Genomic DNA, 72,089 nt, shown 5'->3' with positions numbered 1-72,089 from the left:
GGTCATATCTGAGTTCTAAGGAGAGGCAGACTTTCAAAGACTCCAGTTCAATGCCAGGGAGCTATTGTTTAAGAAATAATTTTGGCAAATTAAAAATTGACTCAATAACTAATCTCCTTCAGGATAATTGGCGATGCCTAGTTCTCTAATTTAAAATTCTGTTTTTTAGATCCATTCCAAAGTCATCTTATTAGTCTTGCTTTTTAGAAGAAATATATGAAATAATGATTTATTTATTTATTGGAGACAGGGTTTTCCTGTATAGCCCCGGCTGTCCTGGAACTCCCTCTGCAGACCAGGCTGACCTCAAATTCAGAGACTGACCTGCCTCTGCCTCCCAAGTGCTAGAATTCACCATCTGGCAAAATTTAATTATTTTTAAAGGCTTATTATTTTTATATTATGTGTGCAAATGTTTTGCCTACATATATATGTAAAAGCATTGCATGGTGACCCGATCGATGCATGTGGAGGCCAGAAAAGGGTGCTGGGTCCTCTGGAATTGGAGTTACAGACAATTGTAAGCTGCCTTGTGAGTGCTGGGAACCAAACCTTGATCCTCTGCATGAGTAGCAAGGTCTCTTACCACTGAGCCATCTCTCCAGCCCATAAATTTAGTTAACTCTCAACCACTATAATAACCCATCCATGTGGGAGAAGGACAGTCATATTTGTCCACCATCTGTGTTCTACATCAAGATCATTCTGCACTTGCTGATGTTCAGGGTGTCCTCAAGGGGGTCTCACTTCAGGGCAGCAACTTTAGGCTTCTGCTCACTGGTCTATTTCTGGAGACTGAAGCAATGCCAGGCACTTAGAAGGCATCCAGTATTTTCTGAGTGAATAGACCTAGGGAAATACAGCCTCAAAACCTCCCATGTCTTAGCCAAAGAGAGATAAGGCTGAGAATCCAGCGAACAGCGCTGTTTTTGCTGAGCAGAAAAATGTAATCTTGTATCTAGGGTCTCTGGCACTGTACACGGGACCTCTGGGTTTCCCAGTCAAGCTAACAACATAGTGCCTTTTTTCTAAAGCATCACTATGCACAGATACTGAAATAAGCGCCAGTGATCACTACAGAAATAAGGGAAGCCTTATGAGAATTAGCGCTGTCCTAAGAGGAGCACTCAGTTAAGACTTAGAACAAAGTTAAGGTCATTCCCACACCCAGCTCGCTCAGTCATGTTCCCTATCGCAACCTGTGGTTCTTCAGAACATGAGCTCTCTCTTCTAAGAATCTCTGCTCAGTGAACCCAGACTAAGCTCATATCATGAGTTTCCTCAACAGTGAGCTGGCAGGTTGAGCTTATCTCTTACAGATGCCTCCAAGGCAGTGCAAAGATTAGCACAGCATCCCCTTCTAGCCAAGGTAATGTTATGCCTACCACTGGAGGCACAACTTACTTGCTGGGTTATCTTTCCAGAATTTCCTAGATACAAGCTGAGTTCCTTTGACCTCACAAAAAAAACTAAATACACATGCAAGGAGTTTCTGGAACTCCAAGGAAACAAGCTAGCTTTTATGAAAAGCAGGTCACAAAGCACTTTTATTCGTTTTCCATGGAAATGAAATTATTTTTTGAAATTATTCCCCCAAACCTCACTTTGGCATCTACATATAAGATGGAGCCTAGTGAACCACACCCAATGTTAGTGTCACTGAGCACTCTCCCACAGCAGCAGTCCTGACCAGACCTGTGTAACAAACAGTGTGACTGCAGGAGACACTGTGCATTCCCAGGCTGGATGATGGGAAGCTTTGCAGCCCCGCTCCTTTGTCTCTTAAAACACTAGTTTGTGAATTCTCATTCATTCATATTCTTTCATGTTCTCACCACCACCACCCCACCCTCCCCCACATGCACTACACGACAAGAATCCCAAACCACATCAGAGGCTGTGTCTAGGTATTCAGGCACTCCAGTTGATCACAGACCCAGCTCACCTCTCAGCCAACAACCGAGAACCCTCAGCTCTGTGAAGGAGCCAGCATGAATATCCAACCCAGAAGCATGATCAAATGATAACAGTCCCAGCCATCATCCGACTGAAAACACATGGGAGACCCTGTTGTGGAGCATTGTCCTCCAGGGATGCCGTGACTGTTGCCCTCTTGACCTCCCAGACACTTCGATAATATGCACTAGACCTACACAAGATTAGACCCACTAATGCTCCATCATGCAAGGTGGGTATAGACATGAGTATTTAGAAGGCAACTTGGCAACATGTCCATCTAGCCTAACAATCTGACCAGATTTATGGGACCCAATGCGAGTTCCCACCTAGGAAGCCTCAAATCCAATGAAAGGTTTCAACCGCGTGTGAAATAATAAAATTGGGGTTTTATATTGTAAGGTTAGTTGAAATACCCACGGCAATGTGTCTATGGCTCTTGTGATCATGTTTTAAAATATTTTCCCATATTGTTTTAAAATAAACTTTCTTATAAATCACAGCAAATTTTTGTGTGTACATGTTTAATGTGTGGGTATAAGTGTGTGCATATACAAGCACATGTGGATGTACATGTGTGTTGATGTTGAGTATCTTCCTCGATTGCTTTCCATATTATTTGGGAATAGGGGTGTATGTATGTAACCTGTGTAATGTATGCATGCATGTGTGTTCACACATGTGCACATGTATGTACAGAAATCAGAGATCAGCAGGGTATCCCACTCAATCACTCTATGCCTTATTCTCCTGAGACAGGCTCTCACTGGACCTGGAGTGAGGCTGGCAGCCAGAAAGCCACGGTGTCTCTACCCTCCACTGCTCTGGGATACATGCTCTGCATACATGCAGCCATACCCAGCCTTTCACACAGACGTTAAGGATTTGAACTCAGGTCCCATGCTTGTATAGCAAACACTCTTACCCTCTGACATCTTCGTAGCCTCCATTTTATTTTTTGAGACAATCTCTCACTGAACCTGGAGCTCATCAGTTCCACTGGACCAGCTGGCCAGCAAGCCACAGGGATCCTCCTTAGTGCTGGGGTTACTGGCGTGTACCTCCACACTTGGCTTTTTATGTGGGTGTTGGGACTCATCTCAGATTCTCCTGCTTCTATGGCAAACACTTTACTGAGTCAACCACAGAAACATTTTGACAGTTATAATTCTGAATCAAAACTATGCCTCTCAAGTTGCCTCTCAGTCAAAGAAAATCACAGACATCCTAGGTCAGGTCGTTTATTTATGACTGGTAACTATAGCAAGCAAAAGACATTCTCTCCCACCCACAGCTCTAATCCTCAATGGACGCCTTTTTGCTTCCTCTTTGGATGTCAGATGCCGGTTATCCAGCCCAGTGGTGCCCCTACTGAGGCCAAAAAGAAAAGACCCAACCATACATTCATGGAAACCCATAGAACACGTACATAACAAGTCTTGGGTTGCAGAAAAATTTGCTGACCTCATTGTTCTGCAGTTTTCTTTGCACATCTTGGCTCCTTCAGGAGTCATTGACGTCCCCTCTTGACTTTTTCTCCCCATATCATAGGCTTAAGTCACAAGCTTGGAGAAAAGTCTAGAACATTAAGTGCATATTATATTCCAGCCACCACTCTGAGGGCATTACACACATTATCCCATTACATTTACAGCAACTTTGTGATGCAGGTGTTCATTATCCCTCTTTTACAGTGGAAATAGCCATAGCTCCAAATGCTGACATGCAAATGTAGGTTTCTTAAGGACCCACAGATGTTAAGACCGTATTAGAACCTATGTACACCTCTCAGGCAGCATACACGGAGCAATTGAGTATCTGAGTTTACACACACAGAGAATGATGTCAGAGCTGCTGAAACAGTGGGGGAAAGCCATAGATGAGCCAATAGTATAATATGCCCTAGGAAGTCATGCTAAAGGAAGGATATACATACATCTGAGGTTTGGGGATTGCACAATGTTAATGTCTTCCAACTGCTTTTTCAAGTGGTAGTCATTCGCTTAACTCTATTATCTGACTGGCCCTAATGGCTTCTGTGTATGATGACATTCTCTGCTGTCATTCATGTGAATGCTGAAACTAGCCATTCAAGGAAATGTGGGCAAAGGTCTAGATGGAGTGATCAAGACTGAGGTGATACACATAAAGAGCAATGGGTTCCCAGAGTGAGTATAGAGGTACACATATGTACAGACCTTTCTGTATGTGTTGGTGAGGATATTGGGTGGGGTGAAGACTACTTCTCCTCTAGGAACTATGTCTAAGCAGCCTTAATTCTTCTGCAAAATGTTTTCCCCATAACTACTCGTCTCTGCCTTCTCTTGTGGGTTTGGCATTCTGGGAAAATTCAAGTGTAGAGGAGATTTCATGGTGATATGTTCTGGGGTGCAGCAGAGCCTTGTTCTTTCTCTTATTCTTGTCTCTGCATACTTTCTACATCTAGTGTTCATACGAAATATGTCCATATATGATTAATGGTTCTTCTTTGGAAATGCAAATATATGGCTGTCCACATCTTGGTTTCTTCCCCTCACAAGTAACATGGCCTTGTCAATACATATACACAGACAGACAGACAGACAGACACACACACACACACTGCTGATTAGTTGAAATGAGGAAATTTAACAGATAATCACACATGGCAGTTTGAATGTAATTGCCCCATAAGCTCATAGAAAGTGGCACTATTAGGAGGTGTGGCTTTGTTAGAGGAAGTGTGTCACTGTGGAGGAGGACTTTGAGGTCTCATATATGCTCAAGCCACACCCAGTGACTCAGACCACTTCCTGTTTCCTGCTGGTCAAGATGTAAGAACTCCCAGCTCCTTCTCCGGCACCATGTCTGCCTGCACGCCACCATGCTTCCCCACCATGACAATAATGGACTGAACGTCTGAACTGTAAGTGAGCCACTCCAATTCAACGTTTTCCTTTATGAGTTGCATGGTCATGGTGTCTCTTCACAGCAGTAGAAACGCTAACTAAGACATCAGGTTACCCTGGAGACGGCCCTGCTGATGAAATCACTGAGAGAAGGTACTCAGAACCACTTGGCAGTGAAGGGTATTGCCTCTGGAGCCAGACCAAGTGTGTCCATCTCCTCCCTCCACTGCTGCAAGCTGCTAGTCCTTGAGCAAATCACAACTTCTTTCAGCCCTGGTGTCCTCAGCTCAAACTGGGATTGCTAATAGTTCTTCCCCGAGGTTTTGTGAACACAAAATGAGATCATGGGTTCAAAGTATGTATCCAATGCCTGGTGTGCAGCAAGACCTTGGTAAACATTAGCTGGTTTTATTTATTCTGGAGTTCACATGGTTTAAAATATCCATTATTTATTGAATATAAATTCCAAACACAGTTTGAGACTAAGCACTTTAAAAACATGAAAAATATTCCTGAATGTCCCATTTAACAGGTGGGAAATCTGAGGCACATAGGGGTTAGATTGGGTCCCTAAGGTCCCCAAGCTAATAAGGCTTGATACTTGTTACTGTCTTGACACAATGTGATACAAACTTTGAGCTCCCAGCCACGTTCTCAAAAAGTTTTCATCCCAAACCCAGAATTAGACCTGTGTATTAAATATCTGCTGACCCTTTCCACAGGTCTTTTGGGACCCCAGTCCTTCTTGATCCCAAAACCTTTAGAATGGCCTATCAGAACACCAAAGGACACAATGTGACAGGATATGGCATATGACTCAACACATGGAAAGGATGTTGTCTCCTGCATAAGCTTTCACCCACGGGCCCACATTAATGTGAGGGCACATCTATGTTCTTGGGGTGTTTATGCCCTGGCATCTGTGCGGTAGAATACCATCTAGGTCTGAGCACCATTGAATCTTTCCAAATGTCCTATTTCATCATGCTTGATATTGACCACAGTGGGTGCATTTATACCACAAAAGTTGGTAAGTGCCAAAAATCCAGCTCAGCTCACAGTCCTGCTGGTGTTCTGGACTTAAGAACTGTATGGTAGGGCAGGCAGCAGGACCCAGTAGGGAGAGGCACTTGCGACCAAACCTGATGACTTCAGTTTGATCCCTGGAACCCACATGGTAGAAAAAGAGAACCAACTCCTACAAGTTGCCTCTGGCATGATGGTACCTGTGAGAAACACACACACACACACACACACACACACACACACACACACACACTAAAGCATTTTTAAAGAAAAAGAACATGATGGCAATTGTGTAGATTATAACATAAGACTGTGGCACCTCCAAAGCTGCTCTCTGGGACCAACACAGAGACAGACAGTTTTCTTCTCATCCAACAGAAAGTTACTCATCTCATTGACGATTGGTTTTTTTTCCCAACTATTGCTCGACTTCCATCTTAATTGTTCACAAAGGTATCAATCAACATTCATGTCAAAACTATATTTGTAATCCCACGGCAACTCTCGTGAGCCGAGATACAAGAAACACACAAATCAGTAAGTGCATTGTTTTAGAACTAATTGCCAATTTGAAAATTATGATTGAAAGTTTCATCATTCTTTTTGAAGGACAAACAAGGTTTTATAGAAAAATATAATGCAACAGCTTCCCACAGCAGAGAGAGGCACAAATAGATTGCCTATCATTTTGTTATATTGTGAATTGCATGCTATACATTCTTTATAAAAAAAAAATTTATGTGGCAATAAAACTAAGACGGCACATATCCCCAGACACCTTTCAGAAGTCTCTCCATCTGGTTCAAGATTTCCAGGACCTGCCACAGTCACCAGGCTTTTGGGCTAAGTGAGGTCACAGTGGGCCGGGGAGGTGCCTGGAAGCTTCGAGCCAGAGGAAAGGAAGGCTGGTGTTTACAATGAGGGCTGGCTCCAGAACAGCTTTTGTCTCTTCAGGCCTTTATTTATTTTCAGATCAGCCTAAAGCCTTTGACCCCAGTTTGAAGTTAAAGGACAGGAAGAGAGGTCTTTTTCTTTTTTTAAGTTTGTATTAAAATTTTTTTCAGACGCTATATTTTGATCATGTTCTTGCCCCTCCCCCAACTCCTCCAAGATACCCTCACCTCCCTACCCACCCAACTTCGTGTTCTTTCCATATATATATACTGATTTTTCTTTCTTTTTTTTTTAATGAAAGGTCTTTTTCTTTCATGGGAACTGGCCACATCATTGCTGGAGAATTCAGGATGCTGTGAAGACCTAGCCCAGGACATCCCAGAACCCTGGATGGTTCTGTTGAAACTGGAAAGAAAATGATTCACACACATGCTTTTTTCTCCTGGAAGTTGTACATCCTTCCAGTCTACAGGATACCTGCAGTCACACAAGTGCCTCTCGGTTTAAGGTCATGCTGCCATCCTATAAGGGACATATTTATTTACTTCATTATTTTAACCACATGTAAAGAAAACATGTGGTATATAATTCATTCATTCATTGTTTTATGTAATAAGTAAACACTGAACCTCACCTCCCAAGGGTCAGCCCGTGTCCTAGCACTATGGGTATCATGGTGACATGGACTGACAATCTCTGTCCGACATCATGGGACACAACCAAACAGAAAATATGAGTGAATATTTTCACGTGCAGTTAGATAAAAACTCTATCAATATCTTCTCTGCACACTACAAGTTGATTGAATCCATTGCCTTTTTGACTCAAAAATGCTATTATGAAATGATTGTTAATGCAATGGTAATACACTACACACTTTAAAAACATATTAACACATTTGGTTTTCACAACAATCTTATCAATTCTGTTAACACTCCCACTTACCAATGATAACCTTCATAGCTGATAAGCAATGGAGTTGCTCAGTGACACCACCATTCATTCACTAGACAGGGTGTTCGGATGAGTAAGACCTTCTAAGCTTGTGTTCCATGCAATTAAATGAAAGTCTAGCCTACAACATGGGCCAGGCTTTAGTTAGTGTTCTCCCTCTATCATTTTTCTACCTATGGGACTTTGGACAAGAGCTTGTCTCTTGTTTCACATCTCTGACCTTGTTTCTTTATATGTACCAGATGGCCAAACAACTGTGCTCTGTAATTAATTCCTGGGAAGATGTTAAAAGGAGTCAGTGTCACAGTAAGTCCAACAGTTAGTACAGTGTGCAGGACATACAGGTTCAGACCTGAGTTATCCTGGTGATAATGAGGAAGAAGTTCATCAGAGGCTCTTGGCCTGCCCAGGAGCCAGCAGACTCTAGGAGGTCAGCATCTATCATTATCTTGCTCACTATAGTATGAGCCTAACACACAGGATATGTTGAATATTTGTTTGTTAGTTACTGGTTGTTTGGTTGGCTGACTGGCTGGATAGTTAGCTGGTTGACTAGCTGGTTAGTTGGTTAGTTGGCTGGCTGGTTGGTTGTTTGGTTGGTTGGCTGGCTGGTTGATTGGTTGACTCACTGACTAGCTAGTTGGTTTGTGGACTGGCTGACTGGCTGGCTTGTTGCCTGGCTGGTTGATTAGTTGGTTGGTTGGCTGGCTGGCTGGCTGACTTGCTAAACAGCCTGAATATGGTCAACTAGAATCATGTTTTATTCTAGGACCTCCTAAAAAAATTTGTTCCCTCTAGTTGTGTTCTTGGTTCATCAAATTTCTGACCCACCAGAATCAATGAGTTGCTTTCTGCCCAATGGTGCAAGCTGCTGAAATGGTGTGATCTGTTTTCTATATGTGGCAATATCCATCAAACTGTCTCTCCCAGAGATGTGTCACCTGTCCAACGCATACAAGCATGAAACAGCTTAGATCTGTGATTCTTAGTTTCTATGATTCCAGCATCAGAAAGACATGAGCTCAAATCCCACCTCAACTACTATGGACTTAGAAGAGCCAATTCCATTTTCTAAGTCTCAGTGGAACTAAAAACAATAGTATCTTCATCAAAATGTGAGATTCTAGGAGGGAATCCTAACAAGGGTTCTGTATGACACATATCATTCACTCAATGTCAACTGTCATTGTACACATATTTTAGTCTCAAAATGCTGCCCATCAAAAGACATACAAGGACAAAAACCAGCTCCTCCTCACAAAAGCCCTTGTGACCGACCAAATGACAGTACCTGTCAGGCTAAATGTTAATCTAGTTAGCACACTATGTATTTTTATTTGTGTGTGTGTGTGTGTGTGTGTGTGTGTGTGTAAGAGAGAGAGGGGGAGAGAGAGAGAGAGAGGGAGAGAGAGAGACAGACAGACAGAGAGACAGATAGACAGAGAGGCAGGCAGACAGAGAGACAGAGAGATAGATAGACAGACAGAGAGGCAGGCAGACAGACAGAGAGAGACAGAGACAGAGAGACAGAGAGAGACAGACAGAGAGACAGAGAGAGACAGAGACATACAGAGAGACAAAGAGAAACAGGGAGAGAGGAACAGAGAGAGAGAGACAGGGGTGGGGGAGAAGTGCTTTAGGATGCCCTTGGAGATCAGACTATGGTTGTCATTTCCCCTGGAGCTGGAGTTATAGGTGGTTGTGAGCTGTTGAATGTGTGTGCTGGAAACTGAGCTTAGATCCTTTGCAAGAGCAACAAGAGCCCTTAACCATGGATCCCTCTATCCACACCCATACTGTATGTTTTTTAACTAGAATAAAATGTTTCTTTAAAATGAGTAAATCAGAGTGTATTCAGTGTGAGAAATAAGTGGTGTTTGTCAAATATGTATAAGTGTGGTTATGCATACATATACTGGAATACCAAAAATATGAACCGTAGTAAAATACAGACATCAATAGATAAATTTTTGAAACAGCTGTTCTAGTCTGATTCAGAGCTTCTAAATACGCGATATAGACACTGCACATGAAGAGTTGGAAAAGACACTGCCGCCCCCTCCTGGACATCTTGATTTCCACACAGAACTGCCAGCACCTGTTGTCTGTGGAAGCGCTTTGGAAGGGGATCTACGTTGGTGCTCTGGCCTTGAGTCAGAGGCAACCTTAGGGCCAAGATGTACAGTTCCCACCTTTAAAACCACTTTGAAATCACAGTGCCCTCCTCTGGCACCTTCAGTCAGCCTGAGAAACCAAACGGAGTGGCTGCATGCATTACAGAGTCTCAGCCGCCAGTGTCATGCTTGGCCCTGTCTCTGGCGATCTCAGTTAGACAGGATCTCTATCCAAAATCCCCACCACCCTCTGCCTCACGCACCAATGCCAAGTTCTCAGAGCCAGGATGCCCAGCAGCCTCCTTCTGCTCACCCACTGAGTTCTAAAGATTGATGAGGTGCAAATGATGATAACTCACAAGTCAAACTGTCGTGGTACAAGTCCAGAATCAAAGACTCCCCCTAATGTGCCTGTACTTTGGGGATAGGAAAGAACCAGATATACCAGGAACCTGTATAACTCTGCTTTACTGTGACTGTCCCTAGAATTGAGGGCTCGTACTAAGTTCCCCACACATGGTGTTGTACCCCAGACTCCAGGCAGAAGATGAACTGTGTTGGGAGGCACAACCCAACTTACTCTGGTCCTTCTGTGAAGCTGTCTTCAATCTCAAGTGTCCACACATGAAGGACCAGTGTCCCCAGCCACAGCTGGAGGGTCACTGCACTTTTTTTAACAGCAAAATTTATACTAGAACAAAAGAGATGCATAGCACACCTGCAAAGCAGCTGATAAAGCCCAGACAGAGAAAGAGTTCGAAGCTCAGCTGTAAAATAAATGAACTGACGGGTGGAGTCAATAGATCCCCTTTAAAAAGAGTCACATTTGTTTGTGTTCTAGATGGGGTTTCTTTGTTCCCTGGGTAATGGGTTGTCCCTAAAGATAGATTTGCTTCAACCATTTCCTTGTCTATGAAATGAAGAAGGCAAACAGATCTTTATCAGCTCATCTGAAGGTTACCTCTGAGCCAGGTACTACATGTACTGGGTACTTTTACATGCGCTGTCTAACACAGTTTGATGGCGCTTGGCTTAGAAACGTTGTTTGCTGAAGGTCACACAGCCTGGAAGAAGCAGACTGGGATGGGGGCAGTAATACCACTCTAAACCCCACCTCTCCTCCGCCCCTTGCTTCCCTGTAAACCATTCTCACGCTGCTTCCAAATCTGCTTTCCGAAGCACAGAACCTCCATGTCACTCTCAACGACCTCTACCCCTTCCACAGCTTGCTCTTATCGTCAGGGTGAAGCCTGTCCCCACACCCCCTGGGGGGACTTCTTTTGTCCTTCCTCCCTACTTCCCAGACTCTGCTCCAGCCTCCTAATCGATTCCCACTTGGGAGCTTCTCATGGCATGCATCCAGTCTGTCAATACCAACCTGCAGGCTTGCCCACAGCCAAAATTCAGTAGCTCTCTCCATGCAGAACACAGACATTACTTCCTTCCAGGAAGCCCTTCCTGATGTCCCTTGCTCCTGTCCCAGATAAAGTCCCTGTCCTGAGGACTCACTGTTTCCTGGAATTAGACTCCTCTAACGATGCTGAAGATCCTGACTCTCTTCCACAGTGCATCACGCGCCCCTTTCCTCTCTCACCCAGCCTGGTCCCTGCTTCCCTGCCCTGAGGAGCATGTGCTTGGATAGCACTGACTCTATGCATGAAGAGGGGAGTCCTTTTTGCTGCTTTTTTAAAATTCTCAGACAGTTTAAAAAGAACCTGACTGATGCTAGACTGTCTTCTATGCCTTCTCGTTTGTTATTTTCTCTGTCTTTTGAGCAATGAAAGATTGAGTTTAGGCAAGGAACTTTTGGTAAGCAACTGGACTGAGTTTGAGTTCAGTGCAATATTTTTTCTCATTTTATTTATTATTTATGGAATTCTGTTGAAAAGCAATACAATTCTCTCTCTCTCTCTCTCTCTCTCTCTCTGTGTGTGTGTGTGTGTGTGTGTGTGTGTGTGTGTGTGTGTGTGTACAACATTTGCTCTTTATATGAGCAAAGGAAATGAAGGGGAGGAAAGAAGAGCCAACTAAAGCCCCCAAACTAAGTAGGTATAAAATAGTTTGACAAATGGCTCTTCCAATGTTGCCCAGGGTGAGAAACACAGGCTTAAGCCTCTGTGCAGACACAGTTATGTACTGTGAAGGGGGATCAGAATGGCAGAAATCCCTATCGTTCCCCACCTAAGTCCTTACATCAGAAACCTCGGAGCACTGTCTCGTGTGTGCCCCTACCTGTGTGGCCGAGAGAAGAACTACTTTCTGCTTCTCAGTTTATTCATCCGTAGAAAGAAGAATAAAATCAGGGGACACAAAGATCTGATTTCTTCCCACAGATGACATCTCCAAACCTGCTCACGCAGGACAATGACAGTAGCCCGTGGGAAAGGAGCTGTCAGGGGGACTGATCTCAGAGGTCAGAGGTCAGAGGTCAGAGCTAGAGTCTCCCTGCAATTAACATCAAGTCGAGGTTTCTCATTCTCCCATGATCTGTTCTATTTTTCTCCATTCACCCTTGCATATTTCCTCCCCAAATAAACTTCTGACTAATGAATTGCATTATATTCACTTAGCACAAGTACCTATACATAATACATATATATATATATGTATATATATGCATATACAGATATCTGTATTGAGAAGTCAGCATGATGCCTTACCTGTACACGTGCCTGTGTGCTCATGTACAAATGCATATCTGTATACATACATAGAACATGCACACTTGAATCAACTGAGAAATATCTGATGGGACAGAAAACCTCATGTGGAGAATAAGATGTGGCTTCTGAGGAGACAAATCTTAGTAAGGCTTAAAATGTAACAGAAAATCACATTAATCACAGCAACACCCCTTTATAGTCTTCCTATCTTAGCTAGCACCAAAGACTTGAGCAGCTCTGAAACAGCATCAGCTCTGACCAGAGGATACTGGCCTGTCAGTGGGAAAGGGGAGAGATTGTAACTTGAGTCAGATGGGGCATGGCTGTGGCCTGGCTTCCAGGCCAAGAGAGCCTTCTTCAGATCTAAGATGTGTAACTGCTCTGGAACGCATGTGCCTGGACCATCCCTCCGGAATGTTTTTGCAAGGACTCTGCATGGGGAGATTAGAGCAGCTAGCCTCAACCACAGCATTCCTCCCGGCCCAGGGAATTCACAGCTTGTAGTGGGAGCAAAACTGCATCTGTTTCACACAGGAGTGGATTGAATTGTTCCATTTCCTTTCTGGGGAAGAGCACTCTAGAGCAGAGAACAGCTGATTGGGATTGAGTCCCTCAGGAAAAAAAATACGTTGATGTATCTATAACCTTGGTGACTAGATGTAATGATAACTCAGTGTACAAATTCTTCTCACTCCCACCACACAGACAACATCTAGTCATCCCCCAAAGTCTAAAGACAAGGAGCGTGTGGTCCAGTTAGTCAAATCTAGACTGTTATGTGTAGGTGGAGAGAGTGGTGGCCAGACCTCACGTGTGTTACTCTGCTGAGAGCAGGTGTGAACCTCCTGCCTCACGATTCCTGGAGTTGCTCTCCCAAAATGCATGCTCCTGGACCACACAACTCACTGAACCAGAGTTATGAGAAGCAGGAACCAAAAGTTCACGGTCAGCTTGTTCGCCAGGCAATTCCTATGCACACTTGCCTGGAACACTTGGCACGCTCCAGTACACACTTGAATGGCTGGGAGAGTTTGTGAGAGGTAGAGAGCTGAGCCCCAGGAGTTTCCACTCAGATGTCTCAGGGACTGACCCAGAATTTACACTTCAGATGTCAATCAGCTAACGCTGACCACTAACTGTGGTCAGTGGAACATAGTGTGAACTCACTGCCTAGTTCCATTACCAAAAGCTCGGTTACGATGGTAAGCAATTCCAGAAATAATCTGTGATCCCTCCCCTCCTGACTTCTGCGCCCTTGCTGGCCACCCACCCCTCTTCTGTGTAAGCTGATCCTCTCCGAGGAGCATCCCAAGTGATTGCTACACCATAAGGGGTCCTGGCAGAGATTGTCTTATAAAGGACACAATACCCAAAGCAAATGGGTACCACTTCTCAATTCGATTATAGTCTCTCTTGCTTGACGTCTCTTTTGCCTCTCGGCCTTGCTCACTCTGATGATGGGAGTTATCAAGTGGTAGCCTGGCCTACAGACCCCAGCTGTGGCTAGCTTCTAGCCAACTGCCAGCAACCACCAAGCCAACTCCTGCCAACAACCTTGTGAACCAGTTGGAAGCAGTTTCTTCTCCGGTTGAACCCAAGGTGACTCCTCCCCGAGCCAACACCTTGGTTGCGGTCTTGTAAGCCACCCTGAGCCAAAAGATCCAGCGACGTCACACTTGGATTACTGCCCTCCAAACACAACCAGATGAATAATCAGTGTTGTTACAAGTTGTCCCATGTGGTATGTGGTTACAGATAACTCACAGAGGTGTTTTATAGGGGAGCCACTCTGAAGTAATAAGGCATCTGGGTATTTGATCCATACTTCAAGTGGCTCAGCTCATCTCCCCGCCGCCCCGTGATAAAGGAGACAAAAGGTGTATATAAATGTAAATAGCCAATATTTAATGATATACAGTATTTACAAGTAGTGTACGGCATAATTCTCAAGCCTTAGCCCTGGTAAGTTTCACTCGAGTTTCCGGGAGGTTGTACAGGAGCCCTGCTACCAGGTAGAATGGAGAATGTGGATCCCAGTTAGACCTCTGTGCATTCCACCTGGCCCTTCTGGGGCTGTGTCTCTTGAGCTACGGCCATGCTGAATGTCTGGGCTGGCAGTCCCCATGAGCATGGAGTGCTGACTCCTTTGGTTCTGAAGAAAGCAAGCAAGAAAGGATGGGTTCCTCCCCTGGAACTGGAGGGTCTTTCCCTGAGAACACCGACGGGGGGCGCCAGGACAGTCCGCTCGCCCCTTCCCAGGACAGTGCCTGCCTTCCTCACTTTCTCCAGAGCTGGCTTGAGAGAAGGCATTTTCGGAGCTGTTTGTGTAGAGGAGTCACAGTGACCTGGGCAGAGCTCCAGAATCGAAGTGTGGAGCCAAGATGCTCCTCACAGAGCCCTGCTCCTTCTGGGCACCTCTCTTCTCCATCAAATGAGGTGAAAACTTGAACTCCCCCAGTCCGGATCTAAGAACATGGGGCAGGAAGGCGGCATCTACCCGTGGCAAAGTGGCCAGAAAGGGTTAGTCTCTTCAGAGAGCCAGGCTCCCACCACTGAGCCACCGTGCCCTCTCTGAGGAGCACCCCAAGGGATTGCTGTGCCACAGGGGACTCTGGCAGATGTTGTCCAACCTATTCTTAATGGTGTCCTGCAGCTCCTCGTCACCCAGCAGGACCGCAGCTGCTAGCGCCAGCAGGAAGTACTCAGTAGCATCATGGGCATCCTAACGCCACGGGGCAAAGAAGAGACATCAGCAGCATTTCCAGGACAGGCTTAAAGTCTGTGCTGAGAACATTAACACTTTTCAATTACTCTACCCCCACGTCCCAGTGCCTCACAGCGGTTCTTCCCCCCACTGTACACTGCTTCCAGTGGCACTGTCAATCATGGTACCCCTCCTCCTCAGGCATCTCCCCGATCTCATCCAATCATGACGTAACATTGCACTCAACACAGCGTTTCAAGGACATATACATGACCCAAACCTGACCTGTCCATCCCTCTCTGGAACGTTTCAGTGTGACCCAGCAAGGAAAACTGTCCATGTCCTTTTGGATATGGGATGAGCCTCCCAAGTGTTGGCAAGGAATGAACCCAAGAGACACAGAGAAGTAGGAACATACAGTATCAGGGAGATGGGAGGGATTCATGAAGCTGATGGAGGAACAGGATCCAGAAGTACTCAAAACTAAATCCATACTTCAGCCTCCAGCTATAACTGTTTATAGTCATTCAAGGTTTCTCCCCCTTGCAATGCCTGGAGTCCTTGGCTGATGCAACCAGGCTGCACATTCTTGTCCCTGAGCAACTTGCACTACAGTGTGATGGATAATTGGGCCTTCACTCGCCTGTCCCTCTCTCCACAGTAGGATGAGAAACAGATGCGTCTTCAGGCAGGATGCAAAAAGAGACCCCTGGTTCTCATTACCCTGGATACTTATTTCAGGCCAGAAACAGAGTTTCACCAGTAACAGCAGGTCAGCAGAGCCGCCCTGAGTTCTCCCTTTGAGGTCAAAGTTCGACAAGACTCACAAGTCCCTGTATTATTAGTGACAAGGAACTTCGGAAGGGGAAGCCAAACTTGACGGCACAATTTGGGGGCCAGAGCTGTGACAGGATTGCAGGCCACCAACTCAATTCCAGAAGCAACTGGGAGCTGTAGATTGAATTCCAGGCCAGCAAGGAAGTTAATCAAGACAAGAGCTTCCTTAGGGCTTGGAGATCCTTATATCCAAGGTGCCATACATGATTATCTCAAACATACTCGTATGCGTGTGCATTTCTTTATACAAGGTAATTTTCTGAAATTTCCTACCAAGTGTGATGCACTCACTTAGAGCATTTGATAGACTTCTCCAGAGGGGTTTAACATAAGAATGAAGACTGATCGTCACGGCCCACTGATCCTCTCACCTCCACTCCAAAGTCCCCTCACTACCTTTCTCAGCAAAGAGTGGCTGAATAGCAGCTCTCAAAAGTCCGTCACAGAAGGCTAGCCCTTACCTTCAATTGGTAGAAAGTGAGTCGGCCCAGGCGATAATAGACCTTGGCATAGTACAGTGCCTCCTTGGGACTCTGCAGCCACGGGGGGCAGAGGGACAGAGTCTTCAGGTAGCAGTCCTCAGCCATCTCATACATGTTTAGAGAGAAGTACACAGAAGCCAGGCGGTGGAAAGCGACCAGCTCCTGTTTCTGATCTCCTGGGAATTACAAGAGTGAGGGACGTCCTGTAGCCAGCCCTGGCCATTGACCACTCATACGCAGCCCCGAAAACTTCGAGTCTACCAGATGTCACAGGTTAAGGGCAGAGGAGAGAGCACAGAGGAGGACCCTGCCCGCATGGGGCGTAGTGTTTCAGAGCGAGGAACTCCTTAAATGATCCCACAAATAGAACATTGCTCCTACGGAACGTGTTACAAAGAGAGCCACAAAAAGCTGAGCTGTCTGACTTCTGGAAGAAAATGTTCTCTGTGTTGCAGATGATACTGTAATTCAGTAGTGAGAGGGGAGCTAGTTCTTAAAACCCGTGATGGGTTATGATGACAAGACCAGCTTAATTTAGCAATTAGGAATTGCTTCCAATGAAGGACATTGGGTAGCAAACATCCTTGCCACGTGAGGTCTCTTCAGAAAGCCCAGCGCCGTCCCAGCTCCTTACCAACTCTCAGTTCCATGGACTCTACAGAGACCCATTCTCTTTTAGCCTAAGCTTTCATGGCAGTGGCTTTGTGTGTACTTAGGGCTCAAGGTGTTTGAAGTGTGTGTGAATTCGTGGCTTTAATAACTAACCATTTTAATACAAAGTACTTTTATTAATACAGAGAACAAAAGCTCCTCAGCCAGTCCTGTCTTTTGAATGTTTGCAAGGTAGCTATCTCATGTCATCTTAAAAAAAAATCAATCTCTTTTAAACTTCAAAGAACCAAAAGCCAAAATTATAAAAAAACAGTCCAAAGGAGAGAAAAGTCTCTGATCTGGGAAAATTCAGTCACAGAGACACCTGTGTAAGGTGAGCCCCGCCTCCTTAAGAGCCTTGTCCAGGAAGCAATAGATACAGAGTGCTCAGACTGAGCTGCCCAAGGTCCCTCGGGCCTTTCCTGAGGTCAGCCACAAAGCTCTGATGAAGTTTCCTGCCGTTAAAGTGGAGAAAAAAGGCAAGAGTCCTCTAGTTCAACTAGCTACAAATAAAGCTCACTACCCTCTGTATCCGTTGACCTTGAGAATGCCCAGAAGTCCCTTCTAGAACCACCACTGAGTTCTCCATTCGCTCCTGCAGCGAGTCGGGGCTTCTCTCTGAAAATCGAGACTGCTTTTCCTAAAGTACACATACTCAAGACTGAGTTTGTTTTCAATCTTTTTAATTCGACCTTTCCTCCCTGCCGATGGCTTACATTATTTCCCACTAGCTTTCCCTGTAAGCAAAGGCGCTTTTAAATATGTCCTGAGTTAGGTTAATGGGAACTTGACCTTCATTTGCATTTCCACTCCATGGGGAAAAATGTGCTTTGGCCTAACTACCAATCAATTAAAAATTCAGCATACTGGGCTACCAAGTGAGTTCCGGGAAAAGGCGCAAAGCTACACAGAGAAACCCTGTCTCGAAAAACCAAAAAAAAATTCAGCATAAAAAGTCTTTATGTAATAAAGGTATTACATGTGCATAGGACAAAGTACCATTTACCTCATGGGGGACCGTTACCAACTGTGATATAATAATTACCATTGGCAACAGTGACCTCAGAATGAGGATTTACATCCCTCACCCCATGCGATATTTATATAGACAATTATTGCTCTTCATAACAGAGTTGGGTAGACACTCATTTGAAACCTGCTCTGTTGATGAGGAACAAAACTTGTGGAAATTAATCCTTACTCAGTTACATTTCCCCTGACTGCTGAACCAAGGATTAGAGCCTATCCAGACAGAGTCCAAAGCTGGTGCCCACTTCCTTACTAGCCACGCACATGCCTGCATGGTGTTTAATTCCTCTGGCTCCCATGCACCTATGGGGTAGGACCACCTACCTGTGAGGACACTCAGCCTGGCAGCCAGGGTGGCAAATTCCAAAGCCTTCTCATAGCCCTCGAGGCTGATCTGCAGCTCCGTCAGTTTGTTGAAGATCCGAAGCTCAGTTCTCACCGCCTTCATTCTCCTCGCTAAAGGAACGGCCCCAGCCTGAGATCCGAGACACAGCGATCTTAATCTACAGACACCCCTGCACTCTACAGGCCTGGCTTCTCCTGGAGGGATTGAGGTGACCACTGTGTTCCCCCTGTTACCTTTTCTTAATTGGCTCAGCTCTTGGTGCTTTGCCTAGATGTGACCAGTTTAAGAACTGGAGGTCATCGGACCTTCTAAAATGGGATCAACTAAAGGCAGAAAGGAAGTCAACGTCCTAATGATGAGGATAGGAAATGAAAAAGTGGCTAGGCAGTTTAGGGGCAGGGATCCCAAAAGTGAACAGTTCCATTCTTGTCCTTAACCAGAAGCAGGACATGTCATCCTTGTCTCCCCAGCCAGGAATGCCAGAAAGCAGCTCTGGCTTATTACTTCCTGAATGATATCTACCTGGGAGGCATTTTAGGGATGCAGCTACACTATAGACAATAATCCCTTCCAGTGAACAACTTTGGAATGGGAGGTCTCTAGATTTTCATAGTGAAAATGGGCTATAATCATTCCCCAACTATAGCCCAATCCTAAATGATTTTAAGGTCTCAGCTCTTAGGAGGGAATGGCCTTGAGGCCATTGAGGATATCAAGGCTCTGTTGAGGCCCCAACCTCCGGCCCTGGGTAAAAGATGTGACATTCTAATCTGATCCAAAAATTGGGATATTACAGACAATTGTCTTCCTCCTTAAGAGTTAATCCATCTGTGCCTGCCAGTCACCTAAAGCCATGCTAAGAAGATAAGGGAAACAAGTGTCCCCTGAGTGAGATAATGTCCTTTTCCTTCCCAGAAACCCTTCCCCCAGGTCATCTGCCTGGAGGTCTTCTATCAGACTGCTGAGTTTCCGCCATGTAGCCTGGGCTCTTTTCTGAGTCCTAACTCAGAAAAACGTAACATTTTCTTTGCCTTCTTTTTTCTTTTTCTTTCAGATGTTGGGAAAGCTTTTCTGGTGCTTTTCCTGGTGCTCTGATCTTTCTCTATACCACGCACCCTCCTCCACCACGTGACTACTTAACGACCACCATGGCTTTCCCTCCTCTCTTCTCTCTCCTCCGGGTGCTGCCAAGATTTACAGCTTGCCTGCCTTGTTTTTCTGTTAAACTGTAATAAAAATTGTCATTGGGCTTCTTTGTAGGTCCATTTCTAAATTCTTTTGTTAGCACAGCTAATAATACAAAAGAGGGAACTCCAGTTTCCCCAGCAACATATGGCGCCCAGTGTGGGGCTCTCCAAAGTTCCCAATAACTCTGAGGTCACCCGGGGAGTCCTTCATCTCAGCTGATGTGTGGAATACGTATATGAGCAGGTGTCTGTGTTCAATAAATAATGCTTTCCATTGTTTTCATAATTCTAGAAGTTTAGGCCTGCCACTTTGTGTTTTTAAGCCTTAGTTTTCTTCTTCAATTAATGTATTTTATTGTATGTATATGAGTGTGTGCCTGCAGGTATGTGTGTGCACAGCGCATGCTGTGCCTGAGGAGGCCAGAAGATGGCACTGGATCCCCTGGAATTGGAGCTATGGGCAGTTATGAGCCCCCATGTGGGTGTTGGGAACCAAACACAGGTCTCCTGCAAGAGTAGCAAGAGATCCTAATACTGAGCCACTTCCCCAGCCCCAAGCCTTCATTTTATTGTCCATAAAGTGCACATGAAAATAAGCATCTTGGTGGTCAGTGATGTATGTGTTTCTTGCTCTGCCCAGCACATATTTTTGTATCTAATCATGGATGATGGAAAGCAGCAACTGAGTAAAGAGTGTACACCCAAACAAGCAAAGTTTTAGGACCAAATATTTCCCAAACTTCAGTCAGGTGACAGCAACAATTCATATATCTGCTATACCTGGACATTGACTTTATTAGTATTATTTACTCTCTTATTTTCTAGCCCCATCATTTGCAATAATAACTGTGAAGTCATGATTTGATGAGCTAGTGTTATGCATCTTAATTTTTAAATACACTTTAATACATGCTTATTAAAAGCACAGTAGCATGTTTTTTGGTGTCTGTGGTGGTATGAATGAGATGTCCCCCATAAATCTCAGGCATTTGAATACTTGGTTCCCAGTTGATGGCTGTCCCATTTGATGGCTGTTTGGGGAGGATTAGAAGGTATGGCTTTACTAGAGGAAGTATATCCCTGGGGGTGGATTTTGGGGTTTCCAAAAAAGCTCACCATCTCGAGTTTGCTGTCTCTAGTAGGTTGAGATGTGAGTTCTCAGATGTTACTGCTCCTGTGCCTGCCTGTGATCACACTTCTCTATTGTGATGTTACTCATCCCTTTGGAACCACAAGCCCGAAATAAAGCCTCCCTTCTATAAGTTGCCTTGGTCATTGTTTTATTACAGCAACAAAAAAGGTAGCCAATACAATGTCCACCATTGCATCCCTTAGGTCATCTTCCATAACGCTACATTAGTAAGAGAACACTGATTATATATGCTACCACTGTGAGGTGCTGTACACAAGAGACCTAATTACTATGGTATTTTGTGGCAGCTAAGTCTCATACCTCAAGCCAAAGTGTAACAGGGTGGATGAGATCCTTTGCTAGGCTAAAGATAGGATAAAGCTGTGAATGCTGAACAAGGAAGATGGTCCAATGGAGCTGCCCACATTTGTGCCAGGGTCTGGCTCAGCACAGAAAGTCCATGGCTTACCCGATAATACTCCATAGCACGATGTCTGTGGCGGGTACCATTGAAGAACACATCACCTGCTTCTTCATAAAGCTTGAGAGCAAGGGAGGGCTCCTCTGACCTCAAGGCTGTTTGGATGGCCGCCTAGTGGGACAGAAATGGCTGTCAAAAGCAGAGAAAAGGGCATCCAGAGCCCTGTGAGACAAGCAGGGGGAGGATCCAGGGTACCTAGTCAGAATTCTAGAAACCCTAGTCATCATGTAGATTTGGCCTTCACCCATGAGGCTGGAAAGAAGACTCTGATGCTCTGTCTAGAAGTCTACCCATGTAAGAGGATAACATTCTTCTAGTGGGACTTGGGGAGATCTTAGTAGTGCATAGATAAACAGTCTGTGTTTCCATATTTAAATATTTATTTTATTATGCTTCAGGAAAACCATTAAAAGTGAGTCAAGCCAGTGATTTGAGACATTATGTAAAGTTAAGTGTTTTTAAAAGGTTGATTTGAAGTTGAGTCCAAGAAAAACAAATTAATAATGCTTCAGAGGGTACATGGATTTAGCAACGGCACCCACTTAATGTATAAATGACTGAAATTGGAAATGTGGGCTCCACTCCAGCAAGTCAAGACAGCAAGACTTGGAACAAACTCCCAGCTCTTCCAAGCTTAGGTCACTAGTTATTAGCAGCAAATGCTCTGTATTTACTGCCCCTCCCCCAGCTCCCACAAGCTCTCATGTCTGTCTTAGAGGAGGGCACACCAGGACCCACCTGCAAGTACAGCTCCACCAGCTCGTCCTCCTGCATGAGGTAGTGCAGACGCCCAGCCCCCAGCCAGGCCTCAGCCGCCTTGTCTCTCTCCCCTAGGTCAACAAATATACGCAGACTCTCCTTGATGCAGGTGAGGGATCTTCTGAGGGACCTGAGGACAGATGTGGACCTGTGAGCTGTGGAGGATCCAAGGGCTCTGAGGTCACTCAGCCCAGAAGGACCTGGGATCCTAGAAGAGAACAAGTTTACCGCAGACCACAGAGAGAGCAGGGCCTGATTGGAAGCTCATCTCTGCTGTGTGACCTTGAGACAAGGTAGTACCTACCCGTGCCTCAATTTCCCCATCTGTAAAAGGGGAACATAATTGTCCTGCCTTAGAAGATTATTGTGAGGACTGAGAAACACAATACATCTAGAATGTTCAAACTAGCACCTAGGAGTTAGTAAGCAGTTGATGAGTATTTAAATATCACACCCACCATTACTAACCCACAACTTTCAGATTACACTGATGTATGTTTTTCATAAGTGTCTTAGAAGACACCAAATGTACTTTTATGAAATTAATGCTTGAGTATCCATAGTGCTAATATGTAGTGGGTAACTTGCAATCATGAAGATTTTGATGGTTCATTAAGAAGAGAAATCAAAACGGACTGAATTTTTTGAAGTTTGGTACTTAATCCTGCTTGAATTATTTGGAGATTCTTTAATTAGATGGTATTCCTTAGTTATTTGGGGGGAAATGTGTCACGAAGAATATGCAATTTCTCCATGACAGCAATGCAGAAAAGGGATGTGGGTGACAGGGTGGTGTGGACCCCGAGTTAGAGAGTGACAGGGGACACTGGCCACCCTCTATGCCACAGATGTCCCCCCCCCCAGCAGCAAGGAGTCCCTTGGGAGCTTTTCAAAGCAAATGCATGCAGTCAAGCTGTGCAGTTCACCAGGGTAGCTTAAAATGTCACAGTAGCTGGAGCCCTGGACAATCTCAGACAATCTGGGATTATGACCCAGGCGCTAGCATTTTGTCACAGCTCACATGATTCAACTGCACAGCTTGGGTTAGATTTGCTGCTCTAGTCCAGTCTTTCTACACTCTAGAGCAGCAGTTCTCAACTTCTGGGTCACAAGCCCTTTGGCAAACCTCTATCCCCCAAAACATTTACATTCTGAATCATAACAGTAGCAAAACTACAGTTATGAAGTAGCCAACAAAGGTAATAACATGGATGGGGGTCACCACAGCATGAGGAACTGTATTGAAGGGTCGCAGCATTGGGAAGGCCGAGAACCACTGCTCTAGAGGAAACAGTTCCAGAGATGGGAAATGACCACACATGGCTGTGCAGCAGACCAGAACCCCGCCCACAGCCCCCTCTCCCACCACCATGGCCTCCGCTGCATCAGTATCACCTGAAAGCTTTAGAAAACCTCAGCTGCCCAGAGCCCCCTGGGACTAACTAAATGGAGGCATGACCATCACAATCCATAAATCTGAGCTCCTGAAACACACTCCGTTTGTGATCACAGGCATCCAAGTCCAGCACATACATCTTCTAGAATTCCAACCATACTGTGAACACATACACAGGAAGTACACCTCAAACACAGCTAAAACCTGTGGTACTTTTGGTTCGGCTTGTCTCACGAAGGCTAGTGTATTGGAGGCTTGATCACCCCTGCAGCAAAACTGAAAGGTAGTAAAGCCTGTAAGACACAGGGCTTAATCCAAAGTAACTGGGTCATGGGTTACCGGGGCCATTGCTCACAGAGGGGGTGACAAGGCTCTCCTGGGACCTTGGTTAGTTCTCATGAGAGTGAGTTGTCCTGGAGAAACATTCAGCACAGCTCTGGTTTCTTATCTCACCAAGCATTCTTGCCATTGTGATGCCATTAGCCAAGGAGGCCTTTGCCAGACCTGGAGTGGTGATGGCTCCGGGCCCTATTGCCTAGCCTGAGGTATTTTGTAATAGCAATGGAAAATGGACTAATATGCTGGCTCATCGTGGACAGCTCAGCTGTCAGGCCCTTTCTCCAATGAGGGATGCAAAGACTGCCTTGACTGATGATGAGCTCCGTACTGGCAGCGAGGCAGCTTTGGGCCTCCTGAGAAGAGTGTCCAGACCTTTGGCCCGTGAAAGAGCTAGGAAAGAACTCTGGTTGTCCCTACTGCCCTGCCCTTGACGTAAGATGATGGGCATCCGGGGTGAAGAGTAGACTCTCTCAAGCATTAGAGATCCGAAGCTTGGACAATGCTGAAAGCTGAGAAGCTGCATCCAATACTGCGTTGGCCACTGACCTCCCCAGTTAGGACAACCACAGTCTTTGAAAAGCCGGGGAAGCCCCAACCTTCTCTCCCCACATCTGAACCGGGTTAAAGCACCCCAGGCCAGTCTCCAAGACTCTCCTCACTCTGACTGGAGCGAATGGTGAAGACAGAACTCATAAATCTCGTCTCGATCCTATTTCCGCTTGTGTTTTATTACCCACTTACTGTCCTCGAATGTCCTTGCACTGAAGTTTCTGTCTCCAGCTCCCCAGGGAACACGATTTAGATTCTTAGAGGCTAACACATGGAGTAGGCACTTGACTCCTTGCTGGGGAAAATAGAGATAAGCATTTCTCTCCAAGAAACTCCCCGGGGTGGGGGTGGGAGGTCAAACATGGAGACTCATGAGTACAGGGACATCCAGACCCCATATGAGCAGAGAATTTTCATCAGGACACACATTGGACTTTTGAAAAGTACTCAACAGTTTAAATTGAGAGGCGTGTCCAGCTGCCTTGGGGCTTTTATCACTCCTTGCCACCCACCCAGCCCCCGTATGATAAATCCAACAGTTGTGCTGTGTCACACGCGGGCTTGATCTGGAATGACCCAGCACCCCAGTTCCTTTTACCACCACCCGAAGATGTAAAGCTGGCTTGGCCTCTGAATCAAAAGAAAGAAAGAAAGAAAAAAAAAAAAAAACCTCGTGGGTTACCATCAATTCACTCATGTGACTCCTCTGCCTATCCAGTCTTGATCGTCGTTTTAACCATTTCTCCTGTCTCCAAGTTCACACTCTGGGTCTCAGGACTTGTTTCTTCCTCCCCATCCAAAGAGGGGAACTGTGGCAAAGTGACCCCAGCACATCTGTATTCCCAGCCAGCGTCGTCCTGCCAACCCTGCCTGGGTGAACCTGCCTGACCTTCAGCAGAGTCCAGCCTCCAGGGGTCTCATCTGTCCTTTTCCTACAGAAAGAGCTCTACTTTCAGAGGGCTGGCCGTCTGCCAGGTGGAGGGATGTGCATTTCCAATGCCCTTTCTCTCGAGTAGAACTTCAAATTAGCAAGGCGCTTAGCTGATATTGCAAATAAACAATGGCTTTAAAAAAAAAAAAAAGCATTCCCAATCCCCCTGTTCATTTCTAAAGCTTTATTTCGAACTCTCTGTTACTTATTAGCAGTGGTAGTGGCAATATATAGCTAGATGGAGTTTACTGGGTGTTGAAGCGTGCCCTGGGCACTTTGCACACATAATCTCAATTAATCATCACAATAGCTCCAAGAGAGCAGTACTGCTACTGCTATACCCATTCCACAAAAGGGAAAATAAGGGCTTAGTGAAAGAGCTGGCTGGCTCCATGGGTCAAGGCACTTGCCACCAAACCTGAGCATCTGAGTTCTGTCGCTGGGACCCACAAGGTAGTCGAGAAACCTGACTCTGCAAATGTCCTCTGACTTCCATATGGACACCATCTCACACATGCTGTGCTCATCTCTCTCTCTCTCTCTCTCTCTCTCTCTCTCTCTCTCTCTCTCTCTCTCTCACTTTCTCTCATAAACACACACACACAAATGAATAAATATAATTAAAAATGGAGAAATAAGGCTCAGAAAGTGTAACTGGGGTCAGGTAGTAAACCATGTTGAACCAGAATCTAATACTAAGTGTCTAATCACACATTCAAGCAACCCTCACGGAACTTCTGGCTCAGCTATCAGTTGTGGGAGAGCTTTGATTACTTTTTTTTTTTTTTGCCACTTTTAAAAACACTGAAACTGTTAAGGACATAAATGATTGCAAACCTTGAACAAGATTTCCTCATCTGCAGAAGTGGGTGGTAATGTACCACAGCCTTGGGATCAAGTGTGGGCATGGTAAATGCAAGTGTTTCTTCACTTAGGATTGCAGAACAGTCAAGGATTAGTCATATTGGTTATACTAGAAACCAAATGTTGGAGGCTTTCTGTTGCGTTCTGTTGCTTGTTTTGTTGTTTTTATTTTAGTTTAGTTTTATCTTATTATAAGCAAGCAGAATAGAATAAGAATAAAAGCTTGGAGGAACAGATCCTAATCTGGCATTACATTCACGTGCAGAGACTAATGGGTCTCCACAAGGGCCTGCTGCATACAAAGCATTCCTTCTCTCTTTCTAGTTAGTAGTATGTGGATGCACTTACCAGTGTCTCCCACTGCGTTGGTGACTGTTCATTTTCTTTTCCCTTTACTATTCTGTGAGCATAATAAGCTTGGGGACTGTAATTCCTTTATCTGATTTCTTGCTCATTGTCTGAGCCACAGAAATTGATGAACAAATACTTTTTCAGTGGATCCAGTAAAGTTACAAGGACCCTATCTGGCTCAATTCTAGAAAAAGGGATTGGTTCGTGTAAAGTGGATTGAATGAGAATGTCCTCCTCCACCACCACACATATAGGCTCATATGTTTGAACACTTGGTCCTGGGTTGGTAAAATGGTTTGGCCAGGTTAAGAGGTGTGGCCTTGCTGGAGGAGACATGGCCTTGTTAGGGGAGATGAGGTCTTGTGAGAGGAGGCATGGCCTTGTTAGAGGAGGTATGCCTTGGAGGTGGGCTTTGAGGCTTCAAAAGCTTCCCATCATCCTCAGTGCATTCTGTGCACACCACACACACACACACACACACACACACACACACACACACACACACACACCAGCCATTGCAGTTCTGAGATGTGAGCTCTCCACTGTTCCTGCCACCAAGATTTCGCTCTGCTGTCATGTGCTGTAACCCCTGACACTGAGTTGTCTGGTTGTCGCCTGGGAGGCAGAAGGCCACTGCTCTGTAGATACGGAAGACTGAGCCAAACTTCTTGTCACCTACTAACCCCTCCCACTTTAAACACCAGAGAAAATCATTAAACTAAGCAATCATAACCACCAAAAGGGACAGAAGAAGAGAGAAAACACCTTAAATAGGGAAATCGGGGAGTTGAGATAAGCCCAGTGAAATCAAGCGGCATGCTGAGTCTGGGCTGGGCAGGCAGGGACAGAGCCGAGAAACTCTAAGCCACGCTCATCCCCGGAATCCTGCCAGGGTTCACTGCAGGACCATCTGCAAGGCCTCCTTATCGAGGGTGAGGACTGTTAGCAGAGAAAACAGAACACATACAAGGTACAGGAGTCCATGCACTGTGGACTAGGGGTGGCAAACTCTGACCCGTGTGCCCAGCACACCCTCCCATCTGCTTTTGTGAGTCGCTTCCTTGGCATGCAGCCACACTCAGTTGTTTATGTACTGCCCAGAGCTGTTTTTGCACCACAGCTGCAGAGTGGAGGGACGATGACGGGGAACATATGGCCCACAAAGCCTGAAAATTTTACTATCTGACTATTATTTTTTTTAAGCTTGCTAACGGGGGAATGTGGTAGCTCATGCCCATAATCCTAGCACTTGTGCGGTGGAAGCGGGAGACTAAAGGTTCAAGGTCACCCTGCTCTAGGAGATTCTGACTCAAAAAAAAAATAAAAGACAAACAAGTTGGCCAATACTGCTGTAGCCTCCATTGGCACCCACCCCTGCCGGGGGGCCTCAGGCAAGACATTGGGCGGCTTTAGCTCTCGACTTCCGCAGAACGTTCCTGCCACATGTGGTTGCCTTGGAACAGACGCACTGCACAGCAAACAGCACATGTCCAACAAAAGCTTTCTGCTAGCCCAGTGTTTTCTTTATGGATGCTTACCGCAAGCCCAGAGGCCTGCTAAAATGCCACCCCCCCCCAACCCCACCTGACTCCGCATCCTTTGTTAGCCAGGGGCTTGTGCCTTCTCTGCCTGAGTCCCAGTGCTCACCCATGTCTGTCTACCTGTTATTTACTTGGCCTTGCTGATATCTGGCCACTAACCCATCTACCTGAAATGCCACTCGCTACCATTCTCCTCCCTTCAAACATCATACGTAGCCCTCGGGGCTCTCCTCAAAAGTTTTACCCAGATGACTTCTGTCACACGGACCCTCCGATCCCTACCCCTAGATGACTGCTGTCACGTAGATCCACTCCCGCCTCCATCCCTCCCTAGAAGTGTTCTCTCCTCTAAACCTGCCTTTGCTTGTGTTACCTTGAACTTGGTGACAATGGAAATCCTCTGAGAGGAGATGAAGAAGTCAGTCCATGACAGTAGTTCTCAACCTATGCGCTGCAACCTTTTTGGGGGGGTTAAATGACCCTTTTCACAGGGGTTGCCAAAGACTACCCTGCATATCAGATATTTACATTACAATTCATAACAGTAGCAAAAATCACAGTTCTGAAGTAGCAAGGAAAATAATTTTGTGGTTGGGGGGGGGGGGTCACCACAGCATGAGGAACTGCATTAAAGGGTCACAGCTTCAGGGAGGTTGAGAACCACTGGTCCATGACATCCAGACCCACTTAAATAAATTCTTCCTGGGAATCAATGCCAGGAAAAGTTTGCTCCGACAGACACATTTGTTCGTGTTCTTTTGTTTGACAGTCAGAACCAGAGAAGGCTTTTCCCCTTTTTATTTCAGCTACCAGGAAGTGTCATGAGAAATTCAAGTGACCACACCCAGGGGTGTAGAGACAACTGTTAATCTGTCTTTGTTCTTTGTTGTGCGTGTGTTTTGTTTGGTTTTGTTTCCACTTTTAAAAGCTCTCTGTGGGATTGGGTGATCTATACATGCTAAACAAGCACGGCATTCCTGCATGGTCTCTGATGAAACAGCGATTTTACAAAGGGACAATAACGTTCCATCTGGAGGAGCTTCCTGTGACACCTGAAGTATTTCTGAATCTCCCTGGTTGTTTCTGGGGAAGTGAAGTTGCTGGCTAGTGAACATTTCCTCCAAAGAGTTCAAATAAAAAAAACTTTAGAACTGGAACTACTGAATATTAAAATTAAAAGACCTTGGAGCTGGAGAGATGGCTCAGTGGCTAAGATCACTGGCTGCTCTTCCAGAGGACCAGTGTTCAGTTCCCAGCACCCACAAGGCAGCTCACAACCCGTCTGTAACTCCAGTTCCAGAGGATCCCAGACCTTCCACAGGCACGAGGCACATAAACCATGTGCAGAGAATCATACAGGCAAAATACCCATACACATAGAATAAAAACAAATAAAATTCTAGAGACTGAAAGAACTCTGATCTGGGTCAGCTTCTGAAACAATGGAGCAAGGATGTGGGAAAAACCAGGCCTCAAGAAAGGCAATGAAACCAGGGTCAAGAATTTTCAAAATAAACCTTTCCTTAGAAAGTTTGTTCAAATCTCAGCTTGATTTTATTGAGAGGGAATGCTTTCTCACCTAGCCTCGATCCTTCCTGCTCACCCCAGACCTGTGGCAACCATCAAACCGAAGCCTCAAAGTCAGTTACTGGAGAACTGTACAGATCAGGACAGATTTGGAGGAATTTGGATTCCCCAAAATTTCATCCCAGAGAACTGTCAATTTGACCCAGGGACGGCCTCTGAAAGCCTATCCTACAGAGTTTATTTTTATTGGACATTACTCAGAGTTCACTCATTTAAAAAAACAAAAAACAAAAAAACAAACAAACAAAAACCCAGAAAGATAATTAAGGATTGCCCCTGCCTGATATAAAGAAAACATTTGGGACAAATCGGAATCTAGGGCTGAGCCTGTAGCTCAGTGGTAGAAGATTCACTTGGCATTTGTGAGGCCCTGGGTTCAATACTTGGCATCACAAAAAGGAACTTCATAGGAGGAACTGGCAAGCACACATCAAAGCAAAAGCGGAGGAATGTCCTGTCCTCATGGGCTTTGCAAAGCCCCAGCCTCTCTAGGAATGAAGGCCATGCGCATGTGCAGGGCTGCGCATGCTCAGAAACTGCTGAGCGTGGTCCTGGTTAATACAATAACCACGGTCCTCGGGAATCCACTGAGAAAGTAAATGCAAGGGAGGAAATAAAGCGGTGCTCTATAAAATACTTACTTACCGTGAAAGATAGCAGTAATGAAGGGATGAAAGTTGAAAAGGCTATGAGACAAACAAAAAACAAGCAGCAAAATGATAAAATGGCGTCTAAAGCCTACCTTTGAGTGATTGATTACTTAACTATGACTGGGTTCAACACTTCAAAGATAGACACTGGCAGAACAGATATCTAAATGACTGAAGTGTAGACTCAAAGACACATTAGAAACCAAAAGTATGTAAAAATACACACCCCGCAACAGTTACAGAGGGAGGCATTGATAAAAGCAACAAAATTATCACTAGAAACAATGTCAGTCATTTTGTCGTGATAAGACAGCCAACAGAACGGGAAACACACTTATCACAAGTGTGTGTGTGTGTGTGTGTGTGTGTGTGTGTGTGTGTGTGTGTGTGTGTGTGACAGAGCCCAAAATGACATGTAGACCAACCTAACAGAACTGAAGAGGAATTAGACAACTCAGCAAAAACATGACTGAATATATTAATAACCCCAAGTTCAATAATAGATAAGACAACTAGACATGGGGTAAGGTTATTCTCTAGAGAACACCATGAGCAATGGTTCACCAGTCAATTGGCTGACTCTGATGAAATGGACAAATTCCTAGAAAGACCCAAAAAAAAAAGTTGGTCAAAATAAAAAGAAAATTGAAACACACCTTGCCAAGTAACTGAGCAAAAATATGTAAGGGAGGAGAGATCTAGTCCAGCTCCCCCTTTCAAAAGTCATGGCGCAGTGTGATGGGGAGAAAGTGGTTCACATCACAGGATACAGGAAGCAGAAGACAGGGAGCCTGCACTGGTCGGCTCTTTTCCCCCCTGTATTTCACCTGGGCCACCAGCCTATGGGATGGCGCCATCTGCATTTGTGATGGGTATTTATTGCTTAGTTACATCTCTCTGGAATCCCTTCTCCAGTCCACCCAGAGGTGTGCTTTCCTAATCACCTATAAAGTGCTAATGGAGCTTGATCATCATAAAGAGCAGCCAAGTTCATTGCATGAGGCAATCAAGACAGCAAGATTGGGAGAAAATGTCTGCAACACACACGTCTGATGAGAGACTCGGGTCCACAATACATGAAGTCTTACGGTCAACAATAAGAAGGCAAAAGGCCCGATTTTAAAACAGACAAGTGACTTGGGCAAATATTTCTCCAAAAAGAACATATAACGCCCATGAAACAATGTTCAACATCTTTAGTCACTACAGAAATGCAGATTCAAACCACAATGGAAAAAATGAGATTCCATCCCACCCCACTAGGAGGGCGAAAATGAAACACATACAATAGTAAATATAGTGAGGGTATGGGAGTGGTGAGGTCATCACACATTAGTCACAGGGATGTCAAATGATACAGTCTCTTTGGGAAAAGACTCTGTAGTTATGAACCCCTTACAATTCTCTAACCCCACTCCTAGGTACATACTCAAGAGAACCACAACCCCAAGTTCACTTGTTCATGAACGTCCATCACGCACCATAGCCACAAAATGGAAACATCCTACATATCCATCAACTCAGGGATGATATAAACAAATATGGCATAGCCACAGGATATTGTTCAGCAATAAAAATTATGAATAGTGGGCCAGGAAGATGGCTCAGCAGATAAAGGCTCTTGTGACCAAGCCTGACATGAACGAGCCTTGGAAACATTACATTAATTGAAAGAACCAGTCACAAAACTGATCGCATTGGTAGTTAGTGTCAATGGGGATACACAGCAGGTCTGTGATTTCCAGTGCAGGATGAGAATTGGGGAGTAGGAAGTCCTGCTGCTGATGGCTTTAGGGTTTGGAGGAGGAGGTCCTGAAGATGATTGGCAGTTTGGTAGCAATGAGACTTAGCACAGCTACATGAAAAAGCAAACACTAGAGTGTATGTTGAGCTGTAAATTAAGTTGTAAAGGCTCTGTTGTATTGCATGTGATTAAATGTCAATGATGCTGTTATCAAGAGTTCCTGCATGATAATATCTGCTTGAATACCTGTAAGAGCAACACACACTCTCACTCAGTGGAGGCTGTGTTGGATAGTTTGTTTGGATTTTTTTTTTTCCGAACTATGGGACTCCCCAGCACTTACCATAGTATCTGGCCCATCAGAAAGGCTCCCATGGTGGAATATGCCAACTCTGAGACAGACTCCCATCATGAGATGGGGAAGTGGACCCAGGGTCCCACCACTAACCAAGAAGCTATCTGCAAATGATACCCACTGGTAAGAAGACAAACACTTTTCTCCAACGGAGTCACACTGGGTATATTAACTTCAGGGCAGGACCTATGCCCAGCAGTAGTTGGTCAGCACAAAGCAAACTCATTGTTTGTTTTGTTTTGTTTTTGTTGTTGGTGGTGGGGTTTTATTATTATTATTATTACTGGTTTTTTGGACTCTGTTTCATTTTGTTTTGTTTTGGAATTTTTTGAGTCATTGGTCTTTCACTTGTTTGTTTTGATTTTTCATTTTCACTGGGGATTTTTTTTCAATAGTTTTGTTTGTTTGGATTTTTATATTTTTTTATTTTTAGACAGAGAAAAAAGGACATAAAATTGGGTAGTAGGGAGGTGGACAGAATCTGGGAGGAAAAACATGATCAAAACATATAGTATGAAAATCTTTTTCAATAAAACAGATCTTAGCCTCAAAAATGCTGGCTCATCATTTCATAGTGATACTTTTTTAAAAATGCAAGCAAAAAGTATACTGCATTGTATAATAGACCTTTTGCCATAATCTTACATATATAATTAAAGTATATGTGTACTATATTTAATATACCTAGAACTTAGTATAGAGAATGGGATGTATAATCTTTCATATGCATGAACTATTTATTGAGATTTTTAAAAACTGTAAATAGCTACTTCTGGAAAACTTGGGGCATAGGAACTTGCCAAGAAATCCTTGTTTTTCGGTGCATAATCTTCAATGCTGGTTTGATTATCTTTTTTTTTAACTGTAAGTAATTATTTAATTTTAGGGATAAAAATCTACCATTGTATCCTAGCTTGTATTCAATACTTGGTTCCTTGTTTGTGAGTACTCCTTAAGGAGGGGTCCATGTTGCTCTACACCTAATACTGCATAGGACAGGATCAAAAAGAGCATGTGGAATGGGAACCTGAATATCCATTGATGGCACTGACCACTAATCTAGTCAGTAAACATTAGAAAGCTTGCCTCCATACTACAAGCCCCTTTTTTTTCTTGCCCACACTCGGAGCAATCCAGCCAGTGCCTCCCTTTGGCAATGAATCCCCGGCTCTCTTTCAACCCTCAGAATGCAGGGAAGCATACAACATATCAACTGAGTTGATAACAACTCAGTTATCACTCAGCTGCCCACACAAGCACAGAGCAATTGCCTAGTTCTATGCTCGTTACAAGGTCTGCCTACAAGAACTCTGACCATACTTCGAGTGTTCCAGACCCCCCAAAAAACCTTAGGTCTCTGACTCCACTCCCCCATATCTAAAAGGCCCACAATTTTTAGAATCTGCCTCAAAAAATGAAGCCTCTTTGGAGGAACTAGGGATCTGACAGCTTTTGGTATAGTAAGCTGGTCTCAGACTCAACTAGAAGGTTCCTAATTCAAACTGGTTCTATGAACATAGCGACCAAGACAGTAGCTTGTAAGGACATGTTATTAGGTCACAGCAGGACTTGGTTTCTAGACTCCTAATTCTAGCCATTTTTTCCAGTAGCTGCTATCTTCTTGTGGTCCCTACACCATATCTCTTCTGTATCTCCTGCATCATCTAAGAACAGTAATTCTCCTCTCTCTCTCTCTCTCTCTCTCTCTCTCTCTCTCTCTCTCTCTCTCTCTCTCCTGTCTGTCTGTCTGTCTGTCTGTCTGTCTCTCTCTCTCTCTCTCTCTCTCTCTCTCTCTCTCTCTCTCTCTCTCTCCCCCCACACCTTTAGGATCTCAGTATTCTTGACAACTGACCCAGAGCTGAGAGCACAGGATGGCCATCGGGAGCTGGGAACAGGAGTAGTCTGAAACTAAAAATACACCGTCACATTTGGCAACCTTCCTTTAGTCATTTAAAACCTGACTTAGTTCCTAAAGCCCAGTTCCCAGATGTCTACGACTATTCCATCTCAAAATTTCACAGAAAGCCTTTTGTGTCTGTCCAGAGGCATCCAGACTCCTAGGGTATACGGGAATGGATACAGGACAGGCTGGACAGGCCTTCCTTGGACACGACCCCATCCATGCTGCCTAGGTCAAAATTCTCCTCTCCCTGGCACCAAAGGCAAAAGGCACTAGAAGACATCTGATTTTTGTAAAAGAAAGGGGAACAGAAAAGAAATAGGGTGAGCAGGGAGAAATACATAGAGAAAGAGTTCCGTGTGCTTAACCACCATCTGATTGCCTACATACCCACAGTTACCATGGTACTCTTGCTGGCTGGTTCTATGTCCATTGACACAGTTAACAAAATGCCTCTACAAACCCAGTCTGTAGGCAAGCCTGTAGGGCATTTCTGATTTAGTGATTGATCAAGGAGGGCCCAGCCTGTTATGGGTGATGCCACTTCTGGGCTGGTGGTCCTGTGTTCTATAGGAAAGCGGGCTGAGCAAGCCAGGGGAAGCAAGCCAGTAAGCAGTACTCCTCCATGGCCTCTGCATCAGCTCCTGCCTCCAGGTAGCTCTGAGTTCCCGTCCTGACTTCCTTCAATGATGGACTATAATGTGGAAGTATAAGTCAAGTAAGCCCCCCCTCCCTAACTTGCTCTTGGTCATGGTGTTTCATCTCAGAAGTAGAGACCCTAACTGTGGCAGAAGCTAGCTTGAACTAGTTTCCCCTGGAATGCCTCTCTGCTCATCCCTAGGAAACATCTCCACTGTATTTAGAAGCCATCCAGAATTACAAATGGAGCATCACAACACAAATCTGTTACAAAGTGAAATGGAAGCTTTTAAGACCTCTGGGGAGGGGGGAGGGGGGTAAATGAAATGCATCAAGGCCTGTTAGAGACAGGGCTGCAGGTTGCCCACCAGTAAAGGAGAATCCTGGCGGCCCTGGACCAGTGAAAGAAAAGAACTGGAGCAAGCAGATGGCATGGTGTGTGGGGAGACTGAGTGTCAGTGGCCTAAAGGCTGCTTGGATACATAATGGACACACTTTTGCAAAACTGAAAGTTGTTCAGAAAGTGCTAAGAAGTCAACCACAAAATACAGTGCTAATATACAGTTTTCCCACACAACGAGGTGCCAAGTCCACCCTTCTGCTACCCCGTGGTCATTCTGAGGCTCGGTGAAAGGAGACGTGACTGCCTGAGTCCCAGTTCCATTTTAAAGATGAGGTCCCAATCCTGCATTTTTTTTACCATAAAATTTTACACCCTGCTTCATGACACTTACTTACTGTGTGTCCTCTCTGGAATCGCAGTTGTCTTCGAGTAGCGAAGACCACTGAAGGGGCTGTGATCCTCAGTCTAACTGCCCCCCCCCCTTGAATCATGCACTCTCAGCCAGTCACGGGACACCGTGTTTTGGAAACACACAAGTAAGACTGACACAGTAATCATTACAAACCCTGTCTGTATTTCAGGGACTTTGACTCATTCATTGCTCATGGTGGTACTGTAAGATAAATGCCATTATCATCCTCCTCTGACTGACGAGGAAACCGAGGTACAACGTGTCCAAGGCCACAGAACTCCCAGCTGATACATAGTGATGCATGGTTGCTGCAAGACCCACGGTTCTCCATCACAATATCCACATATCACAAGCATTTGGGCTTGGCGTCTTTAGAGAAAGAACACCATTTCTCCCTAAGGCAGGGACTCACCTGGATGTATTTAGGTTCCGATACAGCTGCCCGAGAGACTCCAGTAACAGACCCTCCATCTCCCGGTCCCTGAGTTGCTGAGCCAGGGCCAGCCAGTGTTCATGATACGTAATGCATGCATCAGGGTTTGGGGACACCGAGCTGTAGAAATGGCAGAGGGATTTGGTGACCTGAAGCTGACCTGAACATAAAGCAAGGACATGAATGAGACACGGGCAAAACATGTACCAACACTTTTTTTTCCAATGCTCCCAGCAATATGGGACATACTCACTGTTCAAGTGTTGATGCCTTAAGCCAAACAGCAATGCCATTTCATAACAAAGGCGGCTATGGACCAGCTGGTGCCCAGACACCAGAGCTTGGCCCAACCAGAGCAACACTTGTATCAATTCCATGTCTGTCTCCTTGTTGGCTTGGAGTTCAGAATACAACCGGACAGCCTGCCGAAGATAACCTCTGGCTGACTGCTGCATGCAGGACTTGAGGCTCAAGTGGCCAAGATTGGCCATAGATACGGCCTGGTTCCGCACATTCCCCATTTCGCGAGCTCTGATCAAAGCTCGCAGAAAGCTCTTGGCTGCCCGTCTTGTCCGGCCTTCGTCTTGAAAGGCAAGTCCCAGGAGGTTATGGACCACTCCCCTCTGGGTCGTGCACTCTGTCTCCCTCAAGGAACACAGTAGCGGTTCAAGGATCTCCAGAGCTTTCTTGGCCTGCCTGGCTAAGAGATAAGCCCAGGCCAGACAGAGAGAGGATTCAAAGGCTTCTTGCTCCCCCAGTAGCTTCCCTAAGGCCTGGGCCTGGCTCAGGTAGTAGACAGAACCATCGGGAGACCTGTGCTGGAGGTACATTTTAGACAGGATGAGACACAAGGTCCTCTGAGTGCTCAGGTCCATCTGCTCTTCACAGACAGCCAAGGCCTGCCTGAGGGTTGGGCAGGCCAGTGCAGAAACTTCACCCCAGCTTGAGGAAGGAACACCAAGGATCTTAGTGGCATTCTGGAGGACCAAATAGGCCTGCCAAATGGAAATAGACATCCCCCGGGCACTCTGGGGGGCACGTTTCTGAACAGAGGCCACCGCAAGATGTGGAAGATATTTCTTGTCATACAGAAAACTCAACATGGTGGCTGTAGCCTCCGAGGCAGGAGGGTATCCAGAAAGGAGCTGCAGGCGCTCAGCAAATGGCAGAACTTCCTCATGTCGGCCAAGGCTCAGGAGCAACCGGACGGCCAGAAAACAGGACCTGGCCTCCAGAGGACCACTCCCCACCACAATCCCTTGACGCAACACATAGGCCACCACATCCAGCTCATTCTTGGCGGTGAACTCTCGGTCAGGCAGGCAGGCTAGCAGAGTCCCTGCCTTTTCAAGCAACGTGGAACCTTTATGTCTCAGCCTCTGCCTCAAGTAGATGGCTGCCAAATTGATATACAGAGCAGACACTAGGCAAAGGTCCTCAAACGCCCCATCAAGGACTTGAATGGCCTCCTCAAAGTAGACCCTGGCCTGGGAAAGTTTGGTCTTCCTGATGCTTAGGCGGCCCAGGAGGAAGCAGAGCCGGGCATGCGCCCACGTCATGCGGCTCATCTTGGCCCACTTTCTTGAGGTCTCTAGGTAGGCCACTAGCTCATCCTCCTCAGAGAAGCTGTAAAAGGAGGAAGTCAGGAAAGAGAAGGAGAAATCGTAGAGGCTCTTAAAGTGGTCGGTATAGCCTTCATGATCCAGAAAAGCCAAGATGGGGGCAAAATGTTCCCTCTCGTCCTCTTCTAGACTAGTGCTTAGGTCCATGAACAGTTCCGGGTCACCGAGGTCATCAGGCTCTGGCAGGTGATAGCTGTCTGAGGAGGCTGACAGGAGCTCTTCCTCCAGGTTGGAGTCCATAGAACTGCTGGAACGCCTGGAGCCCAGGGTCTGCCGCTCCTCCCAGGTCCCACCAGACCTGGCTTCCTTGAAGCCCTCGGGCAGAGATGCTGTAAGGACAGGCAGAGTTGAGCATCCCTGAGTGTCTGCAACTAGGGTAGTTCAGCTCCTGGCAAGAGAATAGACGAGCTGACCTGAGGACAAGAGGTCGGGCTCAGCACGATCACTACTCACCGCTCAGATCACTCTGAAGACTCCGGATGGATTCGAACTCACCTAGGTAGAGATGAAGGACAGGCCTGGTATTAGGTCAGAACACGTCACCATTCCAAAGACCCCTGAGGAGCTTTTGAGTTGAAGTAAGGATAGGAATGGGCAGTCGTGACCCCCCTCAACATCAGCTTCAGGGTTTCTATCATCCTGTTTAACTCACACACTTTACAGCAGGGGCAGGTCAGAGAAGACAACGTGGAAACAAGAGGTGTGAGCATGAAGGTGTGTGAGAACCATCTCGAGAGGTGCAAGGCCCAAATCTCTCAGTTGCTTCATAGCAGAGCTGGAGAGAACCATAACCACAGGGCACTTCTAACATGCTGTGCTGCAGGGTATCACTCCTGCTTCCTTCCCGCTCTCCCTCCCTTCCTGCTTCCTTCCTGCTCTCCTTCCCCTTTCTACTTCCTTCCTTCTCTTCTTCCTGGTTCCTTCCTGCTCTCTCCCTCCCTTCCTGCTTCCTTCCTGCTCTCCCTCCCTTCCTCCTCTCCCTTTCTTCCTGATCTCCCTCCCTTCCTGCTCCTTTACTCCATCCACTCATCATCCACCCACTTGACAGACAGGAGTTCTGTGTGCAGTAAAAAGTACCAAGACTGGCAGCCATAAATGCTCACTGTTTCAAGGAACAAAAATGCTTCAGAGGTGCCCAGTTTTGTTCCCTCAAGCAACTTGATGGAATACGCTTCATGGTTCTAGATATTTCGACTTGGAGCTAGTCCCAGGCGTAGGTAGAGAATCAAATATATCTCAAGCCAAGGAGGACAGTGGAAATGGTAACTACAGATTCAAGGCTCACACCAAAACACAAGGAGTCGGTCGGCCCAAGTCCCAGGACTGATGTGATCACACAGGTGAAGTAGTCAAAGGGAAAAGAGAAGAAGATGCGGGAGGAGGGAAGGGGTGTGTTAATACACATGTCAATATTTCCAGAAAGAAACAAAACAAAAGCAGAGAGCTGAGAGAATCATAAAGGCCAGGTGACTTATACTGCAGCTGCACAATGTCACAAAAGTGGGGGAAAAAAAAAACTAGGCAAGAACCAAGAAGATGTGTGGAGCCCAGGCAAGGAAAGCATGTTCTTGACTCAGGAGCCCCCCACTAACGGACCTGTGGAGGTCAGAGCCACACAACCCTCAGGACAGCCACTGCTAGAGGAAAGAGTCCACTTTCCCTGGGAAAGCAACAGCAGTGGTGTCCTCACACTTAGTGAAATCAGTGAACTCTGGACCGTTAGCCCCTCGTCAAGCCCCACCTCTGCCTGCTCTCCTGTGGGGAGAGCTTCCAGGGTTGCCATGGCAGGCACTCCAAGGCGCACCTTAGAAAGGGTGAATGGCCTACAGCAGAAGCTGGAAGAGCTGAGGAGTTTGCCTCACAAAGCTGTGGCCTCTCCAGGGCTGAAGGACACATGCCCATTTCATGTGGCCGTTTCTCTCGGGGACCAGATCACTGAAAGCCTGTGTTGTATTCATCACAAGACGGGAGCAGACTCAGAGAATCACTCCTTCCCCAAGCCGTCAGCCCTAAAACAGCTGGCATTTACTAGTAATGCAGTTCCCCTTCTGGTTGCCTTGAGGCCGGGGTCAACACAGCCATAAGGCATAGCCCACAGCCAGCAAAGTTGACTCCTGGTCTTTAAAAAAAAGAAATGGCATGCTTCCTGGGACCTGGGGATCTCCCAGTCAATGGGCCAACAGGAAACATACCTTTGATCCAAGTCTATTACCAACCACTGCTCCCCTCCCTGCTCCCAGGGCACACTGGTCCTTGATGTTCAGAGCTCTGCTCCCCCCACCAGGAAATGCTCAGGGCTTCAGCTCCCAGGCCGAGGCTGGCAGATCTGCTACAGTGAGAAAGCTTTGCTAGGACTGAGAGTCAATATATGGGCTTTGCATTCCTCACAAAGGCTCCCTATACACGGGGAAAGTCTCCAAGTCCCTCTCTTCCTGGAAACTGGCCAGAGAGTCCCTTATGAATGAAGAATCTCCGGCTAGTCCCATGAAATGACAACCATCTAATTCAGCCACGTAGACGAAGGCATACCACTATCACTGAGAGGTGGGAGAAAAGAGAACCCTCCCCCAGCCTTATTAGTGAGAGTAACTCTACTCCTTCACACAAAGCAGTGGGTCTTTCCCATCATAAGGAAACTGTTAGCGTTCATTCACTCATTCATTCAACATTGCCAAAAACTATGCTAGGCAAGGTAGATCGACTCCTGAGACTGATTCATTCATCCAGCAACTCAGGGTCATCTTATATCTTGGGCAGTGTGATGAAATGGACTGCCCTGGCTTGTAGTTATCCTGGCTCATGTACTAATATTCTTGGGCCTCAGTTTCCTAATCTGTAAAATAAGGGGAGAAATTGTCTCTGAGATCTCTTTCCAGTTATTTGTATGATTTGTGAATTGGTACCTCGTCAGCCCTGTGACCTTTAGCCACGACTTGGGAAGGCCACGACTCGGGAAGTTCTTGCTTTCCTTGGGCTGAAAGGCCCACACAGCTGACCACCCATGGAAAAGGCAAGTTGGTTTCATCAAGTGTGACAGTTGCTGGATAACACTATGTGTGCAATCCAGAAAGATCTGAAATCTGCAGGGACTGCTGATCAAGCATGAACCAGGTCATCAAGCGAATAATGATTGCAGCCCCAAGTTCCTAGACAGTGTTAGAAGGTAGAGAGAGTCTCTTTCTGGCTACAGGCTCTTTTCTGGGCTTTCTCCGGGGTCTGAGGAGCGACACTCACTAAGCCGGTAGACGGAAGCCATGTCAGTGTGAGCAAGCGCATGTAAAAAGCCGGAACACTCAGCCTTCCTGTCACTTCCCGGGGCCCAGAGAGAACATCTTTCCTCGTCACTGAAAAAGGCAGCGTTCTTGCTCCTGGATGGGGCAGAAGACAGACACAGGTTAGCGCTGGGCTTCAGATTCCCCGTCTTCCTCTCTCCATACGAGGACGAGGACGGAGTAAAGCTTAGAGAAGCGGGCTTGTCCATGGTTGACTTCAATTCCTCACTGTTGCGGTCTGTGCAAGAGAAGAAAGGGAAGTTGTACGGTGATAAGTGGGTTAAGGGGAGGTGGAAAGACCCTTCTATTAAAATTCCATCTCCCAGCCCGGTGGTGGTGGTGGTGGTGGTGGTGGCGGTGGTGGTGGTGGCGGCGGCGCAGGCGCAGGCGCAGGCGCAGGCGCACACCTTTAATCCCAGCACTTGGGAGGCAGAGCCTGGCAGATCTCTGTGAGTTCAGGGCCAGCCTGGTTTAGAGTGAGATCCAGGACAGGCACCAAAACTACACAGAGAAACTCTGTCTCGGAAAAAAAAAAAAAAAAAAATCCTTCTCCCCAGGGAAAGAAAGTCCTGTCCCTCAAACCCCAGTGGCATCAGTTTGTAACGGGAGCGACAGGAATTGGATTTAAAAAAAAAAAAAAAAAAAAAAAAAAAAAACACATGAAGTTCCTTTCTCCTTAGCTTAATTCCAGGAAGTCAGGGGCAAATGGTACCTGTCTAGAAGAACAGGAAAGAAAGCTCAGGAGCAACCCTACACGGTTGTTAAGATTTGATTCCCCGACACAGAACAGCACTATGTGACACTAAGAAAGGAAAGGAATTACTGAGGGGACAGAAAGTGAGTAGAGGGAGCATGGGGGGTGGGGAGGTGGAGAGGAGGGAGGGGCTGAAGGAATCTTAAACAGAAGAGTCTTCGAGCACAGCGCGGCCTGTGTGCAACCTACCTGTGAGGTCTCCTTTGCTTGTCAGAGGTTAGTCTGAAAACTACGGATGCCTGACAAAGCACATCCGGTATTTACCTGCAAGCTGGTGTGTGAGCTTACCCCTGTCCCCCCAGCACTCCTTGGGAGGCTGAGACAGAGGAATGCTTTGAGTTCAAGGTCACACTGGACTAATCTAGTGAGTGCTAGACCAGCCAGCCTGGGCTACAGAGCGACTGAGGCAGGAGAGTAGGGCAGAGAGAGAGGTCAGGAAAGCCTTGGGGAAAAGCAGCAAAGCTAATACAAGAGAGAGAGAGAGAGAGAGAGAGAGAGAGAGAGAGAGAGAGAGAGAGAGAGAGAGAGAGAAAACTGGTGATGAGGAAAGCCAGACACCCTCACTCACATACCTCACACCCCCCCACCCTCAGCCAAGGCCAGCTAGAACTGGCTGGAGCCACTGTTGCAGGTACAGAGGCACGCACACTCCAGAGAGTCTGAAGGTGACCAACCTGTGGTTCATTATGAACTTCATGTTAACAGACAGCCCACCCTGTTCAAATGACTCCCCCAAATATGTACTACTGGGATGTAAAAGCCCCGTTCTTTGTATCACATGACCCTTTCGGCTTCTAAAATTTTCCCCCTGCTCTGGCTGTCTTCCAATCTTGAAAGCATTCTGCTACCATCCACTGCACATGCCTACTCAGTTCCTTGTTCTAAACCTAAAAATCTCAGCAAGATGCCCCCTGATGACCCCAATGTCCACAGATATCATTGTGTCCAAACAGAACACAAAACACAGCAAATATATACATCAGGTTCAGTCCCAACCAATTTAAAACCAAATCCTTCAAAACCCAAAAATTCGTAGCAGTTAATATGTTTGAAGGGTGCTACTACATTGTTATTTAATCTCCACAGGTGCGCTTTAGTCAGGGACTATTCTTATCCCCACTTACAGATTAAAAAATAAAAAACAGCCTCTCTAGTCAGGGCAGGGATATAGAGGGGTTGTGATGGGTCGCTGTGATGGTCCCTTGCTGCCTGTCTCCATAGCCCAGGAAAGAACAGCTCAAGGTCACTCCTCTCCTCCATGGCAGACATGCCGTAGAGTTGCATGCTGACACCTGGTCCACAGTTCTTCTCCCATAGGCGTGAGCCCCATCCCAGGCCTGGTCTCCAGGGTCCTCCTAGGATCCTCTATTTGCAGCTTCAAAATAGCATACAATTAAAACCTTGAGTTGGGATACGAAGGTTTCCCAACTTGATCTGGAGCCTGTGTGTAAGAGAGAGATGGACGCAAGCTCTTTCATAAAGCCCACACTCTAGAAAGGCAGCAGCTTCTAGAAGGGGTCTAGAGCGATGGCCCCGCAGTCAAGAGTGCATACTGCTCTTACACAGGATCTGAGTTCAGTTCCCGGCACTTGCACTGGGGGACTCACAACCACCTGTAACTCCAGTTCCAGTGGGGATCCAACACCCTCTTTCAGCCTCCCTGAGGACCTGCACGCCCATGGTGCACATATGTTCATGCAGGCTCACACATGTATGCATAAATAAAAAGCAAAGGCTGGAAATGGTGGTGCATACCTTTAATCCCAGCACTCAGGAGGTAGACGCAGGTGACTCTGTGAGTTCAAAGCCAACCTGGTCCTCAAAGTGAGTTCCAGGATAGCCAAGGCTGTTACCCAGAGAAACCCTGTCTCAAAAAAAACCATCAAAAAAGGAAAAGAAAATGTTTGGGGGGCTGGAGAGATAGCTGACTCGTTAAGAGCACTGGCTGTTCTTCCTGAGGACCCAGGATCAATTACGAGCACATACATGGCAGCTCACAACTGTCTGTAACTCCAGTTCCAGGGGATCTGACACCTTCACACAGACATACATGCAGGCAAAACACAAATGTATGTAAAATAATAAATAAATCATTAAAAAATAAAAATAAATAAAATTTAAAATATATGTTTATATATGTGTGTTTATATATTGTATATGTTTATATGTGTGTATATATATACCCATGTGTGTGTATTATATGCACACATACATATATAAACCCAAATTTTTAGAAGCCTTAAACATTACAACATGTTCTGAATTTGTCTGATCATTTGCTATTCATAACAACTCTCTTTGCTAATTGTTTTTAATCCATGTTTGCTGATGAATATGATTCAGGAGCATGTTCAGAACTGTACAGTTGGAGGGTGGTAACGTCAAAACTGAAAGTCATGTCTTGTCCATCAGCACCCATGTCAGTTGCCTCCGAGCTGATCTGCCAGCACCCTGACTTCCAGGAGTCTAAAGAGAATCCAAGAAACAGGGCGAGCTACATATTGTGGATTTCTAAACACAAAAACAGAGCTAGTGAACACAGCAAAGCACCCCATAACATGGCATGTGCTCCAAGGCTACTCTACCCTATACACACTCAAACCTGGAAGACACATGAAAAAGAAAAATGCCTTAACAACCCCGTAAAGTTTAAAAGAGGAAGGGGAATCTCAGGGATGCAGCACAAAGGGATGAGAGGTGAGAGCAGATGCCACAGAGATTCTAGTAGTTTAGCTGGGTTATAATCACCCACCCGGGACAGGAAACTTGATCTGGAGCCTGTGTGTAATAGGGAGTTGGACATAAGTTCCTTCATAAAGCCCACAGTCTAGAAAGGCAGCAGCTTCTGTACAGAGGGCTGCAACATGTCATACTGCCGCCTGCCAGTCTGCACACCTTTCACCTCTGTGAGTCCTGGGAAACATCAGGCCCCAGTGCCTCCACCGTTGGAGTGAGCAGGAGCCCAGCGTACACGGTGCCACGCAACATTACAGGACCTGGACCAGGAGCTCCTCGGACTTCAGGAGAAGCAAACGCAAAGATGCCTCTTGGCAAGGAGGTTTTCTTTTCTGCAGGATCCATGCAAGGTCCATCTTTTAAAACACTGAAAACAGTACACACACACACACACACACACACACACAAATGCAGATTATGAAAATGTAAAAAGAAATGTAAATTATGAAAGAAAAACAAACAGAATCCCAAAGAAGTCCATGAATCCTGCAAAATTGGAAGCAGCAGTCATCTGAAGATGGACTGACAATAAGCCTGGTTAAAACAAAAAGACAGGAAATGAATAGGGGCTACCCGTGAAAGGCTGGATGGTTTTCAGAGGCAACAATCCTCTGAGGAAAATGCAGCTCTACAAATGGAAAGCAGAGTCACGGACATCAAGAATGATAAAGATGAGTTACATGGCAAGTTCAGTGGTAGCAGAGGAGAAAGTTAGAAAAACTGAAGAATCCTCCAAAAAACAAAAAAAAAAACAAAAAAACAACCTGACTCAGCAAGATTGATGACAGAGTAAGTCCAACATGGTGGAGACCAGGATTCCGGGAGAGAGGCTAAAAGATTGGGAGGGGGCAATATTCAAAGGGAGAGTGACTGAGAAGTTTCCGGAATTGGAGGAAGACATGATGAATCTTCAAACTGAAGAAGCACACCAAGTCCTGAGCAAAACAAATGAAAATGATTTTTTTTTTTTTTTTGGTTTTTCGAGACAGGGTTTCTCTGTGTAGCTTTGTGCCTTTCCTGGAACTCACTTGGTAGCCCAGGCTGGCCTCGAACTCACAGAGATCCGCCTGCCTCTGCCTCCCGAGTGCTGGGATTAAAGGCGTGCGCCACCACCACCCGGCTGAAAATGATATTTTTAACAAGAAGAAATCCATTTCTCATAGGTCTTTCCAAGTTATCCTTTTTTTTTTTTTCTTATTCTTACTTTTGGGTTCAACTCTCCATAATTTAAGCATTCAATTTAATGACACAAAAGAAATATAAATGATGGCCGGGTAGGGGTGGTACATGCCTTTAATCCCAGCACCCCAGAGGCAGAGGCAGGCGGATCTCTGAGTTCGAAGCCAGCCTGGTCTACAGAGTGAGTTCAAGGAGAGCCAGGGCTATGTGGAGAAATTGCCTCAAAACAAAAAGAAAAGAAAAGGAAAAAAGAAAAGAAATATAAATGACAAAAACACATACATCTGAGATAAAACTAAATAAAGAACAAAATAATGAAGGCAAATGTTATAATCAATAGTACAGAAAGCAGAGACAGCCAGCAAATGAAAACATGGTTCTCTGAAAACACTAATAAAACAGACAAAGCCCCAGCATGATGTGCTTGTATTTTTTTCTTGTTAGTTCCCCACTCACACGTACTTTGAAGATGTTATTCTATGCCTAGATAAATTATCATCCGAGAGTATTTAATCCAAACAAGGGCTGAGGACTGGCGGGGCTTGCAAGCTGTGGAATGGCACTGGAAGGAACTACCAGAGTGAGCCTTGGCAGACAGCAGGGGTTAACCTGCTATCGACACCTAACAGGCACTATTCACATCTCGGGGAAACTGTAAAGGATCAAGTTCTAAGATAGAAAACGACTTCCTACCTACGGAGAGATGGCCAACAGCATCATGTTAATCAGCAAAAGTGGATGTCATGAGAAACAGAATCATAAACAGAAAAACCATAAAGAGTAAAAGAGACAAAGCAATAAAAGATATAATTTTTAACACTATGAATTCTGAGTTTTCTCCTACTCTCTTTTTGCTGGTTCTGAGCAACTGGCTTATTAATCTTGCTTACTTTCTTTAGTTTTGATATCTGGGTGCATTTCCTGTTGGTTGCACTTTGTTAAAATGAACTATACCACAATGGAGACATAATGTTAACTTAAAAAAAAAGTCACTGTGCTTGCTATGGGAGACACCTGTCCCCTTGTTCAGGGAAGCTGTGTTGACCCCACCCCCACCCAGTGAACTCTCACTAGTGTCCAGTCTGCAAAGAGAAAGGTCTTCATGGAAGAAAATGTCCCTTCATGTTTCCAAGCAAAGCCATGGTCAAGCAAGGCTTTGACTTATCCTCAAATAGAGGAAGAATTGGTGAGAAAGGTTGAGAGGAGCCAGAGGCTGCTCTGCCCAAGCCCAGGTGACCCTTGAGGACCAGATCCTCAGCTGGACTTGACAGTAAAAAGTAAAGTGATTAATTTTGGCCACCTGCATGGTCTTAAATACTCAACAGGAAAGTATAACCAAAGATTAAAATGACTGTTCTGTTTCCTTCCTGAGGAACAATCCAAGGGACCATACTCACCAGACATTAGGCTTAACTCCATATGAGATGTCATTTAGGCAATTTTTATCACTGATGATTTTTTTTTTTTTAGACAGGGTCTTGCTATGTAGCTCTGATCATCCTGGAACCTACTTTGTAGACCACACTGACCTCGAACTCACAGAGATCCACCTGCCTCTGCCTCATGACTTTGGCTCAATTCAATCAAGAAAGAAAAGCCCATTATTTTAGCCTACAAATTAAATGATGGCTAAATTATTTCTCCTCCTCCTCCTCCTCCTCCTCCTCCTCCTCCTCCTCCTCCTACCCCTCCTTCTGCTCCTCCTCCTCCTCCTTCTTCTCCTCTTCCTCCTCCTCCTCTTTCTCCCTCCCCCTCCCCAGCCATCTGAGAAGGGACCTCACACTGTGATTCTAGCCACTCCAACAGCTATCAAAGTGCCTGAAATCATCCTGAGTTCATCCATCACTCTCAAGTCCAATCTTAGAAGCAAAAGGGGGGTGGGCAATAGATGGATGCTCTTATAAGCCCATCAAGACATTCAAATGTTCTTATATTTGGACAAGTTTAAAAGTAACCTGTGCTCTGCTTCTCCTGGATCCATGTCTAGGACTTGTAATGCTCATAACTTAACTCTTAACTTCTCTCTCACATTTGTTTTCTGGCACCAATCAAAGACTTCCTTTGCTCCCCACATCTGACAGCTAACCAAATAAAGCAACTGATGCATTTTTTTTTTATCTTTTAGATAGGTCCACTGAATGGGGTACCCCAACCGCTACACCTGGCACTCACATTCAGCTGGAAAAAGCCAGGTCAGTCATCAACAGAATTCCATAATGGCAACTGGGGCTCCCTCTTCAGAGGGGAATGGTAAGAACAGGAACTAGAAATTGGCCAACTTGCCTAAATGGGTAAAAAGATCCCAAAGAAAAGTAGCCAGTGTCTTTCCTGGCTAAAATCCAGCAGTGTCCGTGGGCCTCTTGACAATGTCATTCTTGCTAGAAGCTAGAGGTGCCAGAATTGTTTGGAGACACTCATCCTTACCTGGTTTCTAAGTGATTTTAGGGTTATCAATTCAGAGTAGGGAATGTTAGAGTAGCAATGAAGACCCATTAAGAAAAATCTTCTGAGCCGGGTGGTGGTGGTGCATGCCTTGAATCCCAGTACTCGGAAGTCAAAGCCAGGAGGATCTCTGTGAGTTCAAAGCCAGCCTGGTCTACAGAGCAAGATCCAGGATAGGCACCAAAACTACACACAGAGAAACTCTGTCTCAGAGAAAAAAGAAAGAAAGAAAAGTTTTCTGGATGCTGCAGAGATGGCTCAATGCTTCTCCAGGTGGCCAGGTTTGATTCCCACCACCCATAAGGTGGCTCACAACCACCTGTAACTCCAGTTCCAGGAGATCCAATGCCATCTTCTGGCCTCCACAGACACCAGGCATGCACATGTTTATAGACATACATGCAAGCAAAACACTGGTCCACATAAAATAAAAGTATAAAAATAAAAGATTAAAAAGAAAAGAAAAACTTCTCGTCAAAAGAATACAGCTTCTGGCTTAGCATTCCAGTTGAGCTAGGTCAATCCCCCAGCCAAGGGAGTACCCCAAAGAAGGCAGGTTCTGCTTAAATCATGCTAAAGAGATAGGCAGAAGAATCCATCCTTTAATGAGATACTGTCCTTTTTCCTTCTCAGAATCCCTGCCCCTTATACAGAAGTGTACCAGGGTTCAGCCATGTGGCTTCCTCAGTCTGCCCATCTTTTAAACTATCCAGACAAGTTTCACTTCTTTTCTTCTGTCTGTCTCTTTTCTAGGCATGCTTTTTCCCTTATGATTTGGGTTTCCTTCCTCTTTCTCCAAAGTCCCCCTCCCTTCCTTCCTCCATGGGGCTGTTTGGGCACCATGGGTCTGACTTCCATGCCAGCTTAAATGATACGGGTCCTCCCCACCCCCCATTCTATTCTCCTCCTCTGGGCAGCTGTTGAGATTTATAACTTGGGTTCCTTTTCTTTCACATTCAAATAAAATTGCTCTTGAGCTTCAATAAATATAAAATAAAATCAATGCTTGCCTCAAGTATTACAGGCTGGTTTTCTAATTGCCATTGCTGTGAAACCAAGTGGCTGGCATTAAAATACTGTAAAAAAGGAAACTCGTCGATTTGTTTCCTTGGACAAGCATGAGGCTTTGGCCATGTGTCTAAAGCACCAGTCAAAAATTATTTAGAAAATAACCCTGGGGAAATGTCACTCTCAGTACATAAACAATGGGGTATGAATACATACCTATGCACAGACACATGCCCATACATATACCAACACCATAAAAACTCATATACACACACACAAAAACCCTCATACACATTCATGTTTATACCCTTTATGCGACACTAGGAAGAGTCTGGTTTAAGCAAACGCTGCTGTCCTTCCCTTTACAAAGAAGTGAACACAGTCTAAGAGCGACACCCTGTGGCATCGGCAAGCACACGGCACAGGGATGACACAGGAACTTCAGCAGTGTGCTGATGGTGAGGCCTGATTGCTTGGCTGTCAAATCTCTGAACTATGACCTCTAAACTCAAAGTCCACCTTTACGGTGTTTCAGGGACATCTGCAATCCCAAGAGTGCTTCTAGGGATATAAGGAGTCCCCCTACCTCTGCCCCTGCTCCCTGGTTCCTGAATCTCTTTCCCTTACCTACCCAACATGCAGCTTCTGATGCATTAGATCCCACAGGTGACCAGAGCATTGCCACATCCTCTGATGTGAAAGATGCTGTTCCTCGCTGTGAGAGGGGGCCCTTATAGCAAAGCACCAAATCAACTTAGTGAGCCTGAGTTGTCATTTGGGCAGGGTCTGAGTCACAGAAATCCAAATACGATTTGTAAACTCTAATACCTACCTCTAACATAATATCCTAATATAAGAACATCCTATAACAGCATCCTATTAAAACTGAACCTCCAAGATTACCTACCATGCCTAATGGCAACAAAAATGCAGTAATGAAAGCCAAAGTATCAAACACCAGCACACTGCAGCAGGCCTTGCATGCTCTGTGTGCATGCTCTTGTTTAAGCGCTTGATGATCCTATCAGGCAGTGCTAGGCTAGCATCACATACATGTACAGATAAGAAAACCGAGGGCCAGAAAAATAACTCACTCCATGCAAAGTCGCAGAACTGGTTAGCTCATGGAGACAAGGGATCCACTGGCTACAGATCTCTTTTGGCCAGTCTGACTCAGAAATCTGACAACCAGTAAGCTACTTACTATACCTCCAAGTCGTTCCCCGTTGTCAACCACAAAGGCCTTCCCAGGCAGCCTGCCTCACCCACCGCCGCCGCCAATCCTGTTAACCACCCCAGCGTCTCCCGGCCAGCTCCTTCAGACCTGGCCATTTTGTCGTCTTTCTTCATCATGCCTCAGCTGTAGAAATGGTTCTTCCCCCACTAAGTCTCTGCTCTTGTCCTTCTTTCTCCCTCTCTCCAGGACCTCCGTTACAGCATTCGTACACTTGATTCTAGGGTTCTAGATACAGGGCTTTGGATTCAAGCCCTTTACTGGTTTGTGTCGCCCCCCCCCCCCGCCCGACTCCCCACCCCCTGAAACAAAATAAAGGGGACACTCAGACTGGCATCTTTCACTTACCTGGCTGCCACCTTCTGTGACTGTCACGTCCCAAGCCCTTCTCAGAACATTTAGACGGAGCCTCTGGGGGCAGGACACAGATATCCATCCCTATGTGCAAGCCTCTCGGGTTCTTTAACTTCCTGTTGGTTGCTGCTCATCACCAGCGGCTCTTCCCCTTCCCCACTCCTCCTCTGGGATTCCAGCCTTAGCCTTGTCCCCGGACTCCTACCCCCTGCTCAGTGCCCTAGTGGTACATACCTCACCCAAAGCCAGGCAGCACCCATCATCTCTCAGCCTCTGCAGACATTCAGACATTCGCCATCCTCTTAAGATAAATGGCACACCCTACAGAGTCTCCCCACCTTCTGCCTCAGGGAAGGCCATGCCAGGTCTTGGCTACACTGGTGTTCTTCCGTTAATCTGTCCCCAAGAGGATGACTTGCTTTCCCATGATGCAAAGCTTAACTCAAAGGTTGCCTTTCTCATAGTAGTTTCCTTCTCTCTCTCTCTCTCTCTCTCTCTCTCTCTCTCTCTCTCTCTCTCTCTCTCTCTCTCTCTCCTGTGCCTTCTTTGTATGTTTCCTATTTTTTATTTTAAATAAATATAATAACATCATTTCCCCCTTCCCTTTTCTCCCTCCAACCCCTCCCATATCCCTGCCTCCTGCCCCTCCCATATCCCCTGCCTAACGAACTCCCTCTCCTGAGAGCTCTGTTGACTTCCGTGTCCACTTTATAAATCCCTGCTGTCCTCCACCCCTCTCAAGGCATCAAGGAGTGCCTTCCTTGTTCAAAGATTCAGATTTCACACTTCTGCATAGAAAAATAGCCTGTGTCCTCTCCCTGGAAAGGGCAGAACACAGAGGGAGTTTCTGTCCACGATCTGCTCTCTTTGTTGGCTCTTTTTCATGAGAGAAGGAAGTCTGGTATAAATACTAAAAGCATTAGACATTCCTTGTGTAGCCCTAGACATTCCTTATGTGTCCTTAGATAGTTCTTATGTAGCCACAGATATTCTTTTTTAACCTTAGATATTTCTTATGTAGCCATAGATATCCCTTATGTAGCTGTACCTATCTATTCCTTATGTAGCCACAGATATCCCTTACACAGCCATAGAATTCCTTATGTAGTCATTGATATTCCATATGTAGCCATAGATATTCCTTTGAAAGCCTTAGATATTCTTTGCAGAAGTTTAGATATTCCCCACTGTGGAAAACTGTGGTCACAGTGTCTCCATGTGTGGAGGCAGTTTATCTTTTCCTTTGCACTTGCCCAAGCCCAACTTTCTGCTTTCCTATTTGGGTGGAAGCCCACCAAATAGACTGGGCAATACTACCCATCTCTGCCCTTCCCATACCCAGGAGGGAAGGGGGTTAGAACAGCTGGTCACCTGCTGCTAATTGATCAGATAGGTCGATCTGTTCCTCAGAAGCAGCCCTTTCAGAATCAAGACAGACGGAGAAGGTGCCTCTGGTTCTCCTTGCCAGGGCTGACATCACACATTCAAGTTTTAACCTGAACACTAAGTGTGTGGACATCTCCAAGGGACCTGCCTCCCTGACCTACAAGGGGAGAATGTCATTGAATAAGCCAGTAATCTGCTACTCTCCATCTATGTTCATCCTTTGATGGGGTCTTGTAATTGGTCACTGTGAGTGATGGCACCCTAACCCTTACACTGCACCCCCTTTCTTGAGACTCTGATTATCCGTTTGAAAACAGCGAGGCTTCAAAGAGCATCTACAGAAATGAACTGAGACGATTCTTTTTCTGATCACTCCTCCTTCCTAGAGCTTTCTGTGTCCACATTGGTGTGGAATGGGTCCCCCTAGCTCTACATCCAGGGTACCCCCTGTTCTCTCTGAAAACCTGCCCAGAGGGGAAGGAAGCATTGGGCAAGGCTGCTGGGCCCCCAAACATACTCACACTGGGGAGCAGGAATCAGGATTGATGCTCCTGGTGGGGACAAAGCCCACTTCTCCTGAGCTCATTGACTTCCCAATGAACCACTGCAGCCCAGGAATGACAAAGCCGAGGATTTCAATGCTTTCTCCCCGGAGGAAGCTCAGTTCATCCTTTTGCTCCTGTTGGTAATCCATCATGGCCTTGCATCTTCCTCTGCCTGTGGAAAACAACACACTGGTCAACTGGAAAGATATAGGGAATGAGCCTTGCCCTGTCTATCAGTGTGACACAGACTAAGGTATCCCAGCCTTAGGAATTTCCATAATTCAGTCTGATCACTCATACACACACACACACACACACACACACACACACACACACACACACACACACACACACACACACATCAAAATCAAACTGGTAGGAATGGCCAGGGATAGCAGGCTTTTCATGTTGCCAAACCAGGACAATCCAAAAAGAAACTACAATCTGGGTGCTTTCGTTATCATGTTTTAAAAAGAAAAGACACAAATATAAGAAAGGTATTCTCAGAATACAGAATATGCATGCCTTTAAACTAGATAAGCTGATAGGAAGCTGGAATGTTCCTCATGTTATCCTCAACTGATTCTACCACCATTGTACATATCACCACCACGCTTGGCACAGGACCTCAGAGCAGTGTGTGAGAATCTTTACAGCAGAAGATGCCTACACCTCCTTGCAGCCGCTTCAGCCACTGTGACACCTGATGCTTCTAAACACTAGAGTCTAAAGCAAGGTACATCATGCCTGGTACCTAATCAACTCCCAGAAGATGCCACTTCACAATCACTGGTAGGACAGAGTGCTTCAGGGAAGCCAGAGCGATCTGGGACTATCCTTAAAGCCACAGTAATGACCCCATTTGACAAATGGCTCACCTAGGATCTAATAACAATGTTTTTGTGAGTACTGTACTCTCTTGTTTACAAAGCACATCTCTATACCCAGGTGAACCTGAGGGCTGAATGCCAGGCAGGGTACCCAGCAGAATTCCCCCTTCGTGGATGAGAAAGTGGGATGCAGTCCTGAGTGACGTGTCTAAGGGGCACAGGTAGAGCTAGGACTTCCTAGAATGCCAGGCTTCCCTGTTACTGCCCACCTCTCCTGCTCAGCTCTGCGACAGCATTTGGCTTGATGACACCACTTCTTTATTGAGAAGGTAGAAGCCTAGGGAAGGCAGGGAGCGCTGGTGTGAGGTTGTGTAAACCATAACAGACTCCAGAGCCCCATAGTTCTGTGTCCACAGGCTATGTTTCCGCAAAAGCTAAAAGCCTTGCTTATGGCCAGTTATTGCATAGTTCTAATATTTTGATTCTGTGAATCCTTATAGTTAGTTTAAGTGTTATTTGGGTTTGGAATTAGTAAAACTGTGGGTTGTTTTTCTTTTAACTAGAGATGTGTGAAAGGAAATGTGTTAGAACAGGGAACTGCAAGGATAAACTTTCAACGGTTCATTTTAGATACTTTGTTATCTACTAAATGCATTACTTAGCAATGTGTGTGCACAGAGATTAACTGACACGTGTATGTGTGTGTGTGTCATGTGCGTGTGTGAACACAGATATGTGTGTGCATTGTCGATTATCTATTCATCCAGTGTTTCCTGGGCACTCACTACGTACTAGGCATTCATAGTCCCCTGAATCACATTACTCTATGGAAAGCCAGAAAATATTTGAGTAAGGAGTCGGAAACTGGTGGCCCACAGGTCACATTTGGCTCCAAAATGTTTCATTTGGCCCATGCAAGACTTTTTTCCTACCGGTCTATCTTTAAATCTTTCTCACCCCTGCCATTCCCTAACACCCCTCTCCCAGCCCTCTCCACATATGCGTGTTCTGCCCATTCGTGCAGGCAGGCATCTGTTTCCTCAGCCCCGGCCTGAACCTTCACTTTACAGGCAAAGACCCCAAGTGTGCAGACAGTAACTGACGTCCCACATCCAGTCAGTGAGATTAGGAGGCAGGTACACATCATCTTCCTGACGATGCTGTTTTCAGCTCATACCAATGTGACAAGAGCTCATCCAGTCTCTCTTCCTGGGGAGGCCACAGATTCCCGGGTAGGTCTTTAGGAACCATCTGCCAGTGGAAACATGGAGTTTTCGAACATTAAAACAACGAGCAGAAGAGTCCCGTAGAAAAATGACAGTGGTGTTATCGTTCGCCTTATTTTAATGACAGCAAACTGAGAACTTACTTTACACTGTGAAAATGAAAGTCTGGGATCTTCCCTGGCTCTGTAATTCTTCTGCCAGTTAAATAACTTGCACACAACCTTTAATATTCTTACTGTCGATTCTGCCAGCGTCAGGCAGAGGGAATAAGACATGAGACAAGATTGTCGCTCTATCAGCTCAAGTTTACAGTCTCCTCCAGCAGAGATTCTCAAACTTTAGTGTGAAGAACAGGCCTGGGCACATCATTTAAAATGGGAGTTTCTGGGCCCAACATCAAGAGAATCGGTGGCAGGTGGAGGGGGCTGAATTCATAGTAACACCCTCAGGTGACATTGACCAGAGTGGCCCCAGTTCATGCATTGAAAAGCACTTCAATGGAGGTCATATACTTCTTCCTATATACTATGTCCATCTGAAATTTAGAGTTCTTCCCGCTTTCATCAAACAATACAATTTTAAAAAATAAAGGAGATTTAAAAGCCACCCCAATTCTGCCCTCTTCCAGGCACCAGGAATACCATATCTAACAGGATATCTATTCTAGTCTGTCCAAACGTCAGTCTGCTCTGGGACCCTCCCCCAGGGGGTGGGCAGCTACTCACTGATGGAAAGGGACAGACAGGGGCTCCAGGGCTGACACAGGCACCAGGCCCCTCTGACCCGTCACTAAAGACACGCCTTCCCACTCAGATTCGCCTTCAGAGAGCACGCAGATTAGCTCATTCTTGCACAGTGTCAAATACTCCCCTTCCTTCTCATCTGGCTGAGCCACGGAGCACATGGCTCTGCAGAAGAAGTGGCCTGCAGAGAATGAGAAAAACCTTCCAAGGAGCAGCCGGAAATGGGAGAGCGTCTCCTTTCAGGTACCACTTAGATGCAGAGCCCAGACAATTTTCTTCCTCCGAGTAAAAGTCCACTGTCCGGGAGGAGACACAAGGGCCTTGTGCTGTGATCCCAGGGAGTAAGAAAAGTCACTGACAGGGAGTTCCCTTAAAATAGATACTAATAGATGTGAGTAATTCGGGAGAATAAGACTTAATTGGACTTTACCGAGAAAGAGAGAGAGAGAGAGAGAGAGAGAGAGAGAGAGAGAGAGAGAGAGAGAGAGAGATGAAGCAAAGCCCCACGGAAATACATGCGCATTTACACAACTCCAGCTGCCTTTGCAACCCTGTACTTCATTCAGAGCCACAAAAACAAAAGGAAGTCATTTAGATGAACGCAATGAGGCCAAATGAGCTTTGTAATGGTACGGCATGGACTCTGTCCTACAGAGCTGTGCACTAGAATTGGAAAGAGAATGACTTTCATAAAACTATCGTGGGCCAGTCTGGCTTTCAATGTGTATTAAGTGATCAGACCTGACCAACTGCCAGTCAGATGGCATTTTCACTTGTGAAAAGGTCAGGCAGAGAAGCTTCAACTGACCCCTCATATTCCATTATTGAATTTCATGAGATAGTTCAGGTATTCTGAGACTCATAAATTTATTTTACAATCAAATTACATCATGTGTTCATAGAACCATCTCTCCATCCTGGAGACGGTTAGAATTACATGGGAAACCCTATTTTTAAAATGCCAATGGCAGGGTCCCCACCTCCAGAAACTCGACCAGCCTGGATAAAGCCTGGCAGTCCCACCCCCACCCCACCCCTTAAACTCCCAAGCAGCCTGAACATGAATCAGTGAGACCAACCAACTAACACAGCTGTTTGTGTGATGTCAGGACTGGGCTGAGAAGGATGCTTGAGGTTGCATTACAACAGATAGGTTCACTCAGGCATGTTTTCATCTTTCTAAGACTTTTTTTGTTTTGTTTTTGCCTCTCTTGGTATCTTAATTACTGAGGGACTCCAATAACAAATATTTCAATGAGGCTTCCATTCCAAATCCCATGCCAGACTCACCTTCCTGCAGCAGGAGGCCCAGGTACATGTTTTCCAAGTGATTGTCATCTACAGACACTTGGATCTCTGTGTCATCCACCAGTCTGTAGTTGAGCCAATACTTATGGTCAAAGAAGAGCTGTTCCAGACATGTGGACACATAGCCTAGAGGTCAAACCAACACAGCCAAACAAGGTGAGTTCTGCCCTGAGCGGCCACAAGAGAGAAAACACATACCCAGACCCACCAGTTAAATGGAGAAGAGTGCTCTCTAGACACTATCATATGCCAATATTCTTCGAAACTGAATTATTCATATTGAAATTCTGCTCCTTTTGAATCTTCTTCACTATTCCTATAATGCAATAACCTCCCATCCTCTACCCCCACTGTCTACCACAAGAGTCAAATTTGAAAGTTCACACCTAGGAGTCTTATGAAAACACAGAGGCTAATAATTAGCAGGTCTGAGGTAGAGCCTGGGTTTCTGAGTCTGTAACAGCAGCACACTCCAGGGAGTGAATGAACCAATCCACAAAGCAAAAGTGTAATAGTGACCATCTATCATGAATCACCATGAATATAAGAGAAGTTTCCTGCTCCAGCCAAAGGTCACTTTGACCCTCCCCCCAGCTCAGCATTGCTCTCTGGGTACAACTTCAGGGAACATTTGTAATGCAGCAAGTGTTCATCAAATGTAGGTGACTTGGCTGTGAAACCATCAGTTCCTGCCAGGACTTTTTGTCCTGGAACAGAGGATGAAACAGTGTCCACTGCAATGGTAATGTCACTGTGCTCTGACATCCGCAACTTTCTAGAAAACCCTGAAGACGGGGGCCACTTCCCAGCTGGGCCCCCCACCTCTTTCTTTGACTCTTTTACAAACACGTGGGACAAAGCATCTCCGAGCTTTGCTATTTTGAGCAGCTTCTCACTCTTCCTCAGGAGTAGTTGTCTTTCTTCCTAATGGACTTCACATCTATATCACGGCATCCGACTCAGCAGTCCACCAAACTGTTTGCCCAGTTATGTCATTTTTTAAAAGCTCTCCCTGGATGGTAGGGAAATGAGTTTCTTCACAGACATTTTAGAGTAATAGTTAATACTTATTTTGGTATTAGCTTTAGAGAGTTTTATGATATTTCAAAAAGCTAACCATCCATCCATTCAGAGCTGCATCTCCTTTATCTATCAGAGGCAAACCCATTCCCTGATATCAGGCTCAATGAGCTAGCTAGATTGAGAAGTGTTGTCTCCTCTACCTACCCAGGGCATACCTAAGTTCAGGTAGGTGGAAAACTTCCAGATTTCTTCCACAGTCTTGAAGGTGATGAGGAACTGGTCCTTCTGGGACTGGATGCCCACCAGCCTTGCAGAGAGGTCCTGAACAAGAGCAACAAGTCAGCCTGTGGTAACAGAGTCACTTAAGGAGATCACGTGAGGACCAAGCATTAATCAACAACTTAGTTGTTGCTAAGCAGTATGTTGTAAAACATTCTCCCATCAGTGAGTGGTCTACATCATGTTTATCGGTTACGGATGCCATCCTTGCACATTTGGGTTAGTTTACAATCTACCTCAATAGATAAATCTTTATGCATATCCTTGCTTGTTCGGGTACACGTGATTCTAAGAAGCACAGTTGCCAGTGGAGAATATATGCATCTTCTATTCTAAAATGCAGCCACACAACAGCCTCCAGAAATATCTGCCAGTATCGTTTCATCAGCAGAACAAGAAGAGGCCCAGGAGCCTCTTGCTGTCCAGTATCGGACCAAAGTAGGCTTGAGCCCAGTGGCACTTGCTTCACCCCAGTCTTTCTCTGTTGGTTGCTCAGAATGATGGTCTGAACGTCCTACCCCAGGGCCAGGAACTCTCGTGGAGAGCATCTGCTAGACCCAGTCCTTAGGGAGCCTAAGGGAAAGAGCATCCGAAAGAAGAGCCCCAAGCCCAGAAAGGTCGGAATCTGCATCCCCTCCACACCAGCGACTCAGAGGCCCCAGATCCTGAGCAGGTATAGATCTTGTGAGCAAGCAGGACTGCTGGGTAATATAAATATATGCATATTATATACAGTCACTGTGTGTGTGTGTGTGTGTGTGTGTGTGTGTGTGTGTGTGTGTGTGTGTGTATAGTGAATTTGCTAGATGTCAGAACTTTGCAAGGCAAATCTTTGTGAGCAACACTTCATTCAGCTCCCACAATAAATACCTGAAAAGAGTGCAATCGTGGTATTTAATCCACTCTATGGCTTTTGTAACATCTAACCACTTCTTAAATGAAAGACAAGGAAGTACGGCACCCTGCCTAATGGACAGAGTGTACTTTCCCTAAGATGTATACTAAATAAGGATGGCTGTTATGATTAATAGTATCGTGAAGCTCATAGCATCACCCCAGTTTTGTAAACAAAGAGATGAGGACACAGAGAGGTGAGGTAACTTTCCCGGGGTCATCTACAGTGAGTCAGCCCTGACTGGCTCTTGGATATAGCCAACTTCGGACCTCAGCTTCCACCCCTAAACATGCTTAGTTCAAGACATGACCTAACTAATGGCTAGCTCTTTGCCATCAAACCCTGCTCCTGCCCAAAGCAAAGGTGATTGAATCCAAGGGAAAGTCATCAAAGCCATCGGCAGCTGGCATCTTCCCTCCCCGAGTTCCAAGGATTAAAATAGAATAAAAGCAAATTTAGAAGCCCAGGATTGGAGAAATGGCTCAGTAGGTAAAACCACTTGTTGCTCAAGCACGAGGTCCTGAGTTTAGATCCGCAGCACCCATGTAGGAAAAGCCGGGTGCAGCCACTACACCTGTAACCCCGGTGCTGAGGGGTGAAGCAGAGACTGGAGGAATGCTGGGGCTTGTTGGCCATCAGCCTAGTGAAAAGTGACAGAGCAGGCCACCTAATGTCCCCCTCTAGCCTCTTCGAATGCCCGAGCACAGTGGCCTGCCCAGGGGCATGTGCATCCATCCACACACATGTGCATACACCATAGTCACACTCAGGCACACACATTTTTTTTTAACTTCAGCTGTTAATTATGGAACAGATACCACTACCCATGCACCATGTACAAAAGCAAGCTCTCTACAGGCGTAGCCTTGCTTTCTACTAAAAACCAGCTGCTGTTACTCTGTTACATGACAGCCACCACGCTTTTCTCCTTTCCACTTGTACCAGATTAAGGAGGAAATGAAAATAATAAGACATATTAATTTGCCACGTAAGGCAATGTTTTCTTTCCCTACCACTGACAGCAACAGATTCTCTCTATTTCTGACTCTCATTTTTTGATCAGACCTTTAGTAATACCAAATATAGCTTAACTATTAAGCATCTATCTACTATGAAAATCCATCTGATTTATTTCATTGTTCCTTTCATCCCAATATTTATAGTTATGTTTTTTTTCATTGGCAATATTATTACTTTAAACATATGTGCTTGCCAGGCAGTGGTGGTGCACACCTCAGGTGGATCTCTGTGATTCGAGGCCAGCCTGGGGTACAGAGTGAGATCCAGGACAGCCAGGGCTGCACAGGAAAACTCTGTCTCAGAAAAAAAAAAAAATGTTCTCAGTGTTTACCAGGACCCAAGAGGAAAAGGAGAAAATAGACAGTTGTTTGTGACACAGAGACTGAACTTAGAGTGATGGAGATAGAACGTTCTGGAAACAAACATCGTAAGTGAATCATGCGCCAGGCGGTGGTGGCGCATGCCTTTAATCCCAGCACTCGGGCGGCAGAGCCAGGCGGATCTCGGTGAGTTCGAGGCCAACCTGGGCTTCAGAGTGAGTTCCAGGAAAGGCGCAAAGCTACACAGAGAAACACTGTCTGGAAAAAAAAAAAGTGAATTGTGCATTTTAAATCACAATGGGAAAATACGTGAATGTTGCACCCTAGTAACAAAACAAAATTCAAATGTAGCACCTTGGGGGGCTGGGAGTATACTTCTGAGACAGTTACTATAGACATGCTTATTCTGCATTAATGCAAGTAACTTGCCCAAAATTGGGGGAGGGGGGTCCCTCTGGCTTAGGTCACTCATTCCTTAGGCAGCCAGTTGCTTGCTTGGGGACTTACCTTGTTCTAGGCACAGTCCTTGCTATTGGGGACCTGGGATCTGAGAGTCATCCACCCCAGCTCACCTTAAACAGCGCACAGACTTCATGGTCTTCATTCTCCAGGGCCCAGAGCCTCCTCCGTGCAGCTTCCTGTAAGCTTGCGTTGACACACCTCTGGGAGCGACTCTTCACACAGAATGAGAGCACCAGGTCTGAAAGAGAAGAGAGACGCAAGGCTGGGTGCACAGTGAAAGAAAGAACCAGGGGGAAAATTGCCCCCACAAACCCTAAATCGGTGTCCTCCAGATCAGAGTAGGCTGAAGGATCTCCCGGGTTCCCTTTCAAGTGTCCTCCCCAGGGACAGGGAAAAACACTAAGGCCCGCAGGGCTCTGGAGAGGTGGACAGTGGTCGCTTTGGCTCAGGCGCTGACACAGACCCAGCCAAAGTAGACATTGCTTCCAGAAGATGATGTGTGAAAATTCCAAATGAAAACTACGTTATTCAAAGTGAAGGGAATACACTTATACACAAATTTCTTTTTATTAAACATATTTCTTTTTTAAATTTATCTACTTTTATTTCGTGTGTGTCGGTATTTTGCCTGCATGTGCCTGTATAGGAGTGTCAGATCTTGGAGTTACAAACAGTTGTGAGCTGCCATGTGGGTGCAGGGAATTGAACCCGGGTCCTCTGGAAGAGCAGTCAGTGCTCTTAACTGCAGAGCCATCTCTCTAGCCCCTACACACAAATTTATAATAGGTAATAAACATTATCTTAGGAGTTGTTTGTACACATTTTCCCAACCTGTTTCTTATGCTCCAGGATTAACATTTCTCATGACAGCCAGGGAACCCAAGCGGCTGGAGGATACACCTGTGATGATTTTTTTCTCAATTAAATCACCTGATGTGGAAAGACTCACCTTTTATTTGGATCTTTTTTTTTTTTTTTAAAGATTTATTTATTTATTATGTATACAGTGTTCTGCCTGCATGTGTCCTTGCAGGCCAGAAGAGGGCACCAGATCTCATTACAGGTGGTTGTGAGCCATCATGTGGTTGCTGGGAATTGAACTCAGGACCTCCGGAAGAGCAGTCAGTGCTCTTAACCACTGAGCCATCTCTCCAGCCCCTATTTGGATCTTTTGAGGCAGGAAAATCCACCTTACATCTGGGCCACACCTTCTGGTGACATCCTATATAAAGGACATGGAAGAAGGAAGCTGGCGCTCTCTGCCTGCTTGCCCTCGCTTTCACTGACAAGTCTATTCCTTCACTGGCATTAGAGTCTACTTCTCCAAGACTCCAGCACATACTGCAGACCGGCTGAGACATGCAGCCTCATGGACAGAACAACTACTTGATTCTTGAAAGTTTTGTTGGCAGACAGCCATTGTTGGGATAGCTGGACCACAGCCTATAAGATACTCTAATGAATCCTCTTTATATGTTCTTCTATCAGTTCTGTCCCTTCAGAGAACCCTGAGTAATACAACAAGGGCTCAAGCCTCCTCCTCATCACATATTAAGTATATGACAGTCAAATCACCTTCCTTTCTGAGATTTTGCTTTCCACCTTCCCATCTGATAGGTAGGCATTTGGGTGATGCCATGAAAAGGAGATTGTGTAAGAGCCATGTAACAGACCTCCTGACACAAGATCTGCTCTCAAAATGGTCCCCACTACTACCTGTCAGATGCTATGGTACAGGAATACCTCCTGTCTATCATCTGGTTTCTGCTGTAAGGCTTGTCTCAATGATATCATTTTCTAATGAGAATTCTCTCTTTGTGAGTTTCACTGAAATATTAATGAAAATGGATATCTTCCATCACATTGATTTCCAAATCATTTTCTGCTTCTAAAACATTCATTCAGAAGCTTCTGCCCAGCCAATCTCATTCTACACACTCAGGTCTTCACTTTAGTATTCATTTGTTTAAGAAATATTTACTCAGAGCCTAGAATGTGAAGAGAGTGTGGTAAGTGTTATACAGAATATAGACAGGTCCTCCAAATATTCATTTCTCAATCTGTGTCTTTGTCATACATTTTTTGGACATCAACTACATACAAACAACTCTCTAAAGTATCATGATGAATGCACAGTTTTTGTTTAATTTAACCCTGCCCCCATATCACCTTAAAAATCTGATCAATAATGCTTCTCTAGGCCAGAAATTATATATGGAGTTCCTGAAACATTCCAGATTCTAAAGAGTTTTGACTAACAGTCTGGAAGATTTGTGAGCGTAACAATATCATAAAGACACACAAAGATGCACTTGGATGTAACAAGAAATAAGGGCAATGGGGGTGGGAGGATATCTGCAGATGGAGACCAGGAAGCTCTACCCAGAAGGTGTTTTGTTTTGTTTTGTTTTGTTTTCAATTGAACTTATCTGTGTGATTTAGATACCTTGAGTAATATTCTGTGGCAGGAAACATTTTCCTTTGTTTTCAAGTGAGGCTATGTCCTCCTCACTTGATCCAGGTAGATCTTTAGAAGGACTTTCTTTACCTGAAGAAAATGAAGCACAAGAACATTTGTAACAGTATATGCAAGTCATAATTATGGACTGCAAGTTCCTACGAAATGCCAATGGTTTTCCCACGAGAAGGGGCTTGAAAGAATTATTGTCGCGGTTGCCTTATAATTACTTAGTAGCCAGCTGTTGTGGAAGAACTGTCATATATGTTATCTCAATCCCGCAGCATCCTGGGTGTACCCATTTCACTAACCAGTCACACCCACCGGTCAAACCCAGTTCCAGGGTACAGTGCACTGAAGGCACCCCAGTCATGTGGAGCCTACACAGATCATTATTATTGTTTTCTGCAACAAGGTCTGGACCAATGAGCAGGTATGGGAAGGCTGGAGTGGAAGAAGAAAGAATGGTATCATTAGAGAGACGGCTGGGGAATGGTTGTCATGTCCCCATGCTGTCCATCTATCTGCCCACAAAGTAGGGTCCTATCTAAACACTCTATCCTCCCAGCTCTTAAAATAGATCCTGTTTTTGTTGCTGCTGAGGTGGAGTAAAGGGTGTAGGCTGAAGCTATTAGAAGAGTGTTTGCCTAACACGAACAAGGTTCTGGGCTCCATCATAAGCAGCATTATGACCACCATCGACATAACAGAGTTCAAAGACGGAGGACTGTGGGCTGATAGATGCATGAGATGGTTCAGTAGGCAAAGGCCATCAAGTCTGACAACCTGACTTCAATCCCTAGGAAAGATCTGATAGCTGCAACTTGTCCTCTGACCTCTAGACACACACACACACACACACACACACACACACACACACACGATATAAATATAAATAAATGTTACAAGGGGGAAGACAGATTGGAACACAGGGTGGGGACCAGGGTGAGGTTAGAGGAGTGGTATTTTGATTGCTTAAGGTTGAAAAGAGAGCAGAGAGTACAGTGAAAAAGCATGAGGAAGTAGAAAGAGCAGAGAAATGCACCCACTGCCGTTGATGCAAAGGCATGTCCAGCTACCAACCCTGGAGCAGGTCCAGCCCAGGGTAGTTCTTTTGTGCTATAGTACCCCTTGAATCATGCTCACAGCTTGGACACCACCAATAATACATAGCCCATGACGGGTCTTCACTCTGTGTGGACCAGAGAACCCAAACGGCTGGACAGCCCTCCAGGACTGGCCTCTTTCAAGGTGTTCTCCTTGAGCTCCACAAGGAGCTCAAGTCTTTAGCACATTCATTTTGGCTGCTGGACTTTGTCCTTTCCGCCACAACATTTCTCAAGAACTAACCCACTGGAGCAGAACCAGGCAAGCAAGCATAACCTCCTCCTAGGAAAGAAGGTTAATAATCTTGTCTCCACCACAAGTCACTTATTTAATCTTCACAACTGCCTATAAAACTTGGGTCGGAGGTGTCTAGGCCCCCCGGGTCTTGCCCTCTAGAGCTGTAGTTCAGCGACATGGCCAAAGACGTGACAAGACTCAAGCAGTCCCAATCACCCTAGCTAGTGCCGAACCTCAGTCCGGTTGTCAAGAGACTTGGTCCCTCTCCACAGTGGGCCTCCGTGGTGGCATCTTGACACCCAGAGGTCTCTCTCCCTTTCTTCCTGGTGAGAGCAGTCAGCACTGTTGACGGACAGTGGGAACGAAATGGGTTTCAGCGCGAGTGGGCAGAAGGAGGTGCCAGCTCTTACCCGGTGAGCTGCTCAGTGAGGAAAGCTAAGCCGTAAGTAGGCAATCTGGCAGCAATGAGTCAAGGCCATCAGAATCATGCTGTAGTTCTGTCCACAGGAGTCAGAAGTAGTTGGGGGTGGGGATGGGGGAATGGCCACTAGCTGGAAATCATGAGATCTCTCCATGGACTGGTCAAATGACTTGGACACTTCTTCTGGGGCCTTTAATTTCTCCAGGTATGAAAGAAAAAGTTGCCCAGATCAGCACTTCTGAACCCTGGCTGCTCACTTGCGTCATCCAGGTGAGGTTTTCGTATGTGCCTGCTTAGGCTCCATCAGCATGGATTCTGACTTTCGTGATCTGCAGGGCAGCTACCGGGTCAGGGATACCTTTGTTTTAAATCGCCACGAGCTAATATCAGTTTAAGGCAGGGTTGAGAACCGCATGAGCAGACCAGTGCTTCTCAAATGTAGTGAGTGCCTAATGGATCGTCCTGGGGACTGATATTCTGCTCAAAGCTGGGCAGTGAGGGTCTGCATTTCTAGCATTTCTAGATGCTGTTTCCATCACTGGCCTGAGGAGCACATACGGAGTAGCAACTGCTTTCCTACCTTAGAACAAACCCCCAAACCTTAGCTTAAACCCCCAAACATCTCTCTTTCCTCCCTTACAAAGTGAATTTTTAGTTTTAATTGCATAATACCGTTTAGAAATCAAAATGTTTTATTGACCCCAAAATGCTTGTCTTGACTTTGAAACCTGGAGGACTTAGAGCCCGGGGCTTTTGTTCCCATACAATCAGCGGAGGTGAGTGGCTGCTGTCCCACTGCTAAGTACATGCTGTTCAGCCACCACAGCCCACCCTACCCAGTCACTCGCTGTGACCTTGCACGAGGAAGATCTGACAGCAGCAGCCTGTGAAGTGAGCCTACCTTCAGGAAGGAAAGCCCAAGGCAATGGCCTGTAAAGGAGATGTGAGGTTTGGAGCGTGAGACCGAGTGTTCGATCCCAAGCCCCAAGGGTAGGGAGGATGGGACATTTTAAAAGACGTCTCTAAAAAAATAAACTTGCAGAAACTGAAGATGACTATCTGCATGATTTAGGTGGCCAATGGTTTTCTAAGCAGGATCGGAAAAGACCTATTCTTCCCCTCCTCAAAATCATGCATAGACTATAATGCATTAAATTCAAGAATTTGTGCTGATCAAAAGGTGTGAAAGAGTGATGCACAGAGGGCATAGTAAAAGAAAACATTAACACTGCATACAGTCATCAAAGAACTTGAACCTGGAGTACACAGGCAAGACCATGAGAAACCTTCAAGGGCGCATTGGAGAGATGACTTCTCGGTTAACCATACTTGTTGCTCTCATAGGGGACCTGGGTTTGATTCCCAGCACCCACACAGTGGTTCACAACCATCTGTAACTCCAGTTCCAGGGAATCCCATGCCTTCTTCTGACCTCCTCAGGCGCCAAGCATCCATGTGGTACACATACACACATGCAAGCAAAATACATAAAATGTAACGAACAAGTCTAACTAAAAGGTCTTTTAATCTGTAAGAAACAAGTATGCAGGGTAGTGATGAGCTTTGTATGTGTATATGGCCAACCTGCACATGCTGGGCAGGTAAGGGGCCCTGCTTGGTAAACATAGTAGGGCCAGGAGAGATGCCCACTCTGGCAGGCAGATGGGAAGGGATGGGTGTGTAAGCAGCGGGGAGCTGTGGGACATTCTTGGCAGTGGGGTGGCATCATAAAAGTGGTCACTCTGCTAGAAGAAGCATAGGAAAGAATACAGAAAAGGAAGCAGAAGACTCAGAGACCTGCTGGGGAGCTGTTAGACAATCAGGGAGGGAGTGGGAGACCGGACTGTAGTTTTCAACAGTATAAAGCGACAGAACAGAGTCAATGATACTGTGTTTTAACGTAAGAAAAAGAGAAGGCATCCTGGCCTGCCAAATACTGAAGACAAATATGAGGGAGAAATAAACATCACCAAAAAATGGATGTTGGGAAATGTAGGCCCAGAAATGAGGGGCGATTTTACCAAGATCGCACAGCAACTTAACAGACGAGTCAGAGGTCATCCAAATCACTGGGGGGCAGTCTTGGTTATTTCTACTCTAGTAGCTGACCTTGGAACTCTAAGGTCAAAGGTCTCCGATGAGGAAAGCATCCCAACCCAGGAACTTGCTGGAAATGAGGACCCCTCCCCCTTCTCTTCTTCTGGCTTCTCTGTTCCCACCATCACCCCAAAACGTAAAGAAAACCAACACTGAAGGCTTCCCCACATGCTCTTTATTACTTCGCCCACATTTTTTTTCCCCTTTGACCCAGAAAACACACCATCAGCAGTTTTTGTGAGCTAACCCACATCTGATTGCTAGGAGAAAAAAAAACAGTCTCTCACTACAGTTACATCCATCTATATGGATGTCTCTCAGACTGCAAAGAGGGGTCGGCAAGCAAGTTGCATAACAATAGCATTTTGTTTATGTCTGAAATGGCAAAGTATTCTTTGCAATGACTGAGTGTGCATGGATATGTAAGAGAGAAAAAAAAACCACAGAATTGACAAAAGTGAGTGATGGATTTTGCGGAGTGAGAGGTGGGAATCAGACTGGAAAGAGCCAGCCAGGGGACCCTGATTATAGATGCAACATTTTATTTATTCAAAAAGAGAAATGAAGACGTTCTGATGCCACAAAATGATAAAGTGGATGGGGCTCACTATTCCAACGCTATGTACCATCACTGTGTTCAGAATGTCTCTCCATCCTTTTAAATCCAGAGTGGTGCCCTGTTTATTGCTGTGTGCATTCCCCTCCCCCTGGGATTATATCAATGAGTCGGTCTTACTAGAAAGGCGAGAGTGACAGTGTCCACAAAAAAATCTCCCCTACTTCTTCTGTATGAGAACTCCTGCCAAATCACTTCGAAGGGGTGTTGGAGATAAGAGAGAAGTGTTAGGCACTTCTGACGGGGCTTCCTCTGGGATCTGAAGTGGGCACTTGTTGGTGACTAACGATGGCAAGAAACCCGAAGGGGAGGAGTCAGAGGTCCTGGCAACTGCCCAGGACCTGCCCTCTCACCATATGCTAGTAGGAGATTTCTGCAGAAAGTGAGAAACATGAACAGGAGGAGCTCCAGGAAGGGTCTATACAGGAGAACACACCTTGCTGAGGCAGCCCAAGCCAGCTTCCATTACTGTTACAGCAAGGCAAACCTGGGCAGCCACCCAGGGTCCCATGGTATCTCGAACCTTCTCCCTTGCCTTCCCCTATATACAAGGACACATGGTTTGGGCCTCACTGTCAACTTCCACCTAAACAGACCCAATAGCAGGAGCAGCCAAAGAAACTAGAACACAGACCTCTCTCCAGTAGAACAGCAAATTAGAGATGAGGTGTGGCTCGGATTAGCTAACAGTGGAACAGCTGGCCATCACTGGAAGTCGTATCTATGAGACACGCTGTCCAGTCTAATCCTCCCCAAAGTTCTTGTGATCGGCTCACTCAACGCAGCACACTGTCAGATAACTTCTACTCAAAGGTCCCAGGGACTTGCCTGAGGTCATGTAAATGTTAAGCTGTTCAGAGAAGTGTCTCAGACTGTGACGTTTCCCTAGGATATACCGGGAGGCTAGGATGGAAATGTTTACACCATCTGGCCTCAGATGCTTCCCTAGCGACTTCCCTCAGGAAAAGCCGGGTGGGTGGAGAACAACACAGGAAGAAGGACTGGGAAACTGTGACAGAATAAATAGTAAGTTGGCTTCCATTTAATAGTGAGATACCCAGGGGCTACCCAGCGCCAGTGGTGAAAAAAATAAAAGTGAAAGGATACAATTATGGGATGACAGTGTCACGAAACTTCGAGGTCAGCTTCAGTGTTAGCTTCCTAGTCTCGCACCACAGAACTCGTCCCAAATGGGACTTCATCAGAGACTGGGCTCCTCCCATTGGAGTTGGGGTTCGTGTCAGGGGCAGAGCCCCTGAGCATCTCCACAGCAGATTACAAACCTCAGACTTTATAGAGGACCCAGAGAATGTGATATGCCAGAGTCACAGAAATATCATTAACAAGGCCTGATATCTAGTCTGCATGATTAACCGGGAGCTGGACTGTTTTCAATGTTGAATGTGTAGACTTGAGCCCTGCCCCCCCCCCAACCCTGTAAGGAAAGCATGATGGGTCATAACACCAATAGGTGAGGAAACTGAAACAGGGGAGTTAAATAAGTTACTCTTTGTGAACGAAAGAACCAAGCTCAAACTCAGACCTTTAGGCCAGAAAGCCCATGTTGACCACACGACATGTTCCCACCTGGAGGTAAACAGAGTCAGACCTGGACCCCAGGTCCCTTCCTTGGCTTCCAGACCTGTGATTCCAAATAGCCCTCACTATGTCTGTCCCCATGGGGTACAAAGACAACAGGACTTGGAGGAAAGGTTTGAAAAGGCTACAAACGCAGAAATTTGGAGAAACAAAAAAAAATGTCAGAGCCTTTTGTGATGTTAGGAGTTCGCCTGCTTATAGTTTTGTGTAGGGTTCTTGGTGTCCCTTGTCCGGGAAGAAGTTCTTGCTGTCAGTGTCAAAATGTGTAGGCCAGGACTTCTGACTTATTTGGGGTTCCCTTTAAAAATCTCAAGTCCTTTTGAGGAGCCCAAGTCACAAGACCACAGAAGGAAGCAGTCAGTCAGAAGGAAAGCCCTTAGCTAAGGGAACCTCCCAGCTTTGCTCACCAGAACCATGGTTAGTGCTCACCAGAACCATGGTTAGTGCTCACCAGAACCATGGTAGTGCTCACCAGAACCATGGTGGTACTCACCAGAATCATGGTAGTGATCACCAGAACCATGGTAGTGCTTGCTCACCAGAACCATGGTAGTGCTCACCAGAACCATGGTAGTGCTCACTAAAAACCATGGTAGTGCTCACTAAAAACCATGGCAGTGTTCACTAAAAACCATGGTAGTGCTCACTAAAAACCATGGTAGTGCTCACCAAAACCATGGTAGTGCTTACCAAAACCATGGTAGCTCTCCAGGAAGACATGTGACCCTAATAAAGGTGCAGAATGATGCCTTAGAGTGATGTTCCTCTGTCTCCCAAGGGAGTCCTCCCCTAGCCCATCCCTTTTCCCCTAGAGCCACCACTCATCCGGATGGATGAACGTCCTACAGCGAGGCCACAGGGTCTCCTTTGGCTGCGCTGTGAAAAGCTGCAGGACCTCTTCAACACTATGACCAGCTGTCCTGGTTCCCTGTGACCGTCTGGGTTTTAGAGCTGACCACATCCCAGGAAAGCCCTCGGTGTCCCGCAAACCAGGAAGACTGGCCACCTTGTGTCCAGATTGCTGGACAGCTTCTTAGCCTAACTTTCCATGACCTCAATTCAACGGGCCGAAAAGTCACCCTCCTCAGAGGCCGGAGGGAGGAAACCGCCTGTGCTTCCTCTGTGGCAGAAGCCCTGATGAAAATAGCCAATAGCCTGAGTGACCCAGGCCAAATTTATGACCGTCCATGGGCCACAGAGGAACTCACTGCGGCGCCTTCTTCCTGTCCTAGGGAATCTTGGGAAGAAAGGAAGGAAGGGCTTAGGAGTGGCTGCCAGGAGCGGCCCTCACTCCCCAGCCACAAAGCACAGGCCCAGCACAGAGCCCGCTTCTCAGGTAAAGGAGTTGTTTACCTCGGACTTCACCACCATTTTGCACCCAGAATGGAAACACCAATCTAGAAGGAGACGAGAGGCAGCCAGAAAGTACAGTCATCTCCCCATCTTTGGAAGGGCAGGTACTCCAAAACACCAACTTCCCTGGATCAGCACTCCTGCTTAAAGCCCCAGGCCAGACCCCCCCCCCCCCCCCCAGGAAACTCACCTGGGCCCCAGGGCAGACTCCGCTCCCCAGGGATACAGAAGCAGCCACCCATGTGTGCACCATCCTCCCTGGGCCAAGGCCCCTGGGAACGCCAGTCAGGAGAACCTTGGGAGCCTCCCATCGGCCGGCGTCCCTCCTCCCGCCTCCTCCCTGGCACGCGAGGGACCGAGGCTGCTCAATGCACAATGCAGCCTTTGATATCCGGCCTGCCGTGGGGAGGCCAGGGAAGGTGGGAGGGGCCACTCAGCCTGCAGGCCAGATAGTCCTTGCTCTGTCAGGCCTTGGCCTGGGGAGCAGCTCCTCCCTGCCTTTCTACAGATTGCTTCATGCCTATCAGGCTGTGGCACATTCCTCGCATTCTAGGATCCAGATACAGTTCGGTTCTTGTGAGGGTAGCCAGGGCAGAGGAGGGCAAAGAGCATCCCGGGAATCGAGGGTGGTGTTCTCGCTGGCTCCCAGATGGACTTGGCCCACAGACTCCCCTGCCAGCTCTTAGAAAGCCTCTCTGCAAATGTTTCCTCGGCTCTTCGATAAAGCCAGGCCAGCGAATGACCATCTGTAGTGTCAGTCAGCCACTGATCGGCTGGTGAACAGCATTGAGCAACCGAGCTTCCAGCTGTGGCCCCCCAAAGTCTTGGTGGGAGAGAATCCGAGAAATCACCTAGTGTTAGCGAGAATTTTATGGTTGAAAGGCTGCACTACCCAAAACATTTAAGGTGTGGGGCCTTCATGAAGAACTGGTCATGCTAGATCAACCTCTTTTCTGTTTCGGATGAGCAGTGGAGCCGAGGAATGTGCATCACACGAGGCTGAGCCTCAGAAAATCTCCAGTGAGATCACTCACAGGAGGTAGAGGGAACAGGTTGCATACCTTTGCTCAGGGGCTTTGACTGCTCTAAGGAGCCAGCCACAAGATCCACTGGGCACTGACCTCCCTTTCTACCCAGAGCAAAGGTCTGCAGGAACACCCAAGGGCAAGAAGGTACTTGCAGAGAGAGACAGGGTCCTGGCAGCCTTGTGCCTCAGGCTCTCTGGAGGCTGCATTTTCAGGTCTCACTGTTCTGGAAGGAAGAGCAGTGGTCTGGTCAGGTTTACATTCCAGGAGGAACATGGGGTAACAGTGAGAAGAACAGGAGTCAGTCTCTGGAGTAATCCAGTGTCCACAGTGTATCCTGAATCAGCCTAAGGACACACAGCATGCAGGCTCTCCAGCAAGTCTCTGCTACAGCTTCAAAA

The 72,089-nt window shown here is 46.0% G+C and overlaps 1 protein-coding gene across 5 annotated transcripts; it reads right to left on the bottom strand.

Moving 5' to 3' along the window:
* Positions 1–14,379: 14,379 nt before the first annotated feature.
* On the bottom strand, positions 14,380–71,474 carry Sh3tc2 (SH3 domain and tetratricopeptide repeats 2). Of its 5 annotated transcripts, none has more exons than XM_076555345.1 (17): positions 70,854–71,474; positions 63,222–63,323; positions 60,886–61,013; positions 58,004–58,120; positions 56,759–56,902; positions 55,451–55,649; positions 54,677–54,750; positions 52,646–52,841; positions 40,994–41,127; positions 38,213–38,254; positions 36,391–38,088; positions 36,117–36,297; positions 22,083–22,233; positions 21,333–21,455; positions 18,523–18,673; positions 16,498–16,694; positions 14,380–15,217 (listed from the first exon to the last, which is right to left on the bottom strand). In XM_076555345.1, the coding sequence occupies exons 5-17, from the start codon at positions 56,784–56,786 to the stop codon at positions 15,026–15,028; spliced, it is 3,366 nt and encodes a 1,121-aa protein (XP_076411460.1). In that variant the 5' UTR covers positions 56,787–56,902; positions 58,004–58,120; positions 60,886–61,013; positions 63,222–63,323; positions 70,854–71,474; the 3' UTR covers positions 14,380–15,025. The 5 variants fall into 5 exon arrangements, with proteins under 5 accessions (XP_076411460.1, XP_006985220.1, XP_015859183.1 ...); XM_006985158.4 differs by having other exon boundaries at positions 58,015–58,120; positions 70,854–71,062; XM_016003697.3 differs by having other exon boundaries at positions 16,498–16,691; positions 58,015–58,120; positions 70,854–71,058.
* Between the last annotated feature and the right edge of the window lie 615 nt (positions 71,475–72,089).

Source organism: Peromyscus maniculatus, chromosome 19 (genome assembly GCF_049852395.1).
Source record: "Peromyscus maniculatus bairdii isolate BWxNUB_F1_BW_parent chromosome 19, HU_Pman_BW_mat_3.1, whole genome shotgun sequence".
Lineage (NCBI taxonomy): Eukaryota > Metazoa > Chordata > Mammalia > Rodentia > Cricetidae > Peromyscus > Peromyscus maniculatus.
The sequence above is the reverse complement of the archived record's forward strand: the minus strand, read 5'-3'. Positions and strand labels throughout refer to the sequence as shown.

Coding starts and splice junctions, on each gene's coding strand:
- Sh3tc2 (XM_006985158.4), bottom strand. CDS start 70,974: ATGGGAGGCTCCCAAGGTTCTCCTGACTGGCGTTCCCAGGGGCCTTGG. Junction 55,650..56,758: donor GGGCCTCCTGCTGCAGGAAG/GTGAGTCTGGCA, acceptor CATTCTCTGCAG/GCCACTTCTTCTGCAGAGCC. Junction 38,089..38,212: donor TCTTCAGAGTGATCTGAGCG/GTGAGTAGTGAT, acceptor CTGTCCTTACAG/CATCTCTGCCCGAGGGCTTC.